The 72,089-nt window shown below is 37.9% G+C and overlaps 1 pseudogene; it reads right to left on the bottom strand.

Annotated features, from left to right (window-relative positions):
* Nucleotides 1–23,798: 23,798 nt before the first annotated feature.
* LOC149156796 (protein TRAUCO pseudogene) lies at nt 23,799–65,127 on the bottom strand (annotated as a pseudogene).
* Nucleotides 65,128–72,089: the final 6,962 nt, after the last annotated feature.

Below are 72,089 nucleotides of genomic sequence, written 5' to 3'. Positions count from 1 at the left end.
AAAGGAGACAATCAACACATCAACAAGAGACCAAATTTTCAGTCAATGACCAAGGAAAAACTCACTATGGGGAAAACCCTTTGAAATTCTTCTTTTATTAGATTGTCATAAAATGTTCAACAAAGAGTACAATGAGCCAATAAAAAACGATACAACAAAATTAACCCAACAACATTCACAAATATGTTCCCAGCATCAATATTGATCAGAGTCAACTTGTCTTGTATGCGGTCAATTGCGATCAAATGTCAAATTGTAACCCTAGAGCCCAACCGCATGGAGGTAGAGTTATACGTGCATTTGAGGGATTCCAACTGCACTAATGAGCCTGCATGCCTACAGTTATAGCCGAAAATTTCATGTGTCAATCCCGTGGTTGGAAACGAAAACCCTAACACATGTGAGCTTCGGAAAAACCAATACAAACCAATCTTCATGACCCAACCTCAGACCTTTGCAAACCAATCAATGAAGAAGAGAAGAAGAAGATTCTTGGTGATATCCAAATGAGCTTGAAGTCACTTGAATTTATAGGCTTCCAAGGGTGTCCAATTTGCTTTAGGGCTGACCTAACCAAATGTGCATATGTGGATTTTTCTTCATAAATACACTTTCCCTTCTCCAAGTTGAGTGCTTCAATAGTCAAAATCGGTCTTCTCGAAAGGAGAAATCTTGTCCCATGGTTGGAATTTGTCACTTAGCTGCCAAATTAACATGGAAAAAAAGAGAAAATGTCCTACCCACCTTTAGGAAGAGGCCTAATCAATCAATTTAAGAGGAAACTGTAGGAACCCCAATTAAAAAACCAATTAGGGTGAGTAGAGATGGACAATTGATTATTGGTCAACACTTCACATTTTGGAAAAGAGAAAATGCGCTACCTAACGATACGAAAAGGTGCAATCAATCAATTCAAGAAGATCATGTAGGAAGCCTAGCTAAAGAACCAATAAGGTCGGATAACCTCAAGAAATATTTCACATCAATTAATCCAAAGCTACAAAACTTTGATGATGATACAATCCTTATTACAATCAACTATTTGACATAACACTTGCCAAAAGTATGTTCAAGATATGAAGAAAAAAAGGAAAGAACCAAAAACCCCAAGGACTAACCTAGAGCTTACAAGTTAGAAGCAATTTCCACCATGGGAGAAAGGGAAAAGGAAGGTTAAGAGGAATCGGACATTAGCCTCAAACAAAATACAAGGCAATCAAGAAGGAAGATCTAAAGGACATCAAGTGCCTGGCAAGAGAAGATGGGAAAAGAGGTTTGCAATCATGAGGCATCAAGAGTCTAAATGTTAATGCCTCCAAGACTCATACCCAAATATTATGACTCCCAGCAAGAAGCATTGAAGGGAGAAGGTGAGTAGGATTCAAACCCAACTAAGAAAAGACCCTCATTGAATAAGGGGAATGAACCCATGGTGTGATCAGGCTCTCATGCAACAATGTTAATTCCAAAAATCATGGAAAGTATAATGAATAAGGTGGAGCAACTTAAAAATGACTGTTAATCATTGAAACCTTATTAATTGAAAATGGTGGTCAACTCCCTAGCATATAGAACATCTCAAGAAGCTTCATCTAATGCCTTCATAGGAAACTGCACCTTTGGAACTTACATCCTCAAGTCCTGGGAAAGGCACACTAAAAAAACAAAGGAAGACGCCCCAGACAAAGGTTTACAAAAGGAATACACAGGTGGACCTGACTTCCCCTAAACAATGCTCTGAGCCCTCCTCTAACAAACGCACAAACCAATCATAGCTTCCTCACTAGATCAAAGAGCAAGAGAGGAAGGTAAACCCTTTGAATCATTGAAAGAGGAATAGGAGCAACCCTAGACTAGAAAGAAAGCAAGAAACCACTTGCAAGGAATTCTTATACAATAGTGGTGATAGCAAATATAGACAGGGAAGTAGAGGAAGTAAGACGTATGAGCATTGACATGGTTCTTATATCAAATCTAAACCCATCCATACTCCCCAATGATCCTACACACAATTAATAATAGGAGTTTGGGCATCACCTAAAAGCTACATTTCCTTAAAAGTCTATTGACCATTCACAAGCCTTCAATTATTTTTATGCAAGAAACCTTTACTGAGGCATCTTTACACTAAGGAAGCACTTCCTCGACTAGTAATCTGAGGTCTCATGCTCAAGGACACTCGAGAAATTGGTTAAATGGTTGGAAGCAAGATTTTCATAAGGTATGTGTTCTAAAATATGACCATGTACTATTAGTTTCGATGTTATTTAGGAAACCAAAATAGGACCTAGATTTGTTAAATATATATGGATCTTTAAAGCAGAGGGATTTTTGGAGAATATAAGGGAGAGGCGTCTGCAATCTGCTTGATTATAGGGGTAGACCTCATTATAACCTTGAGTAATAAAGAGATACGGGAGACCAAGGCCAAAAGTAACCTCCTATCAAAATTCTTTCATGATTGAATGGAAGATCCAAGGTTTAATAATAGTTAACAAACAAAACGCCAAGAAAACGTTTTTCTTTGAAACCATATTGCACACAAAACCAATTGATAACTAAATAAGAGAAAACTTTCCAAATGATCTTGTGAAGATCAAAACCACTTTCTAAATGATTGCTAAACTAGATCAAACATGATCCAACATGTTTTCTTCCTTCATCCAATTCTCTTTGTTTGTCAAAACCATCGTAAATAAACATGGGCCATTCTCTCAATTCTTAAAATTCCAAGGTGTTTGCAAGCATGTATAATGCATTGCTGATGACATCATGAAAACAATCCCCCTCTTAATGGGAAAAAATAAAAAGTGCACTCTTGCCAAACAAGTTCCCCATGTAGTTGATCTTGGAAGTAAGAGCACAATAACTCACAAATTAAGCACAGTCAAACCATACCACAATTTTTGTGCCACCATATTTTGCTTTTTTGTTTATTTGAGAACTCACATCTTGAACACAGTATGAGAAATCAGTGATCAAGTCACCAAATCACAATAGTCTCAAGTTCATCCCCCAAGACTTTGCAATAATTAGAGTTCTTTTGGCCTCCTCTTTCATTTTCTTTTCATAGTTCTAGTTGACCTTTCTACTTAAACTTCCATTTCATTGTAATAACATCAAAGTTCCAGAGATTTGTGCCATGGTATTTGAATCATTTGGAATGTAAAATAAGTAAGATTTTGACTTGAGATCCTTATGGAATTGGTTGAATGGTATAGTTATTTAAGTTCCTAACAATTTTGCACCAAGTTTTGGGGACTATTGTTGAAGAAACGCACAAACAAGGTTGGTAGAAGCACACACATGGATGTGTTTGGTAGAAACACACACTCATATCTTTGTGAGAGATATATAGAAGTGGAGATCTTTAAATAACATGTCTAAAATACATTATCACTAATGCAATTAAATCACGCTCCTAAAGAAATTTTGGATATAAAGTAGATGAACTTACCAAAAATAGGATTCAAAACCAATGTTACTAATATTGAGCCAGTGACCAAACCTCAATCACCCGACACAGAGACATGAAACACATAGGACACGCAAATTTGAGTGTCTGACACAGGCACGGAGACCCCTTGAAACAGGACATGTTATATATATATATATATATATATATATAGATATATATAGATATATATATTAAAAATTAATACTAAATAGATATTTCTTATGCAAATTCCCAGTCATGATACAAATTCAGACATAGTTCTAGATTCTACATTGTAAATTTAAAATTTGTAAGTTGTACAATGTAACATTATGCATACAAATACAATTGTGACAAATTCATCATGATCCAATAGGAGAAAGACAGGAAACTATAATTTTATCATTAAGTCATCAAAATCAAAATGTGTTACATAAGTAGTAACAATGCCAATTGCAAATATAAATAGAAAATACAAAACAACTACAAGGTAGTAGGTAGCTCATCAATCATCATCATTGTCATGGTCACCACTACTCTCCTCTATTACATCCTCCTCCTTTGTATCCAATGTAATTTTGCATCTGTCAGTGTGGAGGATGACCCCTCAAGAGTATCACCATCATCAAAAGTGATAGGCTCTAGCACTAGATCATTAAGATCCAAGTTGGTTAATGCCAACTCAACATTTCTGTCCCAACCCATATCATCAGGAAAGACATCCCACATCTTTGTCTTTATGTTCAACCACTCATCCCTCTACCTGTAAATAAGACAAAGGTTGGTGTGCACATACACCATTATCTCTACCCTAGGCTGCTCAAGTCTTCTCTTCTTGACACTATACAAATTCCCATATGTGCTCCAATTCCTCTCGCAACAAGAGTATGAAGTCACCTGAGAGAGGAGCCTCATGGCTAACTGCTGTAGAGGAGGGTTTGTTGCCCCATGATTTTCTCACCAAGAATAGAGCTTCTTAGCCCACTTGTCTCTAATCACATCATACCCTGCAAATCGCTCAGTGCCAATGGAAAACTCTGCAAAGGCATCCTCCACCTCATCAAGGGATTCTCTATCCTGAAATATCTACCTCAATGCATTCTTCCTCCCCTATGAAATTTCACCATCCATGTGAGGAGGGCATCTACAGGTCCACCATTCAACCATTCATGGTTGTAGTATTTTGGGTTCAATGAGTGAGCCAAAAAATGCAAAAGTGTGCATTTCTTGTCCCATTTGTTGACAAGAATATCCTATATGGTGGTGAAGAAGGTGTTTGATGATGTATCATACTTAGGGCACTCACTTTGTAAAATAATTTTCCTCACAGACTCAATCATGGAATCCCATTCCTCATAAACATCTTGTAGGATGGGTTTGTTTGTATCTGCAAAGCGTAGCAAAGCAATGATAGGGTCCATGATCTTAATAGTGAGATCTACCCTCTCCCACCAAGCATCATCTAACATTGTGTCTTTGACTCTTTTTGAGGCTGCTTGATCTGTCTTTCTCCAAAAAGACCAAAACTCTGGAATAACAATTGCCCTGTTAGCCTCCTGTTGCAACAGGTGTTCATCTTTCATGATTGACAGTTTTACATGACAAATATGTCATACTTTGCATCCTGCAATGCTCCATATTTACAGAAAAAGGCCAAAGAAGAGGCCATGAAAGTGTGCCAGTCCAAATGCCACTACTGTATTCCAATTTTGATGACTTAACCATTTTTGAAGAATGTTATGTTAAGGGAAGTCCAAACAGCTTAATCTTGGCTTCCCTAGGTTTCAATTTCTTGTTTTAGAATATAGAGAATTGATATCTGTCCAAACAGCTTAAGCTTAGCAGATTTGTAGATAGGTAGAGAAACAAAGGAGTCCAACTGCTTAATCTGGGCCCTTGGAAGAAATAAGGATAAAATTAGATAGGAGGGCAGCCAAAAGAAAAGTTGTAAAGTAGGGTCTGCAAGTCTAAATGCACCCAAACCAAAAAGAAGAAAAAATGCTAGATAAGTAGGCTAGGTAGGTACTCTTTGAGGTTGCAGAATGTTGATATGTGATCAGTCTTGTGTTTTAAAGTGATATTGTACTTCATATCACAGCTACAAGGCAGTTTTTGTTTGGAGGAACTCAAACTGGATATCTCTAACCTCCCTTTCTTCCTTTTCCCCCAAATCACTCACTAATTCCCCTGAAGAGGTCAAGATCTGCTTGAGCCTCTTAGTTTCATCATTTCCACATCATTTTCCTTGGTGAAGATCTGCTTTACTCAAGGCATGTTCATACTTCCTCTATGAATCATTTTCCCCCCTAACAGCCTAAGTTTCACATACTTAGCACTTTCTGATCACTTATCATTTTAACTACTAATTTTACTATAGAGCTTCCTATCTGTTTCCCCTTCCCCTACTAAAACTAAGTATAAAAATCCCCTAGGTACATATCCCCATCCCTTGGCACTATAGCCATATAATATCAAGTTTGGGAAATGTTGAGTTCACCAGGAGCTTGACATTAGCCTTCCACGTTCAAACCCTGGGATTAACTTGACATCTGGTTAAGTTAATAACCTTTACCCATCCCTTCACCCTAAAAAAACCTCATATTTCTACCCTCCGCAGTCATTATTCCCAAAAGTTAAATGTTTAAATGCTTTTTTGAACATTAAATCATCGTTTAATTCCCCGACGCATAACCCATAAACCCACATATCCAATGTTTAACCCCCCCCGCCCTATGAATAAACAAATAAAATAGCGGGCGGGTCCCCACCCTAACCTTCCACCGACTTACCTGTCCCGTCGGCCGTTAGATCTGGCCCGCCCAAGATCTATGGTGGGCGGGTCTTTTCACACACCAACATGCCGAGAGTTATCGTCTGAGAGTTCGACGATTTTCCCCCCATACTCCCGCCATGCGTCGCCCTCCCGGGTGTGGCAGAGCCCCTTCCTCCGAAACCGCTTCAGTGCAAAGGCGGTGCGCCCGAAACTGCCAAACCACACCCCCCTGGGAGACGTCGGCGCCACGTCCTCACCATGACGTCACCTCCCCGCCACGTCCCAGTGACGTCATCCTATTGCGTCATCTGCCTGCGTCGGCCTCCTGCCACCATACTGCCAACGCACCATTGCCACATCACTGCCACCGTGCATTTCCACGTCACCCGCCATACTGCTGACGTCACCCTACCACGTCACCTCCATACTGGGACCCATTACTGACGTCATCACTCAAAAAGGCACGAAGGGCGAAAATCGTGCTTAGGAAGCCCGGATTCAAATTCTGAGGTAGTTTTTCATGTGCGATTAGAAATGGGCCAAAGTGGAAAGCCCCTCATCGCGCAGCCCCCAACAAGCCCGAAAGGTGCAGAATGACCCGTTTTACTTCGCGAAGCATTCAGAAAGGGGCAAACATAGTTTTTAAAGCAACAGAAGGCCGAGCAGCTACCATGAAGGATCGATGGGACAATCTAAACCATTCAGAAGATATTAAAGACTCCAGGATCAGCGCCAAAGAGTATCAGGAAGCGGCAAAGAGTATCAATTCAGCAACATCAAATCAGGTGAAAATTAAAAACCTTCATCAAAGTCAGCAAAGCAGTTAAGGCCATTTAAAAGCCTATCTGGTCGGGATTAGTGCACATTAATGCTAGCAAAGCAGCAACAAAACCAAGTTAGAGGTGGAGATAAAGGACAAATCACAATTATTACAGGAGGACTGCACTGAGCCACCCAAGACAGACATTAACTCAATTTAGATACAGCTACCCTCAGCGCAGCTCAAAGATATTTTCATACATTTATTTCTAGATAATATTAGGTTAAAGTAATCTTTTTCTTTCAGCCCTATTTAGGTCGGCTGTAATAGGTTAGTTTTTGGATAATTTTCCCTATATATACCGACCCTCTGTATTGTTTAAAGAGTTGGTTGGTTGATAATCCTCATTAGAGACTCGCACTGGATATCTGAGATGTTTTACTTAATCAAAGATTGCTAAAAAGCTTTGGAGGAATGGCTGTCTGCTCTATGTCTAATGGTTTGAAGAATTGAATGCGGAATTCTTGTGCTGCTATATGAATCAATAAGTTTTCCTTACCTCGGTTATTTCGATTTCACATATGCTCAAGTCACAGAACAAAGGATTGGTTTAGAATTTGCTTGGTTGCACTCTATGCTCAGTTTTTGTGGCTTCTTAATGTTTTCCTCTTGAATTAGGCATAAATATGAATTCTGTTATGGCTCATGTTTGACCTACTTTCATATATGAATGACTGTTACCTATGAATTCTTAACTGCTCCTAGATAGGGCTCATTTGTCTTCTTTCGGCTAATCTGAACGAGAGATCCTTAATTGCCCCTCATTCCTTAGCCTTTAATCCATCTCTTTTACCTTGAATGATTGTTTCATATGCAGCTAGCTTGCTCCATATTCCCTCTTGTGACCAAGAGAACGCACCAGCAGTCCTACTCCTTGACTCCACGCCCAACGGTTCTAAAAATTTCATGCTATCCCTGCCTCTTTACTTGAAAGCATCATCCTTCCCACAAAAAAATAAAACAAAACCCCTTGAACTTAATAACTAGCCTAAAAACAATATCAACAAAGCTAAATAAAAAAGAGAGAGCCCTCTCTGATTGCAAGTGGGCTAGAACCTGCAGTCCAAAGATTGGTCTGTGGTTACCTCGGCCGTATCCTTTTGATGCCGACCAGAAGGACAACCTGAGTGATAACATAATGGCGACTCCGCTGGGGAACATCCTTAGTTATTTTCATAAATCAAGTTGGAAAACACTTGAGGAACAAAAATCAATGCTATCTATTCCTTAAAACTAAAGATGAAGTCTGAATGTCGGCCAGGAAGCCTTTGAAACTATTCTTGCTTTGCAGTTACAGTAGTAAATAAATGTTGCTTCAGTCAATCTTCATGCTAGTTTTAAACTACAGATAACTCTCCCCGAGATTTAATCAGTTCCTTGCCAATTCTAAAAACATTTTTAGAAAATACCAAAACAAATTCAGAATCTGGCTCCCAAAAAGAATTCTCGTTATACTAGGTCAAATCCAGACCCAAATCCACCAGCTGCTTTTGAAAATCTGAACTTAACCCAAAAATCATTAGGAAGCAAGAACAAAGAGAAGATTTTGCTGATAATAGTCCTCAGTCAGTTCGCCCAAGCAGTGTTCCAACCCCTGTCAAAGTCTTATTTCATTCAACCCCTACTTCCCCTTGTTCATCATCTAATTCCTAAAGCACTCCCTCCACACCTCCATTCACTACACATACTACTGTTACCACTACTGGTGTTCCAGTTGTCCCGGTTGTTCCAGTCATCCCTGTTGTTCCGGTTGTCCCTGTAAACATGGCCAATAGATATGCACCCCTGCAATTACCTGCAAACCCTGGGGCTATGCCTCAGGATTATCAAACTAAAATCACATATTTTGATGGAACTGGCACTTGAACAGCCCTTCATCATACAAAGAAGATGCAAGACTACTTCCCCTTGTTCATCATCTAATTCCTAAAGCACTCCCTCCACACCTCCATTCACTACACATACTACCGTTACCACTACTGGTGTTCCAATTGTCCCGGTTGTTCCAGTCATCCCTGTTGTTCCGGTTGTCCCTGTAAACATGGCCAATAGATATGCACCCCTGCAATTACCTGCAAACCCTAGGGCTATGCCTCAGGATTATCAAACTAAAATCACATATTTTGATGGAACTGGCACTTGAACAACCCTTCAGCATACAAAGAAGATGCAAGACTACTTTGAGAACTACGAAATAGATGATGATAGTGTGAGAATGAAAATTTTTGTTCAATGTTTAACAGGTGATGTAAGAACTTGGTTCAGATCACTTGCTGCAAATTCCATAACTACTCCCGATGAGCTTTACCAATCCTTTACCAATAGATGGGAGAAAAAGAAATACCCCTTGCACATACTTGCTGAGTACGATACAATAAAAAGAGGCCCTCAAGAGTCTGTCCTAGATTACTGTGCTAGATTCAATAATGTCTATAATGCAATACCACAGAACCTGAGACCTCCACCTGACCTTGCCTTGTATAAATTCCTTGATGGATTCGACCCAGATATGGCCTACCAGTTAAAAGAAAGAGCCCCTAACCCTTGTAGACATGCAAAATGTTGTTGTTAGCGTAGAGGCCAACCTGATTGCCAAAAGAAATAGAGCTAGAATGGAGAGAAGAACCACTTTCAAAGAAGAACCCATAGCCTTAGATCAGAAACTTGATGCTATTATCAATGGCATGCAAAGGCTAGGAGAGAGAGTAGAAAGAGTTGAGAGGAAATCATCATGGGAAGGAAAATAATCCAATACAATAAGAAACCCAAATTTCAGGAAAACACAGAACAAAAATGCTGGTAGGTCTAGTCAAGACCATGATATAAGACCACCTTTTCATGAAAATTATGCGGAAGCATCTACATCTAGTGAACCCCTAGAGGACACTCACATGAACCTGGTGGATTCAAGGGCTGAGCAACAAATTTTCCTAACTCAACAAGACCAAATGAGCATGACTTTAATCAATTTCAGACTAAGTCTGGTGAATCTTTTGATTTTAAACAAGGCTATGATACTGCTGTGTATGAGGTCCACAAAAAATATAAGCTGAGAACTAGGACCATTGACATTCCTAAACCTAACAAACCAAAGGATGGCAAACAACCCAACAAGACTAAAGGCAAGGATGTCATAACAGAATCAACTGATATACCTGTCCCAAACCCGCGTCAAGTGACTGTAGAGGACATAACACAAATGCAACCTTCTATTGACCAGTCTTGGCCACCTTCTTCCTCGAAATAAAATTTGAACAGCATTCCGAAAAGCCCTCCTAAAACAGAAAAACCACAATCAAACACTTCCCATAACACTGATAAATAAGACCAAGTTGCTGATGCTCCAATGGAAAAAAGGGAAACTTGCCTCTCACATTACTAAAAACCAATCTGAAAAATCATTCGACTTAGAGGTAGAAACAGGTAAATTGAAGATATCCATCCCCTTATCCGAACTGGCCAAACATGATGTGTATAGGCAACAAATTCAAAGGTCACTTCAAATGCCGGAGGTAAAGGATGATGTGAATGTTCTTGATGATCAACTTGAGCTGCTATTTGGTTCAGAAGTTAACGGAAAATCAACATATGGATCTGTCTTGCCCTTTTATGTCAGTTTACATATACGTAACAAAGTCCTGCACAATGCCATGTTTGACTCAGGTGCCTCCCACAACCTTATGCCCAAAGTTGTAATGGAAAAGCTGAACCTTGATGTTACAAGACCCTACAAAGATCTATTCTCCTTTGACTCAACTCAAGTCAAGTGTTTAGGCCTCATCAAAGACCTGTGTGTCGCCTTAGTCCAATTTCCTAACAAGACAATCCTCATGGATGTGGTGGTTGCTGAAATTCCACCAAAGTATGGCATGTTATTGTCAAGATCTTGGGGAGAAAAACTCCAAGGATCCCTCCAATTAGACCTCTCTTATGCCACTATATCTATCTTTGGGCAACCAAAGAGACTGTATAGAGAAACACTGATGAAATATGTGGTAACTAGTGAGAGCCAGCCTGAAAATTTTCCCATTTACTCAATCCATTCTGATATGGATTCTTTTATTTTATTTAATGATGAAGTAAGTCCTCCCATTGATGACAAGCCGTTGGCTTCAGAAATGAACACACACATCAATGAAGAATCGGTTGCCCATACTGATAAAACTGTTAAAACAATCAAGGCAACCAACTTACAAGAAGAACCTCCCCATACAGAAAATTCAAATCTGTCCGCTGCAACAATGACTGAAACTCTTGACACTAACCACAAGCAAGAAATCATATGGTATTTAGAGTTTGATGGCTCTGTCAACAAGTTAGGAGCAGGGGCAGGTGTCTGGATTCACAATACATATAAAAATCATGTAGAAGGCCATGCCTACCGACTAAATTTCAAATGCACTAATAACATGGCTGAGTATGAGGCTCTCCTCTTAGGCCTTAAACTGCTCAAAGCTCTAGGAGCTGCAAAAGTATCCATTTGAGGTGACTCTGATTTAATCATACAACAGATGAAAGGTAATTTTGTTACCAATGACAATAGAATGAGGGCCTATAGGACTGCTGCCACTAGTATACTCAACACATTCACTGAATCCAAGCTTGCCAAGATTTCAAGAGAGCATAACATTCATGCACACATCCTGGCCACTTTTGCTAGTACATGCAAGCTTCCCTTTGAACCAAATCATCATTTCACTGCTGAAATAAAACACAGGCCCGCGGTCCCAAATAATGTTAAAGATTGGCAAGTGTTCGAGAATGATGCCCAGATTAACAATTTCCTCACCCTTGAGCATGAGTTTTCAAATATTAACATTGACATGGATGCTATGACAGATGAACAACAACAAACGAATGAAAATCAGCAGGCTATAACGCCTATAACGGTCAAATGAATGCTGAACCCAACTGTTTTTAATAATACAAATATAGAAGAATTAAAACTGATGCATTTGGAGGAAATAGCCGAAAAAGAGGCCGAGATCGTTGATCTAAAAGATAACTTACTCCCTGCTGGCCTCACTCCGTTGGAAGACATGTTTGATGGTAATGATGTTCCCAAGAAACCAAAAATGCAACCCTTGAATGCTGCTATAGAAGAACATAACATCGGGACAACAGAGAAGCCCAAAATGATCAAATTATCCAAAAATTTGCCACCTGATCAGAAGCCCAAATATGTTGATTTGTTCAAATAATTCCAAGATGTATTTGCTTGGAGTTATGAGGATTTGAAATCCTATGACACCTCAGTAATCCAACACACCATTCCCTTAAAACCAAACCAAAATCCCTTCAAACAGAAACTGAGGAGAATCAATCCCATGCTTCTCCCTTTGATTGAAAAGGAAGTGAAAAGAATGTTTGAAGCAGGTACCATAGCACCCATCAGATTTTCTGAATGCATATCTAATCTTGTTCCTACAAGAAAAAACACAGGAGAGATTAGGCTATGCGTAGACCTAAGAAATTTAAACCAAGTCTCCTTAAAAGACCACTACCCATTGCCCAAAATGGATCATATTCTGTAGAGAGTAGTGGGATCATCTAGAATTTCTCTGCTAGATGGAATTTTCAGGTTTCAATCAAATACTGTTTCACCCGGATGACGAAGACAAGACAACCTTTACCACATCGTGGGGAACATTTAAGTATGTGAAGATGCCATTCGGACTTAAAAACGATGGTGCCACCTTTCAAAGGGCAATGGATATTGCATTTGCCAAAGAAATACATGATTTCCTAGTTGTATATCTTGACGATCTAACCCCTTTCTCTAAATCTGATCAAGAGCACTTGAAACATTTGAGGAAAATATTCATGACATGCAGGAAATATGGCATTTCCTTGAACCCCAAAAAATCCCTCTTTGGCCTTGAAGAAGGCAAACTCCTTGGCCATATCATATTAAAGGACGGGATTAGAATTGATCCTGAAAGAATCCAAGCCATCCTCCAAATCCCATATCCAAGAAACATATAAGAGTTGCAAGCATTCCTAGGAAAGATCAACTTCCTAAGGATATTTATTCCAAATCTAGCTGAGTTGATAAGACTGTTAAGCAACATGTTAAAAAAGGATGCCAAAGTAAGATGGTCTCTTGAAACCAAACAAGCCTTTGAGGGCATAAAATTTGCCTTAACCCAAACCCCTGTCCTCACAAGTCCACAATTTGATAGGGACTTTATCATATTTTCTTTTGCATCTGATCACACCATAACTGTTGTTCTTTTGCAAAAGGATGATTAGGGAGCTGAAAAGCCAATTGCATTTTTCAGTCGAGCCTTAAGAGATGCCCCTTTGAAATACCCAATCATGGAGAAGCAGGCCTATGCCCTGGTCAAAGCAATCAAAGATTTCCGAGTGTACATTTTATATTCGCATGTAATTGCCTATGTCCCAAATGCTGTTATAAAGGACATATTAACCCAAGAGGGATTAGAGGGAAAAAGAGGCAAATGGATTGCAAACATCCTTGAGTATGACATAGAAATAAAACCAACCAAGCTCATAAAGGGACAAGGTTTAGCCAAACTGATGTCTGAAACAAACTTTCAAGCCTTAGATATTAACCAATTGGATAATGAACAGGAGCTGGCGACTCCACAGATCAGTGAAACCTTTTTGCAATCCCCATGGTATGCTGATATATGCTTTGTTTTTTTAAACCTGTTTTCTCCCCCAGGATTTTCCAGAACTAAGAAAAGATTTTTAAGAATGAAGGCTTCAAAGTTTTGTGTCATAGATGGTGCATTATTTTGGAAAAATCATGAAGGTATATTGCTTAATTGTTTAATCATGAATGAAACTAACAATGTCATGAAAGAATTCCATGCAGGTGACTGTGGAGGACATCTATATTGGAAATCCACAGCTGATAAAATTCTAAGGGATGGTTTCTATTGGCCCTCTCTTTTTGCATATGTAAAGAAGTTTGCCATTTCATGTCACAAATGCCAAATCTTTGAGGGCAAAAGAAAGCTATTTCCCCTTCCCCTTAAACCCATCTCAACTGAAAGGCCTTTTCAACAATGGGGTCTTGACTTCATTGGAGAAATCCATTCCTCTTCCTCAGGCCAGCACAAATGGATTTTAACAGCCACTGACTATTTCACCAAGTGGGTTGAGGCCATCCCATGCAGACAAGCCAATGACACCATCATTATCCAATTCCTTGAGTGCAACATCCTTTCTAGATTTGGCTGCCTTGAGAAGATCATTACTGATAACGCTGCTGCTTTTAAATCCAAAAAAATGATCAATTTTTGCCACAAATTTCACATCACCTTGGGGCATTCCACAGCCTATTACCCCCAAGGTAATGGCTTGGCTAAGTCATCTAATAAGAGCCTAATTAATATCATAAAGAAAGTGCTAAAAGAAAACAAGAAGAACTGGCATAGAAAGCTCACAAATGCCCTATGGGCAGACAGACTTTCAACAAAGAAATCCATTGGGATGAGCCCTTATGAGCTAGTATATGGCATGGAAGTCAGGTTTCCTTCATCTTTGGGCATCCCTATTATCAGACTGTTACAGGAGATTCAGGCTAAACCAAATGATATTCAATGAAGAATCAACCAAACCATTCATCTTCATCAAACCAGAGAGCAAGTTTTTGACAAAGCTTAGATTTTGCAAGAAAAGCTCAAAAGGATGTTTGATAAGAGAGCTAAAGCTGAGGATTTATATATTGGTGACAAAGTTCTAAGGTGGGATTCACAGAGAGAGGACAAGAGAAAACATGAAAAATTTGATTTTTTATGGAAAGGGCCATTCGTTATTTCTGTTGTTCAGGGAAATGACACATATTTTCTCAAATCTGTAGAGGGCAGCACAACTGAAGAAGGCCCTGTGAATGGACGAATGCTGAAACATTACCATGATCCCTTTTAAAGGGATACAATCCAACTCTGTACATATCTCTTTGTACATTGATATTTGTATATATCAGCGCTTTGTTTTTAGTTTTTGTGTAAGCAATCTGAGTGTTAGAGGAGCAGCATCAATGTTTGTGAAAACCCAGCCAATTGCCAGTATTCCATTCTTTAAAAGCTCTGTCTCTGGATTAATCTCGGTAAAACAACAATAGTAGCACTGTCATATCACAGAAATTCATGGTAAAAGAAAACAGTGGGCGGCTTGCAGTCTTCAGTCAAACAATATCAATAAGAGAGGAGCATTTTTTAATTGCACATCAGCAACTGTTTCTAGACCAGAGCTAAAGCGAACACACCAGTTTTGATCTCTGTTTTTCAAAGGCACAATGCTCAAGCAATACTGTACATAACATCAAGCACGAAGAAGAAAGCAGGCGATGCTATGCGGTTTACAGTAATTCAGTTGAGGAGGGAGTTGTTCATATTCCAAAGTTTCACACTTTAACAGCCAGCATAAAGAAGTTTTTCAATCCACAACAACAATAGAAGATCAAAGCAGTCTGACCTGTTGTTCTTGGCTTTTTCACAAGGAAAAGCCATCCCCAAGTGGAGCCACTGTTAGCCTCCTGTTGCAACAGGTGTTCATATTTCATGATTGACAGTTTTACATGACAAATATGTCATACTTTGCATCCTTCAATGCTCCATATTTCCAGAAAAAGGCCAAAGAAGAGGCCATGAAAGTGTGCCAGTCCAAATGCCACTACTGTATTCTAATTTTGATGACTTAACCATTTTTGAAGAATGTTATGTTAAGGGAAGTCCAAACAGCTTAATCTTGGCTTCCCTAGGTTTCAATTTCTTGTTTTAGAATATAAAGAATTGATATCTGTCCAAACAGCTTAATCTTGGCAGATTTGTAGACAGGTAGAGAAACAAAGGAGTCCAACTGCTTAATCTGGGCCCTTGGAAGAAATAAGGATAAAATTAGATAGGAGGGTAGCCAAAAGAAAAATTGTAAAGTAGGGTTTGCAAGTCTAAATGCACCCAAACCAAAAATAAGAAAAAATGCTAGATAAGTAGTTTTGGTAGGTACTCTTTGAGGTTGCAGAATGTTGATATGTGATCAGTCTTGTGTTTTAAAGTGATATTGTACTTCAGATCACAGCTACAAGGCAGTTTTTGTTTGGAGGAACTCAAACTGGATATCTCTAACATCCCTTTCTTCCTTTTCCCCCAAATCACTCACTAATTCCCCTGAAGAGGTCAAGATCTACTTGAGCCTCTTAGTTTCATCATTTCCACATCATTTGCCTTGGTGAAGATCTGCTTTACTCAAGGCATGTTCATACTTCCTCTATGAATCATTTTCCCCCCTAACAGCCTAAGTTTCACATACTTAGTGCTTTCTGATCACTTATCTTATTAACTATTAATTTTACTATATAGCTTCCTATCTGTTTCCCCTTCCCCTACTAAAACTAAGTATAAAAATCCCCTAGGTACATATCCCCATCCCTTGGCACTATAGCGATATAATATTAAGTTTGGGAAATGCTGAGTTCACCAGAAGCTTGACATTAGCCTTCCACGTTCAAACCCTGGGATTAACTTGACATCTGGTTAAGTTAATAACCTTTACCCATCCCTTCACCCTAGAAAAACCTCATATTTCTACCCTCCGCAGTCATTATTCCCAAAAGCTAAATGTTTAAATGCTTTTTTGAACATTAAATCATTGTTTAATTCCCCGACGCATAACCCATAAACCCACATATCCAATGTTTAACCCCCCCCCGCCCTATGAATAAACAAATAAAATAGCGGGCGGGTCCCCGCCCTAACCTTCCACCGACTTACCTGTCCCGTCGGCCGTTAGATCTGGCCTGCCCAAGATCTATGGTGGGCGGGTCTTTTCACACGCCAACATGTCGAGAGTTAGCATCCAAGAGTTCGACGGTTTTCCCGCCGCACTCTCGCCACGCGTCGCCCTCCCGGGTGTGGCGAAGCCCCTTCCTCCAAAACCCCTTCAGTGCAAAGGCGGTGCGCCCGAAACTGCCAAACCGCACCCCCCTGGGAGATGTCGATGCCACGTCCTCACCATGACGTCACCTCCCCGCCATGTCCCAGTGACGTCATCCTATTGCGTCATCTGCCTGCGTCGGCCTCCTGCCACCATATTTCCAACTCACCATTACCACATCAGTGCCACCGTGCATTGCCACGTCACCCGTCGTACTGCTGACATCATCTGCTGACGTCACCTTGCCACGTCACCTCCGTACTGGGACCCACTACTGACGTCATCACTCAAAAAGGTGCGAAAGGTGAAAATCGTACTTAGGAAGCCCCGATTCAAATTCTGAGGCAGTTTTTCATGCACGATTAGAAATGTGCCAAAGTGGAAAGCCCCTCATTGCGCAGCCCCCAGCAAGCCCGAAAGGCGTAGGATGACCCATTTTTCTTCACGAAGCATTCAGAAAGGGGAAAACACAGTTTTTAAAGCAACAGAAGGCCGAGCAGCTGCCATGAAGGATCGATGGGATAGTCTAAATCATTCAGAAGATATTAAAGACTCCAGGATTAGCGCCAAAGAGTATCAGGAAGTGGCAAAGAGTATCAATTCAGCAACATCAAATCAGGTGAAAATTAAAAACCTTCATCAAAGTCAGCAAAGCAGTTAAGGCCATTTAAAAGCCTATCTGGTCGGGATTAGTGCACATTAATGCCAGCAAAGCAGCAGCAAAACCAATTTAGAGGTGGAGATAAAGGACAAATCACAATTATTACAGGAGGACTGCACTGAGCCACCCAGGACAGACATTAACTCAGTTTTGATACAGTTGCCCTTAGCGCAGCTTAAATATATTTTCATACATTTATTTCTAGATAAGATTAGGTTAAAGTAATCATTTTCTTTCAAACCTGTTTAGGTCGGCTGTAATAGGTTAGTTTTTGGATAATTTTCCCTATATATACCGACCCTCTGTATTGTTTAAAGAGTTGGTTGGTTGATAATCCTCATTAGAGACTCGCACTGGATATCTGAGATGTTTTATTTAATCAAAGATTGTTGAAAAGCTTTGGAGGAATGACTGTCTGCTCTGTGTCTAATGGTTTGAAGAATTGAATGCGGAATTCTTGTGCTGCTATATGAATCAATAAGTTTTCCTTACCTCGGTTATTTCGATTTCACATATGCTCAATTCACAGAACAAAAGATTGGTTTAGAATTTGCTTGGTTGCACTCTATGCTCAGTTTCTGTGGCTTCTTAATGTTTTCCTCTTGAATTAGGCATAAATATGAATTCTGTTATGGCTCATGTTTGACCTACTTTCATATATGAATGACTGTTACCTAGGAATTCTTAACTGCTCCTATATAGGGCTCATTTGTCTTCTTTCCGCTAATCTGAAAGAGAGATCCTTAATTGCCCCTCATTCCTTAGCCTTTAATCCATCTCTTTTACCTTGAATGGTTGTTTCATATGCAGCTAGCTTGCTCCATATTCCCTCTTGTGACCAAGAGAACGCACTAGCAGTCCTACTCCTTGACTCCACACCCAATGGTTCTAAAACTTTCATGCTATCCCTGCCTCTTTACTTGAAAGCATCATCCTTCCCACCAAAAAACAAAACAAATCCCCTTGAACTCAATAACTAGCCTAAAAACAATATAAACAAAGCTAAATAAAAAAGAGAGAGCCCTCTCTGATTGCAAGTGGGCTAGAACCTGCAATCCAAAGATTGGTCTGTGGTTACCTCGGTCGTATCCTTTTGATGCCGACTAGAAGTACAACCTGAGTGATAACAGGTCCCAAGAGTGGTCTTGACCTCCCTCAATCTCTTCAACGTGATGAATGAAGAGGTAAACCGTGTATCTACAATATTCAACAATGATAGATGGGTGTACTTCTTGTATATTGGGAGAGCATTTGTATGATTCCGTACAAAGTTGCGAATATGTCATGCATCCTCAATAATACTTACAATCCAAGGCACGTCATAAAAATAGATTTAAGTGCTAAATTCAAGGAATGGACAATGCAAGGTGTCCAAAATACTTGTGGATATTTAGCTTCCAAAATCATGCCAACAGCCTTGCAAACTATTGCATTGTCTGTAATTATTTGCACACAAGAACCAACACCTACATCTTTAGTAACTTTAATGAATGACTCACCAATATATTGTGCATCCTTGTATTGTTCAAGTGCATCCAATGATTTCAAGAAAACTAGTCCATTTAAGGAAGACACCATGAAGTTGATGAGTGGGTGGCATGTTGGATCTGTCCATCTATAAAAAACAATACTGACCCCAAATGTTGGCCTTGATGATTTAATAGGCTCAAGCATTTGTCCACCTCTTTATTTGCCTTAATCAACAATGTGGTTCTAAGCTTCTCTAACCCAGGAGAAACATACCCTGATGGAACCCATTGACTTAGAGCTCAACACATCTCAAGAAATAAAGGTGAGTGTGCAACATTAAAGTATATGAAGTTCTAATAGAAAAACAATGCAATGGTGAGATAAAGCTCTTCTTGTATCTCTTTTAAAAAATATTCTCCATTGGACCAAATGCCATTGTCTTTCTTTTTGCTGCTTGACTCACACCCCCACCAAAACTCTCAAATGGAAGTTTGATGTTGTTTTCCCTCAAGAATGGAAGGGGGTCATCATTCTTGTTTTTTTAGATGATGCAACCACCCTTGCCACACCAACATTGGCCTCTTTTTCCATTTCTTTCCTCTTAGCTAAAGACACCTGTGTACATGCTCCAATTCCGCAACCTGGTAAGGCCAAAAAATGAGCTTTCACACAGTAATAAGTGCTCTTGAAATGATTGTTGAATTTCCAAGCAACATAGCCTCCTCCCTTCAACTTGTTGCCCGACACTTGATCTCTTGTGGCATACTTCCACAAGGAATATTTGTTTTCTTGAGCCTGTTGTCTTTCTAAATCCATTTTCCCCTCAACATTTGAAGTTGTCGTTGTAGCCTCACTTCTAATAGAGGGAACACTTGCAGATCCTAATGAAATTGGAACAGAAGGGGCATCACCAATGGGAACATTTTGCCCCTTCCTTTGCCCTTGATTGAACCATATGTGCTATAAAAAAATATAGAAAAAAATGCATAAACTTGTAAAAAAGTGGACATGCAAACTACTATAGCAAAAATGCAAAAAAAATAGAAGCAAAATGCACTTGTTGCTTAAATCACCTCCAAAATGCTCCCAAACCCTTTGCTAATTGCTCCCACACACCCACAACAAGAGAGAGACTCAAGAATGAGTGAGAACTCTGCCCAAATTGGGCTTTAAAGGCCACACGACACACTTTTTAATTCGGGATTCACGCGCCCTTGGAATTTGACCCATGTGCCCATTGAATGCCACGTGTCAGGGCATGTTCGACACAAGAATCAGATGTGTCCTAGAGAATCATGTCTGATTCATGGGATTCTGGACACGAGGGGGGAGGACAAACCCGGTTTCTTAGAACCAAACCAATCAACCCTCAAAACCAAAAGCAAATCCCCTAAGGTTTTGCTAGGGAAGAAATAAAAACCATGCAAATTCAAACCATAGGAGACAAATTATGCAATGTTGACACATAAAAGTAGCAATTTTTAAATAATAATTTCAATAGACATTGTCTTTGGTCAAATTAAACTGCCATAACCCACGTAAAAAATGTAGATATAGAGTACAAGATCCTACTAAACATGGGAATCAAAAACAATGTTATCATGTCAAACCATTGACTGAATCAGCCAAACCCAAAACAGGAACTGAACTGCCTATTGTTTTCCTTTGGAAAAAGAAAAATCGATGCAAATCCAAACCATTAGACACAAAATATACAACAACAACAACAAAAAGCATATATAAACATGTAAAGATGAATATAGCAAAATTGCATCCATTGAAATCCACATCTAAACCAAAATAGATAAACATAGACGCTGTAAAGGATCTCTATAGTCCAAAAACAAGCATACTATAATTCTCCAATCTAAGCATGCTACAAAATAATTCTAATACCGTACATCCTTTGCATGTTTAGACTCTGGATCATAAATCCATGACCTTGAAGGAACAAAATCAATACCAATTCCTATTCCTATTGTGGTGGAAATCGCTGCAAATAATCCAGGATAAGTCCATCAATAGAGCAGGGCATCATTTAATAGACAATTGATAGGTTTTAGCATTTAGGGTAGTCGTAGGGTTTTCATATTTTGCGTTTTTTTTGGTTTTTTAAGGGATACAGATGCATTGGCGCAAAACCAATCAAATTGCTTAGTTTTGTCTTGAACTGGTTGGTTCTCATTGGTTCAAGACAGAACTAGTGCAAACCAGTTTGGATTGCCAGTTCTGACCAGAAACCTTCCAAACCCAGTCCAATCATCTGGCTTTGTCGATTCTTTCTCTAATAACTTTGATCAAGACTGTTGTTGCAATCATCCACCATCATAAAAACATACCACATAGTATTTTCGCACGTGCTGTGTAAATAATAGCTTCATGGTCTAAAAGTTTGAACCAATGCATGGATATTTTTCTTGCAGAAGTGATGCCACATGGATGTCAATTTGGATAGAGGGCATCCAAATGTACTCAAAAACATCGAGGGTCATCTCCATACCTCTATGTTTTCTGCAGTAGCATCTAGGGGACATCGTGAAGCCACCCACAAACTTAGGGACATGCCCTTCCAAACAAGCACTTCCACTCACAGTACCTAAGTCCTCAGGGATGGTAGATGTAAGGGATGGTTCCCATGCAACATTAGTTGCTACTTATCATAGCATATCTATCAATGTATCATAAACTCAACTGTGGAGATTTCTAAAGTCTCCATTGCCCCAAAATAAGAAATTTGTTAATAAACACAAGAAAGCTCCTATCCTTTAGTTAATAAAATTTCATATCAGAAAGAATCATTTTGGTTCTCTTAGTCTAAAGCACAACAACAAATCTGATTGAAGAACATAATAGAAACGATAAATCTCATTGAAGAACATGATAAAAAACTATCTGTTGTGGCACATGTAAAAGAAACAACTCTCCCTGTTCCTTGAACAACCAAGGGAAGAATTCTTGAGAAAGAATGAGGGCTGTTCTCTAGAATTATGTTGGGTATACGAACAGAGTCCCACATTCACTAGAAGTGGGAAGGATCATGGGTATATAAGGATGGACAAATATCTCCATTGGTATGAGGCCTTTTGGGGTAAACCCAAAAACAAATCCATGAGGGCTTAGGCCCAAAGTGGACAATATCATACCATTGTGGAGATATGTGGTGTCTAGAGGGAAGGCCCAAAGTGGACAATATCATACCATTGTGGAGATATGTGGTGTCCAGAGTCCTGCCTAAGCCCTCATGGATTTGTTCTTGCGCTTTACCCCAAAAGGCCTCATACCAATGGAGATATTTTTCCATCCTTATATACCCATGATCCTTCCCACTTCTAGTCAATGTGGGACTTTGGTCGTATACCCAACAAATTGGACCAGATAAAAATTTCCGTTTTCCATGCTAACCATGTATCTCTACACACTTCTATCATACATTTAAGTAATAGTATTGTTCATGGAAGTGTGCCATGCAAAAGCCATTGACCCTTGTCTGCGAAGAAACAATTACAAATCACACTAGATTGTGGCACACTGGATTTTGGTGGGTGGATGGTAGTAATTGGATTAGCATAACAATTTCAATTTCTAGAATGATTGAAAGAAAAATAAGATCTAGCCCATTCCAGAAAGTCTTATACATGAACGACTTTGAGTTATGAAAATTGAAACCTTCCAATATGACATAAAACTCATTTTTAATGTATCCAAAATAGAGTCTACAGCCTAGACACTTCAAATGCTAAACACAATGTTCAACAAGTAATAAACCTGTAGAAAAGAATAATTTTATAATCACGTTAGTTCTCATGCATCAATCCGTATTTAAGCAAGTTATCTTATAAGTTATCCACTATGGAATCGTGGTCTAAAAATAGAAATTCTCTCAACTTGCATGGAGCAGAGTCTAATCAGGGATTTTGATACAAAACATCCACTAGTGGAAGTCATAAATATGAATAATAATGCAACACTTTGCATAGCATCAACTGTAAGATAGTACTTTTGTTGTCTTACAAGCATAGATAAGAATGAGCTCCAAATCCTGGTTGAGATCCTAATCATCTGCTATCTGATACAGTCTGCATGTAAAGCGCAATTAATCAAACAAAACAGATTCAAGATCTGCACAACAGTTTTAGATTCTAGATACTAGAGTTTGTCAGGACGAGAGAAAAAATCATGGTCAAGCACATTAGGAACATGATGTGCAGGAAACCTATAATTGTAATAATCAATTCAGTGCATGGAATAGTGAAGTTGACAAAAGACACGTTCAAAATGTCCTTTTCCCTAAAATAAATAAGCTTTCTTACAATTTATCCATATTTCTAACCTAAAAATAAATTCTTCCCTCCATTCACTTTGATTAAATAGTTATAGCTAGAAAAATGCACCAAACACATTTCCAAAACATGGGTCGGATGTCTAATCTGCATTTTCACTTTTTTCAATATCCTGATGAAAATTCCAACATGAATTACTTGGTAACGTTCACCATGCAACCCATTGCAAGGACATCAGTTGCATGATTGTCCACTTTCACCTGAGAGACATTTGCAAGGTTTCATTCAACATAACATAATTTTTTTTCATACTAATTATTACGAAATCTAGAATGTTATAAAATAATTTCCACCACTGCACCACATAGATCATGATTTTATGCAAAGGTAAGCAACACCAACAACAAACATATACTAAATTAGTTCTAAAATGAAACAATATACCAAAAAAGTCAGGCTTTCTTTTCTGAAGATTGACCACTTTCAACAAGAAGTTCTCCATGGTGGACTGCTTGTCTATCAATTCCACAATAAGAAGCCTCAGACATGGCCTTAGGCAGGGGTCGATTGCCAAAGTCCTCAGGAAAGCAATCAAATTCTGGTCCAAAATTAAACTGCACTGTACAGTTAGGTTGATTTCGAAGGGTGTAAAAGGAAGCTGCAGGGTAATATCTGCCACCATTTATATCCTTGAAAGCAACACCTTGACATATCCCATTTATAAAGAATGATATCTCGCTTCCTGCACACATTTTAAAGAGGTGAGGTTAACGACTAAAAGAGTTTAAGAAAATGTTATAACCAAGCTTGTAACATAGGCAAGGCTGAGAAACAAATTCAATAAAATGCAGCCAGTAAAAAGATTAACACAAACTAAAACCCTGTTATTTTCCTTGTTGTAACATCTTCTTGGCAAAAAAAGCTAAAATATTTAAGATTTTTAATTTTTTGCGTGTATGTAATGTTTTGATATTATATTGTTTTTTTCATTTAAAACCTAAGTTGTGCGAAATGGGGAAACAGGGTTAGGCCTCTATACTACTAGTGTAACCCCTTATTGTTATTAGTATAACCCACATATTATATCGATGTACCCATGTAGTGCCCATATTGTTACTATTGTGCCCCATAGAAGCACACTATTGTTACTATTGTGCCCTTACATTATTATTGTTATGTTGGCTCTGATTATGTTATGACCCCTTAGACTCCTATATATAGAAAGGAGGTATTTTCATTTGTATCATCCAAGAATTGTTCATTTATGTAATGTAAAGGAGGTTGCCCCCTCGAAGAGGCTGAATTCTAAGGCGTTGATCTATCTTTTCTATCTTTTCTTGAGCTGGTTTCATAACATTTGGTATCAGAGCTTTGGATTCTAGGGTTTCGCTGCTCCAAACAAGTCATCGTGGCATTTTCGCTATAACTTTTTTCTGTGATGTTTCAGAAGTTGGAAAGAAAACCCATTTGAGAAGAAATCACGGTGAACCTTGGGTCCGAATTTCAGAGCTTTTCACGCGATATTTGCGGAGTTATGATCTAAGGAAGTGGGTCTTTTTGCTGACTCCTGAATTACATTCAAAACAGGTGACCTGGGGAAAATCGTCATAACTTTCTCTCTGGGGATCGGATTGAAATTTCGCAAGAAGGTACAGAAAGAGGACAGACTGTAGTGTTGAGCTAATTTATGGTCCTAAATTTACACAATTATTTCTTATCAATCAGGGTTGTTTATGCTTTGAGGCAAGTTCACTATATGTGAAGATCAGATATAACCAAACCTTGAAAGATAAGTTATTCAAAAACTAAAGATAATACATCTTATAACTCTAATTCAATCAGCTCAAAAAGAGAAAAACATTGAAAGAGTTCTTGACCTCAAGAAGTCCACCTTCACCTCAATTATCACTTAATGAATCAGATATTGAAACCAAAAGCTCAAGATGCATAAATTATAAATGAAAGAAGCTCTTAACTTAAGAGACACATAAGATATTCCATCATAATTCATTCATCTCAATATCTAAATCTAAATGCAAATAAAACCGCTTGCATGTAAACAAAAAGAAACTAGTTTTGATTCATCATTTAGCAGAAGGGATGTCCAACTTGAACATCTGTTTTTCCAACTCAATAAAGTGATGAATAAGCTATTAAAAAATGAAATAAATCACTATGCATAAACCATAAAACAAACTGAAATAAAGCTTTGAAAAACTAGTGCTACAATCAACCAAATTACAATGAAATAAAACTAGTTTATCATGGAAGTGTACTTAGCTTGGAGTGGGGGCCCTCCACCCTTGCCTTGCACACTTTGAGAGGTGATATCAGAAGCTTAGATCAGTCACACATCCATAGCATTGCACAGCAAAATAATAATAACACAAGTCTTCAAATTACTTCTCAATCCAAAAGATGTCTCAGCATAAAAGTATATCAAAAATCAATACATAAGCCATCAAAATTTTGGCTTTAAATAAGAAGTCTCATGAACAAACTGATCTATAATCACTCAAACAAACCCATCTACTCTCATCCACCGATCCAAGTCGAATTGATTATCCCCAACCCAAGAAAGATGACCATTCCTATGAAAACTCAAAACAACCCTATTTCTATGGGATTCCTGCATGACTAGTCATGGTTGACTAGCACCAAATGGGCCTAATAAAGCTTGTTTAGTTCGAAATAAGCATTGATGGCTTAGTCCTAGTTCCCAAGTTGTCCATCCATGCATTCCATTCGTGCCCAAGTGTCCTGCAACCATATCAACCATAGAGCTATTACAGGAATTTCTGAATCTGCCAATTTTGCACTAAAAACCAAATTTTCATAAAAACTTTAGAAATTGAAAAATTAAAATTAAATACCTGAATGGATATCAAATATACATCAAAATGGGATAAATGAAGGGAAAATGGATGGAAAATAGATGGATAAGTAAGTTTCTTTGAGCAAAAATAAGACCAAAACTAAGGTTCAACATCTCTCCCTTGCTTATCATCAAGCATGTCCCCATGCTTGCTTGTTCCTCTTTGACCTTCGCCTTTCTGAAGTAGATGTTGTACCTGTAGATGCCTCCTGCTGTGCTGCCCTGGCCAAACAATCCAAACCTGTATCATGTCTCTCCCTAAACAAAGCTGCTTTGACCTTTTGTTTTTCATATTTTTCCTGCCACATGTTCTTTTCCTTTAGCCACTTAAATGCTTGCTTAGAGAGTAGATCATTTTTCCTCTTTAGCCTCCCCAATTCTTCATTCAGTTTCTCATTTGCTTTGACCAATTTAGCATTATCTTTCTTATTTGCCTTATTTTCTTCCTTTAATTGCTTCTCTAAGATTTTGCTAATTTCCAATTGGTCAGTTAGATCTCTGATTCTTCCTAAGTTAAGTTCTCTCTCAAAATCCTGTGTTGTTTTCATAAGTGATGCTGCTGCATCATTATAGGAAGAATCCTTCTCAAATGCCTCTTGTGCAAAATCATTTTCTTCTTGCTGTCTTGGGGAATATGTTTCTACTTCCTTCTCTAAGTCAATAGGACTCTTACTCCTAAATTGCCTAGGAATAGACATAATAGATGTTTCATTTTCTTCCATGGCCATGCTGTTCTGTTGTTTGGCTCTTGTTCTAGGATATAAGGGTGAGTTCATTACTCCTATGTTTTCCTGCTCTGTTTTGTCCTGTACCTCATGAACCTGTTCAATGAATTTATTTTTAGACATGAATTCTCGCCACACTATGGCCTGTGATCTCACCTGATACTCAACTAGGATTTTGATTAATCCTGGATGGTACATCTGTCCTGCTTTAGGCCTGCGTTCATGTTTGACTGTTTCTATCATTCTCAAGAGGCTCCTATATAAGAAATAAGGCATGTTTATCCTATCATCCCCTTTTATATGCTGCAGAAGTCTGACATGATACAAGTGAGCCATGCTATACCCCCTATCATAGGTCAAGAATTTTTGGATAACCAAAACCAACTCACCCCATGGTTCATTAAACCATTCCCTGGGTATCCCTTTTGTCCTGTCAAATGTCCCCTTTCAGTTCTTCTCTAGAAAGAAAGTCCAAGCTTTCTCTTTAAAGTGCAGGCCTTTGTAATACTTCTCACCTATCATGGGAAGATCTAAGGCTTGGGAAAGATATTCCTGGGTTACCAGAATAATGACATCTCCCACCCGTGTCTGGTCTTGATTGAAATTGTTTATAAACTCTCTGGTTATTTGTTCAGAGTGGCCATCAAATTTTTGTAGGAAACTGATCATCCCTGCTTGATAAAGTTTTTCTATTTTTTCCTTCCCCCAACTCTCTATCTGGAATTTTGGCTCTACTCTGTTTGACATTGCTTCTGTAAACCAATGAATAAATTCCTCTGCTGTTACTAATTTCATTTTGAAAGAAAGATGCAATTATTTGTTCGATTTCGAAATGAAATTTTTGAAGGCGAAGAACCTTACCTTCCTTTTTCAATCAACTTAATTCACCTCTGTTTGACTCTGCCCTCTGCAACAGCACTGTTTTAACCCCTGTTCAATGCAAGAAATATCTGTATACCCTGTTAATATACTGCCCCCTGTTTTTGAAAACAAAAATATACATGCAAACGATGTTCATTCATGCTCCTGATCTTTTTATTTTGCCAAAATTCAAATCATTGATGACTGTTTATGTTTTAACAATGAAAACTGTGTAATGCACCTATATTTGGCTCTCGGCCTCACTAACAAATGTACAAAAATGCTCTCGGCCTAACCCAATATATCATCATTTAAAAAAAAAAAATTGACTGTGTACTATGCAAAAATGATGCGCACGGCCTCGGCCTTAACTCAGGTGCAATCAAGGCTATGAGCACGAGGGCGATTCAATCTTAGCATGGAAACCAAAGGGCTATTCACATACGCTCAGCCTCTGAAAATAAACATAATTGCATTTGAAATCATGCTCACGGTCTTAAAAACAAATCACAATTTTTTTTGGCAAAATACAATCCTCGGCTCATGAAAAATTTGCAACACCGCTCTCGGCTGTCTCGGCTCAAAACAAAACGTACACAGCATATTCAAACGATTTGATATACATTCCCTTCATTAAAATGGCGTTGGACATTCAACATAACAACCCTCTGTTTTGATTAACAATCCTCTGTTTTGATATGAATTAGTGCGCAGCAAGGGATGCATGTGGTGCTTGACTGCTTGTTTTCATTCGGCGCACAACTATATGGCAACACACAACGCTTCTATATATCAATACAAATGTACAACGCGCAACTAAATGGCATTCTACAACGTTCCTATTAACATTCACCGCCATTCCACATTTAACAATACGACACTGTGTATTTCCTTAGTTTATGGGCTATGTTTGACACGGCACAGTCATACAAGTCCATATTTATTGCCAAAGTCTACGTGTTAACCATGAAAATCCGTCACATTTAAATGAATACTGATCCACTAAGGATTCATTCCACTTTTTATGCAGCAAATCACCAAGTTGGGGGCTACGTTTGCGGCTTACCTTTGATCACCGAGCACCTGGAAAGATATCGACGCTCCAAACTTCAGTTTAACCGTTTCAATTGGACTGGTGGCAAGACAAACGATTGTTATTAAAAACAACTGTGAGTTCAACTTTGGTTCACTGTGCCGAGCTTGTAAAACAACCACACCTTACCTCAATAAATCCCTAGAAATCCGTTATGCAAACATCAATTTCGGAACAACTCTCCTCTTTAAATTTCCCCGACTCAATGCGCTTCTCTTTTCACTGGGCGGCAGCTTCAAACACAATTTCTGAGCTTATGCAGTGATGAGGAATACGTTTGAACACGACACAGGGTTATGGTTTAACTGTTCATGGGTCGGTCAGTGTTCATGACCGTTTCGACTGTACCGCGATGTATTTCATTGGTGGTTGAATGGTCATGGCTTACATCGTCGTCCTCTTGACCAGTCGCCCGACTGTGTCATGAGGACGTCGAGTCGTGGCTTGGTACGCATGATCCCTGTGTATTGTGTCAACCAATGGGTGCATAAATCACCATGCCACCGTGTAAATTGCTGACCGGTTGTCGTATGAGGTTCATTACAATGGTTCATTATTACACCTACCATCGTATGCTCCACTACCCCGTATTCCTTTGCCCACTGTGTAATGATACCTTATGCTATGATGTTTGGATACCCACCGTTCCGTCGTTTGTTCATGCTCGGCCTTCCACCATGTCTCATTATCGTTCATCAACCTTTGCTTTGTGACCATGTTATATGCCTTTCCATATACCATATGCGCGTTATTTGAAAATTTTCATATATGCAACATGAATATATACCCTTTACCATATACCTTGTGCACATTTGATAATGCATTCGTTCCCTTTGTCAACCTTCGGTATATGTATTATTTGATATGTCCATATATATTATGGTATATATATGTTTTGATTTCCATATAGCGCGTAGGTATATATTTTTGTTGATTTCCATATAGCGCATAGGTTTTGCTTTTTGTTTTGACTTTATATAACATAGTTTTATAATTTTAAAATGACCATTGGGGTCATGTTTAAAATTATTCCCATTACTAATGCTCTGAGTTGCATGAACTTGTATATGTAGGTTGAAAGTTGTCCTAGTTTGGCCTTTTTAAGCTTGCAAAGAAAACTACTTAGGGGTATTAGGGTTAGTAAAAAGAGGGGAATGTATGGAAATAAAAGGGAATAGGGTTATATGTATAGGGGTTATAGGAATATAGGATGTAAATGATAATGAATATCCTCAGGTACTAATTCCAACTTAACAAAAACTAAGAATTTCTACGAAAAATTTGAATTTTTAAAGTACAAAATGACCATGTATGTATACTTCCCTGGATGATGGTTGTGCAAGTGGATGAAATTATTGATGATAGCTGTGCAAGTGGATGAAATTAATTGATTGTAGATGGATTCCAATGTAGACTTTATTGCTGCTCCTTGTTCTTCAGGTTCTAATCTTGGCTTGATAATCAGGTCCCTCTGTAATGATGCATTGTTTCAGGTCCCTTTTTCTGCTTGCAAAAGATGCACATGTTGTGTTGACATTGGCAGGTCTTTCAGGTCCCCTGGCAATGATTTGGTATATCAGGTCCTTCTATTGACAATACAGGTCTTGTTTCCAGCTAAAGAGCTGATGGTTGCAACTTCAGCTGTCCACTTAAAAAGCAAATGCAAGTCTCCCCCCTTGTTGAAGAGTTGACTTGTCCTCAAGTCATTGGTTGGTGGAGTGTACCTGCAGTAAAGAGATCAGAGAACTGTAGAACAAGTAGAAAGAATTCATAGAGTCCAAGTGACCCTGGTTTTCCCCTATGAATTCATGTTTGCAATGTGCCAGTTGCCTAGTTTTCACTTGCAAACAGTTTATTTATTTTGATGTTTTTTTTAGATATTTTCTCTCTCTTTTTTCATTTTTTGTTTTTTTTTTTTAAATTTTATTCAACTAGTTGACTGGAAGATAGCGAATCTGGCGCCATGAGTTCGAGTTCTGTGTCTTCGATCAGTTGTTTCATAAATGCTTCTTTACTGATAGGCCTATTGTAAACTTTGAGCCGATTTCCATTTACTGTAAATGAGGTGGAATCCTGGTCGATTGTCTTGATTCTTACCGCTCCATTGTCAAAGATTTCTTCAATTTCATATGGGCCTAGCCAGTGTGTTGTGAACTTTGCTTTGAAGTCTTTGAATTTGGAGTCGAAAAGCAATGCTCAGTCTCCCTTGTGAAATGTCTTTGTTTTAATGTATCTGTCGTGCCACTTCATTCTTTGTTGTTGCACTAATGTAGTATGTTCCATAGCTTGCTGACGATGCTCATCTAACTGATTCAGTTCCATGATCCGCTGCTGTTGTGCTTCTGTCAAGTCGAGTCCTAATTCAGCTGCTAGTCTGTATGTATGTATCTGAAACTCTATAGGAAGTAAGGCTTCCTTCCCATATACTAACTGGTATGGACTGAAACCAGTTGTTGTTTTCCAAGTGATCCTATAGGCCCAGAGCGCATCCTTTAATTTTTCAGACCAGTCTTTTCTATTCATGTGTACTGTCTTGGTCATAATATTTTCCAGGACTTTATTTGTTGATTCGACTTGACCATTTGCTTGTGGATGATATGGTGTCGATTTCCTGTGCTTGATCTTGTATTTCTCTGTGAGATCTCGTACCAACTTTGATGTAAACTGTGTTCCTTGATCTGTTACAATTTGTCTAGGTACTTCATATCTGACAAAGATTTCTGCAAAAAGAAAGGTGACCACTGTATCTTCTGTTGCTCTGTTAACTGCTTTTGCATCTGCCCATTTGGTTACATAGTCTGTACATACTAAGATGTACCTCTTCCCATTTGATGGCGGATTGATAGGTCCAACAAAGTCAAGTGTCCACTGCTCAAATGGTTCTATGAGAAACTGTGGCTTCAGTGGCATTTCATCTGATGTTATTGGTCGTCCTGTTCTCTGGCAGCTATCACATTGCTTGACATACTTCTTAGAGTCTCTGAAGATGGATGGCCAGTAATAGCCTATCTGCAGCACCTTATATGCCGTTCGTTTATCTGCAAAATGGCCACCACAGGGTTCATCATGACATGCTCTTAGAATGTCTAATATTTCATCTTCTCGTACGCATTTTCTAATTATTAGATCTAAACCAGTATAAAATAGATTACCATTGACCCATGTATATCTAGAGCTTGCTCTAACAATTTTGTGTTTTTTCTCTTTAGTGAATTGAGCTGGAAACCTTCCAGATGACAAATAGTTTGCAATATCTGCAAACCATGGTGTTTTAACTGTGATGGCAAACAGGTGTTCATCAGGAAAGTTATCTACAACTGGATTTGGATAAGAGGGTGAGTGTATGCGGGATAGAAAGTCAGCCACTTGATTTTCTCTTCCTGGCCGGTCTTGTATTGTGATATTAAATTCTTGTAGTAACAGTAACCATATTGTTATTCGTCCATTAGTGATTGGTTTGTTCATCAAATATTTGATTGTTGAATGATCAATATGGATGAAAACTTGATATCTTGTTATATAGTGCCGGAATTTATTGACTGCATGTATAACAGCTAACATTTCTCGTTCTGTGACTGTGTAGTTCATTTCTGCAGGTGTTAGATTTTTACTGGTGAAATATATTGCATAAGTAAACAAGTTCTCTTTCTGTCCCAAAGAGGCACCTATTGCTGTATCAGATGCATGAGTTGAGATATGGAATGGTAAAGACCAATTTGGTCCACGAAGAATGGGGGCGACAAACAATTTCTCTTTCAAAATTTGAAATGCATTTTGACAATCATTTGTCCAATGAAATTCAATGTCTTTTGCTAATAATTTGAACAGAGGTTGGGCTATTTTACTAAAGTTTTCAATAAATCGTCTATAATAGCCTGCATAGCCTAAGAAACTTCTAACCTCTTTCTTTGTTGTTGGAGGCATTAAGTTTACTAAGACTTGGATCTTGGCTGGATCCACCTTTATTCCTGAAGCAGAAATGTGGTGTCCCAGAACTATTCCCTCTGTCAACATCATATAGCATTTGTCATTGCTTAATGACAAATTTGTTTCAATGCATCGCTTCAAGACTTTCTCAAGGTTCTTTAAACAATCACTGTATGTGTTTCCGTAAACTGTGAAATCATCCATGTAGACCTCTACACATTCATGAATTAGATCATCAAATATTGCAAGTACTGCTCTTTGAAAAGTTGCAGGTGCATTGCATAGACCGAATGGCAAAACATTATATGCATAGGTTCCCCATGGGCAAGTAAATGTTGTTTTGTCTTGGTCTTCTTCTGCTATTCTGATCTTATTGTATCCGCTAAACCCATCTAAGAAGGAGAAAAATTTCTTGCCAGCTAATGAGTCTAACACTTGATCAATGAAAGGTAGAGGAAAATGATCTTTGAGTGTAGCTTTGTTTAATTCCCGGTAGTCTACACATACCCTCCATTTTCCATTTTTCTTTGGCACAATAACCAGTGGAGAAACCCATTGACTATCTAAAATAGGATAAATAAATCCAACTTGCAACAATTTTTGTAACTCCTCTTTCACTATTTCCTTCATCATCGGATTCGTTCGTCTTTGAGGTTGTCTTACAGGTTTAAGCTAGTCATCTGTGTAGATGTGGTGGATACATGTGCTAGGATGAATTCCCTGCATATCAGTATAATCCCAAGCAAAAGCTTTTGAATATTTTTGTAATAGTGCAAATACCTCTTGCTCTTGTGCTAATTGCAATTGATTTCCAATGTTTAATTGCTTTCCAGGATATACCTCAATTGTTTTTGTCGTAGGAGTGGAGACAGTGTTTACAGGAAAGATGTCCATAAAAGATTTCTGCAAAGTTTGAACAGTACAGGTTTCCTGAAAACATTGATTCAAAAGTTTGTTTGCAGCTTCATATTGAGCTTCTCTAAGCTGCTCTGAGATACTTGGTTATGAGATAAAAAGGTCCATCAAATCTTCATTCTCTTCTTCTTCTCTAAAATCAAAGAATTGATTTATACTTAAAACTGCTTTTGTTTGTTGCTTTTCCTGAGTTTCAAGTATTGATTCTAAAGAAGTGGTTTGTGCAGGTGAATAAAGAGTGATATGTTTCCTTTCATCTCCATGTGAAATTATCATACTTCCAGATCTGCATCCTATGAAGGCATCAGCAGTGGCTAACCATGGTCTGCCTAAAATCAGAGGATGTCCTCCCAAGTTTGTCTTTGGTTGCAAGATCAAGAAGTCAACAGGAGACTCCCATGAATCCAAGGAGACTATGATATCTTCTAACATTCCTTCAGGAACAACTTTGGATCTATCTGCTAATTCCAAGACTGTTGAAGTTGATCTAATGTTGTTTAATTGCAAAGTTTTCATTGTCTCCATTGTCATTACGTTTATAGCTGCTCCCAAGTCTATTAATGTGTTTGGTACAAAGAAATTATTTATTGATATGGTAACCATTGGGATACCAGGATCAATATATTTTTCTACTATGGTTTGAGTAGACATGAGACTTGCTAATTTACCAATGACTTGGATTGTTGTAGGATCCTTTTTCTTTCTTTCTTTCTGAATGCACAATTCCTTTATTGTTTTTGCATATATTGGTATTTCTTTAATTGCTTTTAATAAAGGAATTTTGACATATGCATTTTTTAACTCATCTAAGATATCAAATTCAGGAAGGGTTATTTGGTTTTGTTGCTCCACCAACCTTTCAGGATAAGGTGGTGTTTGTGTTGTAACATTTGTTCCTTTCTGATTTTGTACCTCAGCTTGTGATGTTTTAGATGATTCTCCCTGTTCAGTTGGTTCTTCTATAATTGGAGGAGAATCCTTTTTAAGCACTTTTCCAGATCTTAGATGGACATCATCAAGAGGAAGGATTGAATATGTAGGAAAACATGCTGCTTCCTCTACAATGTATGCAGATTTGTCCACCCTGTTATTTGGATTGGCCATTGGTTGGGCTGGCAGTTGAGTTGGTCTGGGTTGATTTGCAGGTAGCTGTAATTGTTGTGGTTGAGTCAACAACGAGAGATGATTCTGTTGTGGAAATAGGATGGATGGTGGATATACAGAATGTTGTTGTTGAAAGGGTATGGATTGCGGATATTGTGGATATGCAAATGGTTTTTGATTTTGTTGCTGGTATTGTTGTTGATACTGTTGAGGTTTTGGATTTAAGAGATCTGTGGTTTTTATCTTGTGAATCAGGAACCAGAGAATCCACAGTATGAACATTTTTACACCAACGTTTCAAATCCCAAATGGGATCCATCTTCAGGGTTAAAGAATGATGATAAAGAAGAGCACATCAGATAGAATAAATACTAATGAGGACAAATCTCAAGAAATAACCCACTGTCGGCTAAAATCAGAAATTTTTATTTTTATTTTTATTATTTTTATTTTAATTCTAATAAATTACTTTATTTTATATATTAATATTTATTAAAATTTTTATTAAAGTTTTTATTAAAATTTTTGCAGAGCTTATATCTAGGCTTAAAACCTATTGAATAAAAACGGTTAGAACTCAAACTAACATTAGAAAATTGATTGATTGAACTAAAATATATTAAATTTCTATATAAATTAATTTAATATATTAAACTAATTTATATTAACAATTATAAATAATAAATATTTATAATTGATTAATATAATGATTAATATATTAATTAATAATTATATAGAAATTAATGTATTATAGCATTAAAGAGTTAAGTATTATATTAAAGAGGCTAATTCTATAAAATAATTCTAATAAAAAACTAGGGCAATATATATTAATTTATATATAACTAAATTAATATATTTAATATATTTAAACCAAATCATATTAACAAATATAAATAATTCATATTTATATTTAATTAATATAATATAATATAATAATTAAAATATATTAATTAATAGCTATATAGAAATTAATATACTATAGTATATTGAGGTTGCTGGTTTCCATAACTATATCCTCTCCAACCTTGTGCAGGTTGTTGTGAATATTGTTGTGGAGGCCAAGCTTGCCATGGCATTGGAGGGGTCCAAGGATTATAAGGTGGATAAGCATAATTTTTCTGAGGGAATTGTGGTTGATTTGGTGGAGGCATTCTAGGTGGCCATGGTCTCCGTGGTGCAACATAATAGAAACCTTTCGTCCCTGGCACTTCTTCCATTGAGTTTATTTGTAACTCTTTCAATTTTACACAACTCTCCGTGGAATGATTTCCTATACAAAGACCACAAACCTGAATACTATCCAAAGGACAGTCTCTCAAAGGATGTTTCTTTTTACATTTTGAACAAAATATTGCTAAGGCTTGTTCTTGTTCTTCCTTTTTCTTGTTTGCCTTTAGCACATCCACTTGTGTTCCCAATGTACTCAAAAGATCTGTTTTGAAATTTTCCAATAGACTTCCTATTTCAGCTCTTATTATCCCTCCTGCAGCTGACTTTGCTGCTTTGGAACTCACTTCCCTTCTTCCGGTTTTTGATCTTCCTCTAGAATATTTCTGACATAACTCGACAATTTCATCAAATGGAAGGTTTGAAATGTCTCCTTTGCCCATCACATTCAAAATGTCAAGGTATTGATCCCTTACACCTTTGAGAAAGATTGTGCGAACAATTTCTTGAGTTAGAGAATGTTGTTTAGACTTCTGAAGATTATATGCGAATCTTTCTAAATATTCTTCTAAACTTTCATCTTCATGTTGTGTCATTCTAAACACATCTTCCTTTGAATCTCTAGATATACAATAAGCTTGATATTTCTTAAGGAAGACGGTTCCCATATCATCCCAGGAGGCTATTGTTTGTTCTCCTAAACCCATAAACCATTTTAAAGCCGCTACTTTTAATGTTGCAGGAAAAAGACGAAGCTTATGAACATCATCAGTATATCCATATGTTCTACATAAGATATCAAATTCAAACATGAATGAATCAGGATCTTCTGTAGACATTCCATAGAAGTTTGGCAATACAGAAGGTGGAATGTTTTTCATTTTTACTTCTTCTCCCAGTATTGCACTTGTATCTACTATCGGAAAACCGAAAGTAGTTTCTTGGTCAAGTCCATCTTCTTGTCTTTTCCGGTCGTTTTCTAGCTTCCTATCATTTTCTTGTTTTGCCTCTTCCTCTCTCTTCCTTCTCCATTCTCTCCGTTGTCTTTCAAATTCATCTCTTTGTTGTTCAAGAGTGAGAATAACGGATCCATGTCCCTCTTCTGCCATTGTTTGATTTATTTCAATTTCAAGAGGAATTTCAAATTGTTGGAAGATAGGAGGATCGATGGATGGAAAAACAGGTTGTTTTCCTTTCTCTTTTTGTTTTCTGGAAGTGGAGAATTTTTTTTTTGCTTCCCAAGCTAACAAAGTTTGCCTTTCAATCAAGGTTAATCTTTGGCCATTTCTTTGCTTTTCTACCAACTCCTCAATTGTTGGATTACCAGTAACGGGAGTGTGTGTTGATCCTATTTCTATTGTTGGGGGGTTTTTAATAAATCTACCTTGAGGATCTCTATATCTAGGCATAAAGAAACATAACTAAAATGGGATGTAACTAATGTTTTTGTGATTTTGAATTTTTTATCTTTCTATTGACTATGCCGATATTTGCCTCCCCGGCAATGGCGCCAAAATATTGAGCTAATTTACGGTCCTAAATTAACACAATTATTTCTTATCAATCTGGGTTGTTTATGCTTTGAGGCAAGTTCACTATATGTGAAGATCAGATATAAACAAACCTTGAAAGATAATTTATTCAAAAACTAAAGATAATACATCTTATAACTCTAATTCAATCAGCTCAAAAAGATAAAAACATTGAAAGGGTTCTTGACCTCAAGAAGTCCACCTTCACCTCAATTATCACTTAATGAATCAGAGATTGAAACCAAAAGCTCAAGATGCATAAATTATAAATGAAAGAAGCTCTTAACTTAAGAGACACATAAGATATTCCATCATAATTCATTCATCTCAATATCTAAATCTAAATGGAAATAAAACTGCTTGCATGTAAACAAAAAGAAACTAGTTTTGATTCATCATTTAGCAGAAGGGATGTCCAACTTGAACATCTGTTTTTCCAACTCAATAAAGTGATGAATAAGCTATTAACAAATGAAATCAATCACTATGCATAAACCATAAAACAAACTGAAATAAAGCTTTGAAAAACTAGTGCTACAATCAACCAAATTACAATGAAATAAAACTAGTTTATCATGGAAGTGTACTTAGCTTGGAGTGGGGGCCCTCCACCCTTGCCTTGCACACTTTGAGAGGTGATATCAGAAGCTTAGATCAGTCACACATCTATAGCATTGCATAGCAAAATAATAATAACACAAGTCTTCAAATTACTTCTCAATCCAAAAGATGTCTCAGCATAAAAGTATATCAAAAATCAATACATAAGCCATCAAAGTTTTGGCTTTAAATAAGAAGTCTCATGAACAAACTGATCTATAATCACTCAAACAAACCCATCTACTCTCATCCACCTATCCAAGTCGAATTGATTATCCCCAACCCAAGAAAGATGACCATTCCTATGAAAACTCAAAACAACCCTATTTCTATGGGATTCCTGCATGACTAGTCATGGTTGACTAGCACCAAATGGGCCTAATAAAGCTTGTTTAGTTCGAACTAAGCATTGCTGGCTTAGTCCTAGTTCCCAAGTTGTCCATCCATGCATTCAATTCGTGCCCAAGTGTCCTGCAACCATATCAATCATAGAGCTATTACCGGAATTTCTGAATCTGCCAATTTTGCACTAAAAACCAAATTTTCATAAAAACTTTAGAAATTGAAAAATTAAAATTAAATACCTGAATGGATATCAAATATACATCAAAATGGGATAAATGAAGGGAAAATGGATGGAAAATAGATGGATAAGTAAGTTTCTTTGAGAAAAATAAGACCAAAACTAAGGCTCAACATGTAGTTTCTTGTATGCGTGTTGCAGATTCAAAGGTTGAAACAGTGACTCGTGGCACGTCGTACAAGTTCGCTCTACTGAACTAGTCTAAAAGAAAGTCATTGTGGGAGATTTCACATAACTCTTCCTTGGAGAATCCAATTTGGGTCAGACTTTTGGCATTGGAAAGAGGACACAGAAGGCTACTACAGGTCACAATTTCAGAACTTGATGATCTAAAATTACAGAGATACATTAGATTCAATATCAGGCTTCTATAAAGTGAAAAAAGGTGTGTAGTTTTTTTTAAATTTTTGTGTAAGCTTGGTTTAACGGAATTCAAAGGGCATAGTAAAGCATTATTATCGGTAACTGATGCCCCGAGGAAAGAAAATGCAAACACCTAGTAAGGAACCTGAAAGCTCTAACATGACTCATGAAGAAGAGGAAGAAATGCTACATGATATATCAAAATTACAAGAACAAGTGCAACAAATGTCACGCTCACAAAAGCTAAGATAAGTGGCGTGGAATCTAAGATAAATGGTGTGGAATCTAAGATAAATGGTGTGGAATCTAAGATAAATGGTGTTGAATCTAATATAAAGGGAATGGAAGCTAAGATGGATGATTTGAAGACAGATTTGAAGACAGAAATGGCAGATTTGAAGAAAGATTTGACAAATTTTCTACAAGAAATACTTACTAATGGTGAAAAGGTTGTAAAGGAAACTCATGATGTGAACAAAAGAAATTTTAATCATGATTCCATAGACGCTAATGTTGGATCGAAGACCCACCATATTCCAAAAATCGATATGAGGAAGTTTGATGGCAAGGATCCCGCCACATGGATATTACAAATGGAGCAGTTCTTCGATCTCAATAATGTGCAAAACACACAAAAGGTACGTATGGAAACTGTATATTTGGAACCAAATCAATTTGTATGGTATCAATGGCTTTGCTCTTGTAAAAAATTTAACACTTGGGTAATTTTTATGGAAGAATTGATAGCACATTATGAAGATACAAAAAGTAACACTTTTTTTAGCTAATTGATAAGTCTCAAACAAAAAGGTTCAATAATGGAGCACATTGAGGAGTTCAAAAAATTGAACATAAGGGAAAAAGATATTCCAGAGGAGCATAGGATTGATGTGTTCATAGGGTATTTAAAAGATAATATCCAACATGATGTTCGCCTTTGGGAACCTGATTCATTAGAGAAGGCATTCAGGTTAGCAAGAAAAATGGAAAGCAAAATTATGGCAACCAGGAAGCATACCACTCACAACTATAAAGACGGAAGTGTTGTTGCCCTGAGTCTTCCACAACCTATAAGGTTGACACCACAACAATTGGAAGAAAAAAGAGCAAAAGGGCTTTGTTACAGTTGTGATAGAAAATACACTAAAGGTCATAAGTGTGCTGAGAAGAAATTATTCTACATAGATTGTGAAGAGGAAGAAGAAAAGGAGCAAGAAAGGTCAAAAGAAGAAGATATACTCCAGGAACAAAGCCTAGATGAAGAAAAAATAAATCCAACCATATCTTGTAATGCATTGGCAGGAATTACCACTCCTCAAACCATCAAGATAGAAGGACATATCAAGAAGAAAAAGGTGCAAGAAGTGAAAGATCACATCGAGAAAGAAGAAATGAATCCAACCATATCTTGTAATTCATTGTTCGAAATTACCACTCCTCAAACTATCAAGATAGAAGGACATATAAAGAAGAAAAATGTTCAAGAAGTGAAATATCACATCGAGCATCAAGAAATGAATCTCACCATATCTTGTAAAGGATTGGAAGAAATTACCACTCCTGAAACTCTAGAGATAGAAGGACATATCAAGAAGAAAAAGGTTCAGGCAGTGAAAGATCACATCGAGCATCAACAACAAGTTCTCCAACTTTTAAAGGATAACGCCACTTCGGTGCAAAATCAAATGAAACAACAGGTAGGTCAACATCGTAGTGAAAAATGTTTTGATGTAGATGATTGGGTATTTTTATTGCTACATCTCAAGCAAGCTATTTATGAGAAGGAAATTTTGGCAATACTACATGCACTTAAAAAATGGCGACCTTACCGAATGGGAAGACTCTTCAAGGATGAGGATGTGGAAGCATTGTTTTGTGATATTTATATTATCCAACCAGATTGGATAAACGAAGCAAGGGATGAATGGAAGAAGGACGAAGAAGTATGGCCACTTATTCAAAAGTTGCAAAAGATCCCAATTCAAACAATATTGCCAGAAATTAAAGAGGAAGGAAAAGTCATATTGGAACCGGGAGCAGTCACAGAAACAAGAACCCGACAGCTACAAAATCGATCAATTTCAGAGTATCTCATCAAGTGGAAGAACTTACCTGCTGAATATTCCACATGGGAGGACAAGAATTTTATACAGATGCATCAAGAAATACTCAAGCGTTGAGGACAACGCTTTTTGAAGGAGAGGGGCATGTTAGGCCTCTATACTACTAGTGTAACCCCTTATTGTTATTAGTATAACCCACTTATTATATCGATGTACCCATGTAGTGCCCATATTGTTACTATTGTGCCCCATGGAAGCCCACTATTGTTATTATTGTGCCCTTACATTATTATTGTTATGTCGGCTCTGATTATGTTATGACCCCTTAGACTCCTATATATAGAAAGGAGGTATTTTCATTTGTATCATCCAAGAATTATTCATTTATGTAATGTAAAGGAGGTTTCCCCCTCGAAGAGGCTGAATTCTAAGGCGTTGATCTATCTTTTCTATCTTTTCTTGAGCTGGTTTCATAACATACGAGTTTCCAAAAAGGGCATGGGTATGAAACTTGACTCCCCAAATTTTGGAAACGGGGAAACTCGATATATATATATATATATATATATATATATATATATATATATATAATATTAGAATTTAGGAAATTTAAGAAATGTTATGTGCGATCATAAAGTATACATGATACATTATAATTTATTACATTTAAAGTTTAAACATTATGATTAAATTTATATCACATTTACTCATGAATGATCACATAATAAAAATAGCAATATCGGAATATCCAAAATCAACCTTTAATATATATCCAAATCTCAAAATCAGCCTTTATTATATATATGAGGCTACAAGTACAATAAAGACTATGAGGCTGCAAGAACTATAAAGACAAAAGACTAATCCTCATAAAAAATAAAAGCCGAAGCATGCTCAACAGTGGATGGTGGTGCTGAAGAAGATGATGGGCCAATTCTACTTCCAAGCTGCACCTCAATATTTAGGGCAACAAGAGAGAGATCGAAAACAGGACTTTCTGCATTCACATACCATTCTTTAGAAGGACCATTGTTTTATTCTAGACCCCTACGAGATGCAAGGTGAAGGTTGGAGTGCACATAAACAAGATCCTCTGCCTTTTGTGAGCCCAACCTATTGTGCTTCAAAGAATGAATAAAACCATAGGTGCTCCAATTCCTTTCTGCTGATGAAGAGCTTGCCACTTGTGAAAGAACATGAATGGCAAGGTTTTGCAAATGTAAATCATTCGCTCCATTACAAATCCAACACTTAACTAGATTCATGGTGCTTCTCTCCTCCAAAATTGATATATCTGCATAATCATCTAATCCTGCAGCAAAACTGGCAAATTCTTCCTTTACCTCCTTGTATAGATGAGATGGAAATATTCTCATAAGGGTTTTTTCACCCCATTAGCCACCTCTCTATCCTTTTGGGGTGCCTTCCTTTTCCCATTGCTTTGAGCAATAAGCTCCTCATCATAAAATTTTGGGTTCAAGGCATGTGCTAAAGTGTGCAATGGAGTGTTGAAATTGTTCCACCTATCAACAATGATTTTCTTGACTAAATCAGCAAAATGATCATCAACAAACAAAAGTTGTGGAGACTCTTGTGAAATGATTTTCATAGTTTTCTCAACCATGGAATCCATTCCACCATATACCTCTCCTAAGAAAGGTTGGTCAATGTCTGCATTCCGAAGAAGTTCAAATGTAGGGGTTGTGAACTTTAGCAATAAATCTATCTTTCTCCACCAATCCTCACCAGGGCACAATCTACGCACCATATATCCCTGCCCTGGATATGCTTGTCTCCACTCAACCCAAAGTTGACTCACCACCATAGAAACTAATGCATGCTTAACCTCAACAAGGAGGCGCAACATCAGGAAGTTTGAGGCATATCCTATCTCAACAACTTTTAACAACTCCAATTTGGAGTACTCTCGAAATATTGCCTGAGATTGGTGGTGGTTGGTGATGAATTTAACAATCTCCTTTGCTTCCCCTGTGATTTCCTTTATCCATGGAACTTTGTTTTGATCTCCTCTAAGATTAGATTCAGATTATGGACAATGAAAGATGTCCAAAAGATGTGGTCAAACCTCCCCTCAATAATTAAACTTGCAACTTTGCAAACTGGTGCATTATCTGTGATAACTTGCACCATCTTTTTAGGTACTATTTGTTCAATAGATTTTATAATAACATCAACAAAGAACTGTACATCTTTTAGCTCTCCTGAGTAGTCTTTCACCTTTAGAAACATTGTTCCTTTGGGGGAAGTGGCAATGATATTTATCAATGGTCTGCGCCTTGTATCTTTCCATCCATCTGAGACTATGGTAACCCTAGAGCTACTCCAAGAAGAATGAATTGGCGATAAGATATCCTCCACAAGCTCCTTCTCATTTTTGAGAAGCTGAGTTCTAACTTTCTCATACTTGGGCCCCTTGTACCCTTGAGGAGCTTTGTTAATTTCCCTTATCACATCTTGCCAATAAAGAGAGCGAACAACATTGAATGGGATCCCACATGCATAAATGCACCTAGCCACTCTGGAACCAATTTTTTCTCTTGCTTCCACATTCACCAATTTAGTAATTCTGCTATCCTGTATTGAGGGGGATGCCCCTTTGGTATTTTTAGATGCTTGTTGTTCATGTTTTTGAGTGGCATTGGCTCTCCTCTTCCTTGCTTCAACTACAATCCTTGGCTCAATGTTAGATGGAGCTTGAGGAGTAGCTTGACTAAGCTCATCATGCCTTCTCTTAATTCCATCTGCCTCATCTTGCTCTCTTTGATATTCCCTCCTTGCTAATGGGTCTGTTTTTTTTATGCAACCTACAATCCCCTGTCCTCCTCCATGCAAAAGGTGTGCCTTCACTCTTGGGTAGGAGCCCTTGTACAAATTATTGCAAAGATTACATTGCCATTCCCATAAGCCACCACCTCCACATTTTTTAAGCTTCTAAACATGCCTCCAAAGAGGATAATATTCAACGCTTGGGCTGGACCTGGGGCTTGAACTTGCAACTGCACTTTGGTTGGAAGCCATTTCTACAAAAAACAAATTTAAATTAATAAATAAATAAAAAATAAAATAAAATTTTGTAAAGAAAAAACGTTTTTCATATTTTTGGCAACATAAACCCTCGAAAAATTGAAGAAATGGTAGGAAAAAACTAAGAAAATGAATGCTTCTTATCCAAATTAATTTTCTGTAGTTGAAGCTACCCGAAAATGCCAAAAAAGACAAGAGAAATATGGTTGTAGCTGAGCCAAAAGCCAAGAATGTCGTAGGCAGAAACTCTGCACTCCAAATCTATTGCTAAAATCTCCTTTGCTCACTGTTGAAAACACCCTAGCTGAAACCATTTCTCTCTTCCTCTCTTCTCCTTTGCTAAAATCGTCTGTCTCCAAGAGAAACAACTTGCTTAATTGTGTGATGAGAGAACGAGGCGAGAGTCTTTTTTATTACTTGAGAGAGGCATCTAGAAGATATTTTAGTCGCCCAAAAAAAATTAGAAGCGAAGAAAAAAAAACAAAACACACAAACCAAAACAAATAAACAAAGAAAAACAAAACAAAAAACAAAAAACAAACAAAAAGCAAACAAAAAACAAACAAAAAACAAAACAAAACAAAAAACAAAAAACAAACAAAAAAACAAAACAAAAACAAAACAAAAAAAATAAAAAACAAAAACAAAAACAAAAACAACAAAAACAAAACAAAACAAAACAAAAAAGGTCAAGTTTTAAGTGGAAACTCTGCCGTACTAGCCACGTTTCCTCAGCGTGAAACATGCCAGTACGGCCTAAAAAGAGTTTTGAGGCCGTATGCTATGAGTTTCCTCATTTCCGTTTCGTTGCGGGCTGGAAACGGACCCCTGGGCAACATTTCCTGCAACTTAGTTTAAATCACTATTATAAATCATTTTGAAATATAGTGCTATTATAAAGTTTGTTGATTAAAGGTTGAATAAAGTGCTTTGATCATTCAGAGTTTAATTGGGGGGGGGGGGGGTGTCTGCAATTCATGGTTTTCTCGAAACAACTCTTGAGGTACGTGACATTCACTTGTAAATAGCGGACCGTCCCCCCTGCCCCCTGCGATTCCGTCATGGTTTAAGGTCAAATCAACTTGCGTCATGCTAACTCAGTGGAGAGATCTGTTACCGCTCAAACTAGCAGGGGTCCTAGGAGGGGATCTTATAGAGAAACTACTAGGTCAAGTAGCAACAATGGAACAATAGCCCACTGTCACTTTAGCTGAAGCTCCCTGCTCTTTACAACCCTTCACCGATGGGAGGATACCCGGTATGAAAGGAATCACAAGGATGGATAGATCAATGATGGGATGAGGAGAGATTCCTAAAGCCTATTCACAAGAGAGGCTCAGATAATTGGTTTACTTTCTTTGTAAGCAATGTGATTGGCTCTCTAGGAAGGGCTGAGGGGAAACCTAAGCCTAGGTTTCGAGAATATCTCTTAACAAGAGGTATCCTAGACTTAAGGATCCCAAAGGAGAAATGACTTCTATGTAATCTTTGTGGAATTTGAGCCACAAAGTTGTGGGACCACAAAGAAACCAAGTGGACCCAAACTAGGTCAAGGGTATGAAGTTGATCAACAATAGATGGACTTGACCAGGTTAGGGAGAAGAATAGGATCAAAGGAGAGATTTTTTCTTGAAATTTAGGTACATTGATCCAAATGAAGACACTAACCCAAGGGGACCTAAGGAGAATGTTAATTTTAAATAACAATGGTATGTTCTATGCTTAGCACAATTTACTTCAATGTTCCTTAGTAGCCCAATAAAAATTTCCAATTTCCAATAGCAATCACAATAATGACATTGATAGTAAAAGAAGATAGAACATGAAACAAAATGCAGAAGACAAGAGGACACCAGATTTGGCGGATGCCAGGGAAAAACCCCAATGTGGCGAAAACCCTTTGATCAATTCTTCTTATTATTAAATCAAAAGTTTAGCAGAGAGAGAGACTACAAAAGTCAAATTGACTTGCCCAATACAAAGTCAAAACAACCCTGTAAATTTATGCAGTCAACTGCAATCAAACTTCAGCCCTAACCAAAAAGTCAACGTTGGTCAAAACAACAAAAAATCTTCCTCAAAGCAACTTGGTCTTCCTTGGTCAAACTTGTCTGGATCAGGAGGTCAATTTCAGCCCAAAACAACTCGGTCAAAGGAGAGAGAAAAATGTTGTAATTTTTCTCTGGTCAAACAACAACCAACCCTTAGGTCTGAAATTTGGCTTGCAATTTCTGCTAAGAAAATCTGTCCTCCTTGCCACACGTGTGAGAGAGACACGCTGCCCAATTTTGTACAAACCAATTAGATCAAGAAAGAGAGGAATGTGTTGAGTGATGAATGTGCGAAATGAGCAGTGAGGTCTCTTGTATTTATACAATTCGTTGTGGGTGAAGAGACAACCATTGGGCTTCTTGAGCCTACATGACAATGAGACGGACTTGAACAATTTTGACGTGGGTGGGCATAAATTCAAAATCACACTTTTGCATGTCTAAATGAGATGATGTGTATATCAATCTTGGACCTCTCGAAAATAGGAATCCAATGCAATCATCATATCCATCAAGTGAGTTGTCCCAAGGTCGAATTTGGCCCTAGTTATCAATTTTAACAAAGGAGAACGGTCTTCAAGCTAGGGCGTGCAATATCTTGGTATTTCACCTTCAGATTGAGCTCAAAATTGGAGGACCCCTTGCGAAGACCCGAACACAATTCTAGATTGATTTTCAAGGACTTTGGATGGCTACAAAATATTTCGCTTGATGCCCTAGGATACCTTCTAGGGCTAGGCCTAGAATTGGAAGAGATGAAGAAAAGAGAGGTTATTTTGACCACCAAAGTGATGCCAGGATCAGTGCCTTGCTTCTTGAGCTTAATGGAGTCAAGATACAACAAGATAAAAGATTTTCTTAAGCTAAGGAGCCCTAATTGACCTTCACTAGCCTTTCTAAGTGCAACAACTAGGTTATTAGGGATTTATACTTCACAATTGAAAAGGAGATGAAGTTTCGAGGTCTTTTAACCTATGAGGTTCCTCTAGAAACATTCACCAACTCCCTCAAAGAGAAACAGATGCATTAAATCATTTATTCAAGTTTTGAAGAGGAATTTCACATTATTTATGCCCATACAAGAACAATGATAACAATACCATCAGACAAATAAGACAACAAGAATAACATTAAATTTTACTTACAAGAGAGAGAGATATTATATCCATTCATCAACTTCGCATTAGAAAGAAGCTCCAAAGACAATAGTGAAAATTCAAACATCATAGTGCATCAAGAATCTCCAAAAAATTCGTCCAAGAAAGCAAGTGTGAAAATTTCTCAAGAGGTACTCATCCAATCCAAGTGATGATGAGATGAATGAATGAGCCTCTCATCTATTTATACAATCCATAAGGGGGTTCGAATAGTCATAAGGTGCAATAATAACATGACTTGGTGACTTGTTGACCCTGCCACTGTCAACACTACATACGTACTACAACTCCCTTTGAATTTATGCATCCACGTTGCTGCTGGCACTGCCACCACACTGTAAATTGTTGTTGTTACTCCACCAACAACGGAAAAACATCCCAAATTACTGAACTAACTGTGTTCAGTATGATACCATGTGAATGTTGGAACTTGACTGCTGCTAGTCTCTGCGTTGACCCTCTGAATATTCTGCACTCATGCTGACCTCTGCACTGTTGCCAACTCTGCTCTGCGTTATTCAGCCTCTGCTGCTCCTAGCCACTGCAACTGTCTCTTTGACACTCCTCAGCACCATCTGACACTAGTCCATCTTACTACTTATGATATAGGCTCCCGTAGCAAGGTATTGATCCAAGAGGTGGGCTCCTCAAGGATCCTGCCCATCTGTAGCTCCTTCAAACTACAACTCCAAATCAGCCCACCTCCCTCCTATAGGTATCTCGACTGTCATGGTGAACTCCTCTTCCTCGATCTTCACAAGCACAGCCTTCAGATCATGCTTCTCTTCTTTCATCTTTGTCCTTCTTCCTGAGAGGACATTAAGTTGCATAGTGACCCATCTCACGACACCTGAAACACTTTATCTTCGAGACATCCTTCTTACATCTTTGTTGTTCGTGTTGTTCCTTCGATGCAAGGGTTGCATTATCCTCCTCCTCCTTGGGCTTTGACCCACTACTGCTGCTTCTGTCAAGCTTACACTTGACCAAGTCTCTCCTCATCTCCTCTTACTTGAGAGCTACCCACATCTCATCCCAATTCGACAAAGTCACCCTGCCCAGGATACTCTGGACAAAGACTTGCCACTCATCTGAGACAGAATTGAGGGCCAGTCTAACCAACTTTGAGTCTTGAGGTATTGACCCCATAGCAGATAACTCATCACCGGTCTCCTAAAGCTTCGTGAGGAATGTATCCACACGCTCCCTCTTCTGCATCTGAACAAATCTCAGTTTTTTCTCAAGGTACATCTTCCACTGCTCGGAAGATCCCTGATACAACGTAGCCAATGCATCCCAAATCTCCTTAGTAGTCCCTCTGCTAGCGATGTGATAGACAACATGATCCTTCATTCGGTCGACGATCATTCGCTTTGCCTTCGCCATTTCAGCCTTGTATTCTTCAACGGATCTGCATCTACAGGCACAACCACCACACTGTCGACATATGTCTTGAGGGCATGCTCATCTAGAATGAATGACATCCTTGCCTTCCAAATGACATAGTTGGATGCTCTGTCCAACCTATCCTACTCCCTCAATCCACTGGTTTCCATCTCTACCACAAATGTCAAAAATCTCCTGTCTGGTTCTTACTGCTACTGCTCAGCCAATAAGAAAACAAACTTCTTGGTGAGAAGTCTTACTGAGGAAAAGTTCCCTCAATCGTGCTCCTTCCTTCTCTTCTAATGTTTTTCTACCTAGCAAAATTGTCTGCAAAAAAACTGCGTCCTACCAGCACCTCACGCTGAGGCTTTAGCGTTGCTCCCTCTGCCATGACAAGGTTTCGATAGGGAAGCCCTTCTCTCTGTCGGCTCACTCAAAGAGAGACTGTCTCGAAATTCAACCCTCTGACTAGAACTGCACAAACCCTTTGGGGTTTTGAACTGCTGTCTCCTATAGTTTTTTCGATCTCCCTCTTCTGCTCAACATTGGGTTCTCTGGCACTGTTCTTATTTCTTTACCTACACTAGCTCCAATACCATGTGAAAATTCGAGAATCCCACTCAAATCAACTACTGCGGCAATTGATAAAACTTCTCCTATTTCTTAATTCTGAAACAAAATATTTACTGCTTCCTACAGAAAATATCGAAGCTAATACAACTGCAACCTTCACTTAATTAATTAATTTGCGCAAACAAGAAAAAAACAATAGAGAAAAATCCATACAAGTGAAAGTATTTTTTGGACAAACGTCCTCGGAAAAACCCAATGCCAGAAAAATACATACAAGCTATGTCAAAGAAAATCCTTGCAAAATCACTTCGTAAGATAAACTATGGAATTCAAAGAACCAATGAGAGTTCCTTGGATAATGTGTCAAGAGTGGGTTGGTCTCTCCGAAGACTTCCCCCACGCTTGATATTTGATCCAACAAAATTATCCCTACAAAATTTCAATCAAACATTAGTCCCATATAGATCTAACAAATAAGAAATGATAAGAAAACTCTAGAAATTTATTGGAAAATAGCTTGAGATTTCTACACCTAGAGCATACTCCTAAATCAATTGTCAATGCAAGATAGCTTTACATTAACAAATCTACAAGAGTATATGAAAATAACATAAATCAAAGCATGAGCAAAAGGAATTATACCAATAGTTAATCAATCATCATACTCCAATGGAACAACAACTCATGAATGAACACGATATTGCAATTGAGAACAAGTGTACATAAGAACAGAGATTTCCTAAGCACAACAACTCATAACAATGGATGCATGGTGAAAGCTCATAGCTCTATTATTTAGAAGTTTGGGAGTCAATCACAAGACAAATAAGTGACAATCGCAAGGCTCTTTCATGCAAATTCAAATTTCGCAAGTGACAACTCGATTTCTCTCTTAGAGGTCCACGCAATCCCTGATGAGGGAGCTCGAATTAGATGAGAGGACATGTGGGAGAGTGAAGTGGAGTGGTAAGATACCACTCTCCACCTCACTCAAGTAAACTCTAATCCAATCTCAAGTCAACTCATGATATCTCCTTGAAGCTCGAGTTAACTTCAAATTGTGGATCTTGTCACTATAACTCATAGTCTTCTCCACAAAAAATTTGATTTGTTTGATTTGTGGCTTATGTTGAGTCTACATCAATTGGTAACTCAACTTTGACCCTTAGATTAACTTTCACCTCATTTCTACATCATTTGAGCATGTGTGGATATTTATTTTTCTCCATTTATTTAATTGTTGGGCTAATTTATTGCCACATTTTTTATAAAACTTAGGAAAAATGGATTTTGAGAGTCTATAACTTATTTTTTACCCCTCAAAGTGTGTCGTAGTAGAAACTTGAGGGTGAGAGGTGTAATTTTGAGCACACATACCCCATACAACTTCTCTAGACATCACTTATTACATATTACATTCAGATTTTATTCAAGTTCCCCCCCTGCGGAAAATTTTAAATTTTTTTAAAATGACTCCTAAACCTAATCGAATTCCACGAAATTTTATAAGTGACCTAGTATGGTAATATACAATGACTATACACTAAGACTCACCCAAGGCCTTGTCATCAAGCCGTACTCTGGCTTTGGGGTTATGCTTGGAGGGAAAAACTCAATTAATTATTAAATCCTCGTAAGGACCTAATAATTAACCAAGTGAAAAAAACCTCCCAGAGTAAACTCACTCGATGACAAGGTCCCAAGTTACCTAGGTCTTTTACATGACTCAACTCATCATAATAGCATCACTTCTACATTGTATCCGCAGGGCTTGTGGGATTTGAGTACAACATAAAAAGATGAGAAGAAGTATAGTTGAAAAAATCTGATGACAGTGAAATTTGATGGTACATGAAGCCTCTGATACATCCTTGGGCATGGAGTCTACAAAAAATCTTCAGATGCCACTCCAGTGGTCAACATTCCCTAAGAAAGATATCTAAAGGAAGATTTGTTTGAAATAACAAGTTCTAGGAGATAAAGGGCAAGGCAATTACCATTCAATGTAACTTGATTATAAATTAGAGATTAATTTTTGCAAGTATGAATGTTTATGAGCATGTAAATAACAATAATATAGATTTAATGAAATCAACAAGACATCCAACAAGATAAAATATGAGAGACTAGTGCCTTTAGATAATGCTCAAATATAAATTGTTATACTTGCAAATGAGATGATCTTTCAAGTTACGAGAATAACAATGCTACAAGACAAGCATTAGTGAAATGATATCACAAGACATTAAGTACAATATTGAAATATGAGCAATAGAAAGAATTGCAAGATAAATAAAACATATACATGTAGTTTTAAGAGAGATGCTCCAATGAGATAGAATGATATCAAAGAACAATGAGCATATAATTTAAATAACTAGTAGAAGACCAATGAAATGCAATATACTTGCAAGTCAATGAAATGCTTACAACTCAACTCATACAATAACCAATTGTAAAATGAAACAATGTTATGTGTGTGTGATGCAAAATGTTCTTGATAAATTTTATCATATGCCTAATCTATAGTGTAACTTCCCCTCAATTTCTCAAAACTTGGTAAAGGATGTGGTGAATTGCAAGAAGGCTAGGAAGAAGAAGCACTTCTCCTTCAATAACGATACCCACCTAGACTTCAAGACCACCCACGTGCCTTCATTCCTACAAGGGCTTAGTCACAAGAGAATGAGAGGTCACATGTTTTAACCTTTGTTCAAGACTCAAATTTATTAAATTGAATAAGAGTTAGGGAAGTGTCCTAAATGTCTATCAACCAAGCTTATGCTTGGAGGTAAATTTTAGAAAATGCAATACTAAATCTAAGGGGCAAATTAGGAATGAGATTTAAACAAATGCTTCAATGAGATTAACACTTAGGGTGAGAGGGTTCAAAAGTGAAATGTATTAAAATTCACCCATAACAAGTACCATTCCACTTATATGATTAAATTAGCAATTAGAACTTTAAGCACAATTTATTATATTATGTCAATGACTAAAGAAGCAAATGAAATATTTTTCTCAAAAACTAGTTGTTTAATATAGCGGTTGCTTATTATTATTTGTTTTTGATAAAGTAATAAACTAATATCACAATTTAAATATTATTTTTCAAAAACAATCCGTTACATATCAATATTTTTAATAAATTAATAAACTAATATTATTATTTAAATATTATTTTTCGAAAACTAGTAATATTTGATTTTAATAAATATTTTTTTTTTCAAAAACTAGCTGTTTAATATAGCCGTTACTTATTAATATTTTTAATAAATTAATGAAATAATATCATTATTTAAATATTTTTTCAAAAACTAGCCGTTTAATATAGCCGTTAGTGAATAATATTTGTTTTTAATATATTAATTTTATTAATATCATAATTTAAATATTATTGTTCAAATATAGTCGTTACTTGAAATTATGTCTCTACATTGCTCTCTATTTAAGCCTTTGCTATGGTATGCCTCTTCATCTGGTCTTGATGATGAACCACACTTGTTGGTTCGAAACACGTCCGCCAAAAATTTCTCTTATGTGATTTCTACCGAAAGATTTTGCTTAACAAAAATAATTGCGTCAAATTTATTGTGTGTGCTAGAATTTCTCAGTTTCCAGTATTTTATTTTCCGTAGTATTTTTGTGGTGAAAGTTGCAGGTGTGATTTTATTCGTTATTTGTCGTAGCAGATAAACTGCATAATTAATATTTGAGTTAGAAGAATAATTTCCAATAGATGCAATAGATAAAATTTCACATTCCTCTCGCTCTTGCCACAAGAAATTTTTAATTTCTTTTTTCGTGGTCTATTGGGAGTCTCCTCCCACATAGTCAGACGACCATGTCCAAAACCAGAGGGCACATGATTTGAAGCATCCTTGGAGTAGGTCTTGTAGGTCTATTTTGATGTATATTTGAAACTTATTTTGGAGACACCTTGCAGAAGTTTTGAAGTCTATTTGGGAAAGGTTGGAGCCTAGGAGGATTGGAGTCCTTATTTTGACCAAGCTGGTGCTTGGATTTGTTGAGAGGAATGGAGTCTTCATTTTGACCATGTTGGCGCTTGGATTTGTTCAAGGTTGGAGCATTGAAGGAGTCAGAGATTTTGTTGTACATGTTGGAGCTTGTGATTTGTTTTAGAGGATTGGAATCCTCACTATATTCATCAATAATAATAAAAAATTGTTCACTTTCTTGTGTTCTGGTTTAACTTGTTATAAAAATCTTAACTAGCATAATAAAACAATTGAAAAAATTATTAATTCACCCCCTCTCAGTATTTCCAACAAAATTCTACAATCTCATTTCCTATGGTCTCTCAAACCCAAAGACAGATGATTGAAAAAATTCTCTCTTTTGCCACTGCTACTTTTAAATTATTTTTTCAGTATTTGGGCTTCCACATTAAGACTAATGATTCCAGAATAGCAGGTTGGAAGTGATTGACAGAGAATATAGAGAAGAATCTCTTTGGTATTATTGAAAAGTGTTTTTGAGGCTAACCCCGTGTAGTGGATGCCATAACCCCTTAACCAAAAAATGATCACGGAGAACTCACATTCAGATGCCTTTGGTCTAGCAACACCGAATCTCCAGGAATTCTAGTAGTTTAGTGGGAAAAAAATCTTCAATCCCAAGTTTGTCGGTGAGTAGGGTTTGAAAAAGTTTCATTTTCATCTCATGGGCTCTAGCTGCAAAAGGGGTTTGGAGAATCATCACTGATCAATGCCTTTCAAAACATACACTATTTGGGAAGTATATTCATCATATTAAGTTGATCAATAGGATATCCTGCCAGAAGAAAACGGGTTACATGATGTGGAAAACTTTAGTGGGATAATTTGATACAGTTGAAAATAGTGTTGTAAATATTCAATTTTATCATAAAAGATTATGAAATCACTATCTTAATTTTGCCAATGTTTGCCGATTTCCACTGGTATGTTGGTATGTTGGTGGTGTCTTGATTTTGTCAATGTTTGCTATCTTTGGCAATGTTTTCTAGATTTTTAGGAATTTTTGGTTTCCCAGGCCCTTGCCAATTTTATCCTGATCTTCTATGGGCAGGTGGGAGACAGAGTACGTGTTATAGTGGATGCCAATGCATTGGGAGGCATTGAGCCAAGCTTTGAAAGCTCAGTTAGTTTGCTTACTAATCAACACCCAACAAATCTGAAACTACTTGTGATGTCTCCCACTCAGAACACTTAGACAGATGGTTTGTGCGATAAGCAAAGTGGGAAGAATTATAGCTTGATGGACCACTACTACAGGAATGGAACTTTCACAAAGAACAACTTTTCAAGGCTTCAATTATCTTACAAGATGAATAAGATATTCTAAAATGGGTCACCCACCCTCAGACAGGTCAGTCAACCATCTATTTAAGTTACAAAGAATCATTTCTAAAACACGAAGTCCAGATGTAAAAATGGGCTTGGAAGAGGCTACGGAAGACCCAAAGTCCAGCGTAAAACTTACTCCTATATGTGGCTTACACCTAAATGTGGCTTGCCTTGGAGAATAAAATATTGTCATGTGATAATCTGCAAAGAAGGGGATGAGAGGGTTCCAGAAAATGTTTCCCTTGCAATGAAAACTCAAAATTTGTCTCACACATCTTTGTGCACTGCCATGTCTCCAATGATATGCGGTAGTATGTCAAGTGCATGAAAGTGGGCACATGTGATTGGAAAGGGTAGAGCCTAGAAAATGCATTAAAGTTATGGTTTAAGAAATAGAAAGATGAGTAGCACATCCCATTTCCTTTTTTTGTATACATAGCAACCATGCCTGTGCCAAAATGAAGCCATATTCGAGGCTATAATTAGATGTGCACTGCCATTTCTCTAATGAGCTGCAGTAGTATGTCAAGTGCATGAAAGTGGGCATATGTGATGGGAAAGGGGAGAGCCTAGAAAATATATTAAAGGTATGGTTTAAGAAACAGAAAGATGAATAACACGTCCAATTTCCTTTCTTGTATACATAGCAAGCATTGTAGATAGAATGGGAGAAAAAAAAAACAGGGAAAGAAACAGCAAAGAAACCACAAATGACCAAGACGTGAAACTGAAACACAAAACTGAATTGAATGGAATTTTTATTTAACAATGATTCTCCGTGTTTTATTTCATGGGAATTTGATAGTTTTATATCACCAACTATCGTTACATAACTGATTATTCGGTATACAACTGTCTATTTACATTTTACCTAAAGTTACCAATTCGTTGTCAAACTAACAAACTCCACCTTGACAACAATTTTCCCATTCATCATCTTTCCTGCAAGCCAAGAGAAGCTAAACACCACCGCAACTTCTCTACTGTAACTGGCTTTGTGAATATGTCTGTACAATTTTCTCACGTATGGACCTTTTTAAGAGCTACTTTTCCGCCATCGATCACATGTCTCAAAAAATGATACCTTACATCAATGTGCTTGGTTCTGTTGTGATAGGTAGGGTTTGTAGCCAAGTGAATAGCGCTTTGACTGTCACAAAGTACATTCACTTTCTCTTGCGTCCTTCCAATCTCATCGAGCAGACCCTTTAACCAGATTGCTTCTTTACTGGCATCTGAAGCAGCTATATATTCAGCTTCGGTAGTGGACAATGCAACTGTTTCTTGAAGCTTTGACATCCAACTAATTGGTCCACCTGCAAGAGTAAAGACATAACCTGTAGTAGATCTTCTTTTGTCCAAATCACCTGCATAGTCAACATCTACATATCCGCAAACTGATCCTTCACTACCATTAAAGACGATGCAATGGTCACTTGTGCCTCTTAGATATCGAAGCACCCATTTCACTGCTTGCCAATGTTCTTTACCTGGATTTTCCATGAACCTGCTGACAACTCCAACTGCATGTGAAATGTCAGGTCTTGTAGATACCATTGCATACATTAAGTTGCCTACAGCGTTTTCATATGGTACATGAGACATATACTGCTTTTCTTCATCAGCTCTAGGACTCAAAACCGAAGAAAGCTTAAAATGGGAAGCTAAAGGAACATTAACAGGTTTCGCATTATTCATAGAGAACTTTTCAAGTACCTTCTCCACATACTTCTGCTGTGACAACCAAAGCTTACCATTTTTCCTGTCCCTGTGTATCTCCATGCCCAAGATATGTTTTGCTGCTCCAAGATCCTTCATATCAAACGTCATAGAGAGTTGAGCCTTTAACCTGTTGATCTCTTCCATGCTTTTGCTTGCAATAAGCATATCGTCAACATACGAAGCTAAGATAATGAATATGTCATTGAAACTTTTGAAGTACACACAATGATCATACTCACTTCTTATAAAGTTCTGGCTCACCATGAAGGAATCAAACTTCTTGTACCATTGTCTGGGAGACTGCCTCAGACCATACAATGATTTCCTGAGCTTGCAAACTAATCTTCTGCTGCGACCTCATACAAAACCTTCTGGTTGTTCCATATATATCTCTTCATTCAAATCACCATGTAGAAAAGCTGTTTTAACATCTAACTGCTCTAACTCAAGATTAAGCAACGCAGTTAGTGCCAACACAGTACGTATAGAAACAAGTTTACAACTGGAGAAAAAATCTCATGAAAGTCTATACCTTCAACCTGAGAATACCCTTTTGCTACCAGTTGCGCCTTATACCTTTCAATACTACCATCAACTTTCTGTTTCAGCTTGAAGACCCATTTACATCCAACAACACTTCTCCCTTCAGGAAGCTCTACAAGATCCCAGGTATTGTTCTTGGCTAAGGAGTCCATTTCTTCTTCCAAAGCCATTTTCCATTTCTCGCTATCTATATCATCTACTGCTTCTTGATAACAAGAAGGTTCCCCATCTTCAGTAACCAAAGCAACAATGAAGTAGAATCTTCATACCTTTTTGGAGTTTTCCTTTCCCTTGTAGACCTTCTCAGAGCGACTGGTTACTGAACTGGTTCAGAAACTTGCACTGGTTCAGAAGCTTCAACGGCTTCCTTTGTGTCTTCAACACCTTTTTCTCCAGAAGTCTCTCCTTCCTTTCGACTGTCACCGAAAGATCTAGCCTCCAACTGAACTCGTTGACTCGGCGATACCTGTTCCTGTTCAATTCTTTCAACATTTGATTTTAACAAAGAGGATTCATCAAATGTTACATCTCTACTAATGACTATCTTCCGCAATGTAGGATCCCACAACCTATATCCTTTCACTGCATAGTCATACCCAACAAAGACATAACATTTCGACTTTGGATCTAATTTTGAACGTTGATTTTTCGGAATAAGAGAATAAGCATCACAACCAAATATCCTCAAATGAGAATAGTCACAAGACTGACCTGTCCAAACTTCTTCAGGAATTTTACAATCAATTGATACTGAAGGTGATCTGTTAACTAAATAACAAGTAGTAGATACTGCTTCTGCCCACAACTCCTTTTGCAAGTTAGCATTGCTGATCATGCTTCTGGCTCTTTCCATAAGAGTCTGATTCATACGCTCAGCAACACCATTTTTCTGAGGAGTATAAACAACAGTTTTGTGTCTAACAATTCCCTCATCCTTACAGTATTGTTCAAATTCAACAGAAGTGAACTCACCACCATTGTTAGTTGTTAGACATTTAATAGATTTGCCTGTTCTTTTCTCTACCATTACTTTAAATTGTTTAAAGACATTTAATACATCAGCTTTCCTTTTTATCATATAGATCCAAACTTTACGGGAGTAATCATCAATGAACGTTAAAAAATACAATGCACCTCCATATGACATAACAGGGGAAGGCCCCCACAGATCAGAATGAATGTAGTCTAAAACATCTTTACTATTATGGTTTCCAACTTTAAATCTCTGTTTACACTGTTTTCCATACACACAATGTTTACAGAAATCTAAATTCAAGGATTTCAGACCTGGAAGAGATTTACGTTTCATGAGTATATGAAGACTTTTCTCGCTCATATGACCCAAACGCTGATGCCACAGACGAGTACCAGCTTCTTCCTTTTCTGACGCAACCGCTGCTTCACTGACCTGAGTGCTTCCTTTTAACCTGTAAAGATTTCCGACCTTTTCTACCTTCATAACCACAAGGGCTCCTTTAAAGACTTTTAAGACGCCATCCTGACCTGTAAACTTATAACCATCTGAATCCAACACTCCCAAAGAGATTAATTTTTTCTTCAAATCAGGTACATGTCTAACACTAGTTAATGTCCTAACTGTGTTATCATACATCTTAATCCTGATATCTCCCATCCCAATAGTCTGACGTGACACATTGTTACCCATAAACACAAAACTACTGTTTACATTTTTATACGAGGTAAACCAATTTCTATGTGGGCACATGTGATGAGAAGCACCAGAGTCTAACAGCCAACTATCAAAACTCTGAGAGACATTACATTCAGGTGAAGTTTCATCTATCATACATAATTCTTCAGTAGATAAAACTTCGTCTATCATACCTGAATCGACCTGATTCACTTCGTTCTTCGGGTTTTCGGATTCCTTTCGTTTCCAACAGTCCTTCTTCAAGTGTCCAACTTTACCGCAGTTCCAACATTTTGCCTTACACTTCTTGCCCTTCGATTTCGACCTGGAAGACCCCCTTGGTTTTTCTCCTCTTTCCTTTGAGCCTCCTCTAGCGATCATGGCTTCTGATGCAGCCGTTTCAGTTCTAGATCTCCTTCGTACTTCTTCAGACAGAAGAGCTCCCATGACTGATTCAAACTTCAAAGAATCAGCAGAGCTGAAGCTGATTGAAGTTACGAAGTGATCCCATGATTCAAGCAAAGAACACAACAAGGTTATGGCTTTATCTTCTTCCTGTATTTTGACTTCCATATCTGTTAATTGACAAATTAGTGTATTAAAAACATTCAAATGTTCTTCAACGTTTGAACCTTCTTTCATTCGAAGACTGTATAACTGTCGTTTCAGATAAATTCGGTTGGTTAATGATTTTGTCATATAGAGGTTTTCAAGTTTTTCCCACAATCTTGACGCCATAGTCTCTTCAACAATGTTGAAGAGAAATTCATCCGCTAGGCATAACCGGATGGTACTGAGAGCTCAGGCATCCAAGTCCTCCCAGTCTGAAGTAGTCATGGTTGTAGGTTTCTTAGTTACCCCATCCAATGCCTTGTGCAACCCTTGTTGCACAAGCAGATCCTTAACCTTCAGTTTCCAAAGAGAAAAATTGCTCTTTCTGGTGAATTTCTCCACCTCGAATCTTGCATTTGACATCTTGGCCATTTTCTAAGACTTTCAATCTTTAGTCTAGGGTTTAAAAAAGAATATTTCAATTTTCTTCTTCCAAAAAAATTTCCAATGCCAACAAAGGATTTCCAAGTTTTAACTCTCCCTACGTCAATCTTTAAAAGAAAAATTGCTGAATTTTTTCAGGGAAAAACCTTTGTTTTTTATTCAACTCAAAGAAAACCCTTTTAAAAAAACTTCTGTTCTCCTTTCCTTAAAAAAAAAATTGTCTTCTTTTTCCTGACTTTCTCACATTCACCACTTTATTCAAAAAAAAAAAAATTCCGAAACAAAATTTCCTTTTAAAAAAAAAATATCCGGATCCAGCACGCAGATCCTACTGGCAGCAACTGGCAGCGAACACGATGAGGTTCTGGCAGCCACTACAGACCACCCTTCCTCCACGCAGGCGTTCTGGACTTATACTCCTAACGCCTCACACTGATACACGCAACAAGATTCGGCTCCACTCCTTGACGCAGAGCAATTACAATCCTTCACGCCTCACTAGTCTCACGCAGATACAGCCACACGCCCAGCACCACCGGCCAGCACGCAGCAGATACAACCACACGCCCCCAGCACCACCAGCCAGCACGTATCAGATATAGCACCACCGTCCAGCATGCAAATACAGCCTTATGCTCAGGTTTTGGACTCTTCTTCACGCAGGAGCATGCATCAGATACCTTAATTGCTAACACGCATCAGATACAGCACCACCGGCCAGCATGCAGATACAGCCTTACGCTCAGGTTTTGGACTCTTCTTCATGTAGAAGCACGCATCAGATACCTTATGCTCAGGTTTTGGACTCTTCTCAGCGCAGGTCTGTCGTTTTTTTTCAGCGTTCTTCTCAGCGCAGGTCACGCCGGTTCTTACAGCAGCAAATCGTTTTTTTTTCCTCAGCATTCTTCTCAGCGAAGGTCATGCCCATTTACGCAGGGTCTTCACGCCTACGCCCAATCGCTCGGCCCTCGAGCTCTGATACCAATTGTAGATAGAATGGGAGAAAAAAAAAAACAGGAAAAGAAACAGCAAAGAAACCACAAATGACCAAGACGTGAAACTGAAACACAAAATTGAATTGAATGGAATTTTTATTTAACAATGATTCTCCACGTTTTATTTCATGGGCATTTGATAGTTTTATATCACCAACTATCGTTACATAACTGATTATTCAGTATACAACTGTCTATTTACATTTTACCTAAAGTTACCAATTCGTTGTCAAACTAACAAGCATGCCTGTGCCAAAATGAAGCCATATTCGAGGGTATAATTAGACAGCTAGCACAGGATTTCTACAGGCTAAAATAGTCCACCACGGGCTTGAAAGGGTCACCCAAGGTGAAATGTCAGAATTGGATTCCAGAACTGATCATCAACCAACATATGGATACTGTTATGACACCTCAGAAGGAAACCTTGGAAGGGGAGGTGTGGGTGGTGTCGTTCTCCTGCCAACAAACAAGAGGATCACCTTCCAGTTCAGGCTAGGTCATTGCACAAATAATTTCACTGAAACCAAAGCAGTCGCTATCTTAACATTCATCGCATAGGAGAAAGGTATGGAAGAACTGACAGTATGTCGTGATTCCAAGCTTGTATATAGCTAGCTGTCTGGCACATTGCAGTGTAACAAAGCAGTGCATTGCTCCCAAGCTTTCAGATTCGGAATCTTTAGTCATCTTTATAGAAAGCAAAATGAGGAGACGGATCAGGCAACCTAGGGATCCTACAAGCCAGAGGATGGATTACTGTACACTGTCACGGTTTCTGTAAATAGGTTTTAGCATCATCTTGCGAGTCAATTCAAAGTCTCCCGAAGCCTCTCAGCACAGTGTGGTGTTGAAGAATCTGAAGCAGAGATATTTTGAGTAATTTTTATCCCATCCACGCCTAATTGCTTGGGACCGCATATTATGCAATGCTAGTAATCTCTTCACACACAGAGCACCGTATCTTCTTCGCCACCGTCAGCAACTGCAGCGGCGTCCAACAATTGGAGCAATTCACCAGCATCCGCATCTCCATGAATATTTAGCACACAGTGAATTTTGATATGATCATTGGCATCAAGCCCCGAGAAGAAACGGTGGCTCTAAGATGGGTAAAATAATGGGGGTTTTGTTGTGTTTTGTTTTTTGGGTCTAATATTTAGCTGTCTGAGTAGTGTGAGCATAGTAGAGTGAGCAGTGTGAAAGCATGAAGCTTTTACGCAGCAAAAGCAACGAGCGAGGAGCAATGAGAGAATGAAGCTTTTATGCAGCAAAAGCAAGCAGCAAAACAGTAGGTTGCAGTGCGAACCACTCTTAGCATTTTGATTTTATAGACCTACATATCTACATATTTCTCGAAACAGGTTGGACGACAATTGCATTCAAACATGACAAAGAAATAAGAAATTTCAGAACATGTTGATACAAATGATTTAGGACAAGTGAAAATTGTCTCATTCGCCAACGCTGGGAAGTGGGTTTGGGTCAATGCCAAACAATATCGAGGCATTTTAAAACAAAAAATAGCTCATTTAAAATGGGAGCAAATAAGGAAGAAACAGTCTAAAAAGAAATTATAGTCCTTATAGTGGGTGATTTCAATGCTAGGACTGCAAGTGAGCAAGCTAGCATTCTTTGTTGTAAAGATGATTGTGACCATTTTTGGCTTACAGAAGAAAGTAATCATCAGTGGGAAAGAGTTTCAGAGGACAAGGGTTGCAATCTCTTTGGGGAACAATTGCTTACTCTATGAGGGGCCTTTGATTTAGTCATTTGTAATGGCTTGACTAGATGGGCAAATTCTCGTAATTTCACTTGCAATACTTACAATGGAGCAAGTGTGGTAGATTATGTAATTTGCTCGCATGGTTTCTTTGAGCAAATGGAGGAAGCTTTGATTGGAGATCAACTGTGGAACTTGAAATCAGATCACGAGCCAATTTATTTATGTTTCTCTTGGATTGGAAAGAAACAATTAGAGTAAAAAATTCAGCATGTCCAACAAAATCTGCCACATGGCAGAATTCTTTTGACCCCAGAAAATTGTAATACCTTCAAAATGACGCTAGAGAGGCTCTTAGAGAAGGAGAAAATTACAATTCACAACCTTCATAGTCATGAATTAACGCGTTTAATTCAATGCGCACTTGCAAAATGCACAAGAGAAAAAATTAAGAAGTCTGAAACAAATTGCTTTCTGGTTAATGCTTGGTTTGACGAGGAATGCAAAAAGGCAAGGAGAATGTGAAAAGAGTCAAACAAGGATAACATAAAGCTCAAAGCTTACAAGCAGTTATTAAGCAAGAAAAAGGCCGATTTCATGGTTTCAAGGAGGGAAGAACTAATCTTCCGTGGGATAAATAATCCCAAATTATTTTGGAAGGAGCTCTAACCGAAAAAGATACAAATTGGAAATAATATTACAGCTTCTAAATGGTTTGACTATGCAAGACAACTCTCTGAGCAGGTTCTCAAGGTTGACCCTCCCCCCTTGGTCAACATTGATATTGAACTCTTCATGGTACAGGAGGTAGAGATGGGTATCAAGAAGTTGGGTGTTGGAAAAGCAAAAGACTTAGCTGAACTCAAAGCAGAATATCTAAAGTGTGGCTCAAAGATTCTTGCACCTCACATTACAAAAATCTTCAACAACATCATACAACAAGGGCCCCCCACAGATTGGACAACTAGGTTGGCAATACCTCTTTTCAAGAGCGGTGATGTCAATAATCCCTCCAATTATAGGACCATCATGATAAACCCGTTTGATTATAGATTTATACCTGTCTATTCTATTCAACAGATAATTGTGGGCCAGTGCTTTGGACATTGAGTCAGTTACTGCATCATGGTGTATTATAAATTTATTTAAATTTAAATTTAAATAATAATAATTATTTTTATTTTATTTATTTATTAAAAAAAAAAATTATTTTGGCCTATCTGAACCAAATTTCAACTTTATGACTGAAGACGTTGTACATCATACTGAATTGTAAATTTGGACTCAACAAATACAGATAACACTATAATTATTTTTATTTTCGCAAAATGCAGGTAACATTTTTTAATCGAAAGTGACAGATTTTTTCCAATGTGTATATAGAAAGGGCAAGGGAATTAACAATAGTTAAAAACACTGAAACAAAGCACGTTCTATATTTTCCCCCTCAATTCTAAAGTTTTCATACGGAGGGTGGGAAGACAAAATTAAAGCAAATATATATTGAAAATTAAAAACTATTGTTAAAAATAGAAGCGTGGTTTTGGAAGTGTGCGCAATTAAAAAAAATGACCGTCTACGTCTATATATTTAGTGCATGAACTGTGAAACAGAGTGCATACATAAAAAAATAAGTATTTTTCTGGAAATGTGTCTATATTTACTGCATGGAATGGACACTCCAGGTTGGAAGTCACAAATTTAAAGCATTCAAGAAAACATGACTAGAGGAAAATAAGTCAAAGATATGGGAACTGGAACATACCAGGCACCACCTGTGGTGCTTCGTCTATTGCATTGCTGTGATGATAAAACTCACTGCCATTGGGAAAATTAATATAAAACCCAATAACGTCACCCTCCACGTAAGGTCCATTCCCATAGGGCTCTCTGATAGCCTTATGAACTTTAGTGCCATCAACATCTCTGTAGGCATAGCTATTCCCATCATAACCCACAGGAGCGTCAACATCTCCTTTCTCTGTAGACCATCCCAATCTGGTATGCCCAGTTTGACCGAGGTAAACAACCTTGATCTCAAAATACCATGCCCCCTCCACCACACCCCTAGTAGCCCTCACCGTTCTGTATCCTTTAGAACTCCCTGCAATCAGTCTATCTTTACTCAGCTCAATCTTTTCTGCCTTGTGGATCTTTGATAGACAAATCCTCATGTTTGGGTTGTCATCCTCATCATGAAGCAGCCTGGTGGCGGGAGTTATGAGAGTAGTATATTTTGTTGTGGGATTGACATTAGCCCTGTTCTTCTTACCCGACCTCCTGGATGCTGATGCTGATCTGGTCCCGGCATTAGTGTTTCTCCTTTTGGGCTTTTTAATAACAGTATCTGCCCCCCCCATTGGAGCTAGTAATTTCCTCTTCTGTGCCGCCCTGCTTGATGTTCTGTGCCGCCCTACCTGATGATTAAATGCCTGTGACTCTGAGGCGTTCTCCTTATGCCCACTTTCGTCGCTCTGCTCCTCTTCTCCTTTCATGCCTTCACTTTCATCGCTCTGCTCCTCTTCTCCTTTCATGCCTTCGTGTTCACTTGGGCCATGGTCTTCCTCATTTGGGTATTCGAATTCTTCCTCTCCTCCAACACCGACTTGGCAATTGGTCCTGTCCCCAGAAGTATCATGATCAAGGGGATGTTTCTGCTGTTCTGTAGATACATCCAACCCCTCATCATACTCCTCTTCCTCCTCCTCGTTCGAGATCTCAATTGCATTCCAGTATGAACTTCTGCCATAGTTGTGATAGAACGGACGATGACGATCCATTGAGCCGTGAGCTGAGTATGCAATCACGTAGCAATCCAACAGGGTTTATATTTCTATTGATCCGTGAGCTAGAGTATGCAATCACGTAGCAATCCAACAGAGTTTATATTTCTATTGCCTTTCCCTTTCTCTTTTCACTTATTTTTTCACTTTAAAAAATGTTTGCATCTCAAGGGATTTGATCTCTCTAGGTGTTTGGTAGATCGGGAGCGAAGATGGACCTAGGTTGGTGTAATGTAATGTCGTGGAAACATTTACCTCGGTCAAAATAAAATAAAAAAAATCCTATGTTAAAATAAAAATTGTACCTTATCATTTCTATTAATTTATGTTTGGTAGTTAGTCAAAATTTTATGAAGGAAATTTTACACAAAGGAAATGCTAGCCAACACTGCCCCTGCTGACCTAGCTGTCGCTGCCCCTGCAAATCCTTCCCTCGGCAACCTCCTACTATTGAGGCCAACCAGACCATGCAACCCTCTGAGGAGGGAGATCCCCACTCTTCTACGTAGCCAGGGATTGAAGAAAATGCAAAAGACTTCGCATCTCTAATCACAGAGAATGGAGCTCCAAGGAACATGCCATCAGTCAATAAATTTGTAAAGAAACTCGAAAGTATCCCAGAGATTTATCTCCCTCCAGAACTTCCAAGAAGAGCAATCATCTATCTGGCAGAATGCGGACTTGTTGGATAGTTCACAGGGCTATGGCCTTCACCTAAATCAGTGCAAAAATGGGTGGAAAGAAACTAGAACGCAACCACACAAGGGAAGATAACAATTCAATTTTGTGGAAGGGGACACTACATCTTTCTCTTTGAAACAAAGGAGGATAGAGATTTGATATTTAGAAACAGACATTACTTCATGGACTCCAAAGGTTTATACCTGAACAAATGGATGTGAGACTTTGATCCGGAGATGGATGTCCCAAACGTTGTGCCTGTGTGGGGCAGGCGCCCACATCTTCCTCTTCATTGCTGGGGAGACGAATCTCTGAAGGCTATAGGAAACACAGTGGGCAAATATATTGACAGATGTGAGCCAAAAGACAACATGCACGCATGCGAAAGAATATGTGTGGAAGTAGATCTCGGAAAAGGCATCCCATAAGTAATAAAGATCAAGATCGACCAGTGGATGCACATTCAGCAGCTGGACTATGAGCAAATACCATTTAAATGCAAGGTATGTCACGAGTATGGTCATTTTGCAAATCGGTGTCCTAAAAAAGTAGAGCATGAAAATGTAGAAGAGAAAAAACCTACATGGGAACAAGTGAAAAGGAAAAAACCTACCAATAAGCAGACAACATCAAATATGTATCAATCCCAAGAAGCAAATGAAACAACCTCTCAGCCTCTAGCAAAGGTTACTCCTCCTAATCACACAACTCTGAATCCTTTTGAGCCACTAGAAGACTTCTTTGATCCACCCTCTCCCAGATCCCCTCCCTCAAACCCTACCTCTTTAGCTCTCATATCCATCCCCAACCCTATATCTTCCCCACCTCCTCCCTTAGTGGACCGCATTCTAACTAGAAACAAAGTCAAAGAAATCCCCCAAGCCCGGGATCAACAAAAAAAAGTGGGAAGGAAATCCAATAAAGAAATCAGAGATGATGCAACAGCTAAAGAAATGGCCTTAGGAACGCAACAACGAATGGATTCATTCCTTGGGAAACAAACATGAAGTCATGAAGAAACTCAGTAAAGAGGAAAGGGAGGATCACAACAACACAACAGTAAATAATGATAGTGGTATCTTGGAATTGTCACAGCCTTGGCACCTCCTTCAAAGTCAATGCAGCTAGAGACATTTTAGTCAAGGAACAACCAGACATATATATGATCCAAGAAACCAAACTAAACAAGCAAGAAAATCAAAAAATGATTCAAAAAATAAAAAATTATGAAGAAGTAGCATTAGAAGCAACAAGAGCATCAGGAGGAATCAATACTATTTGGGATAAAAGAAAATGGGAACTAATGACCCAAAAAATCAGCAGACGCTGGATTAGAACGGAGTTGAGGAATCTCAAAACAAAAGAATAGTATAGCATTTTAAATGTGTATTCTCCAAATCACTATAGAGAGAAAGAACAATGCTAGAAATCAGTTAAAAAAGAAATAGCAGAGAGACAAAGTGGGCACTTAATCCTGGGAGGAGATTTAAATCTGATAAGGAATACAGAAGAAATATTTGGCGGAATCTTCCACAACGATCTGTCAAGAGAAGTTCTTGAAGGAATAATAGAACACAAATTAATAGAGATTCCGCCAAGAAATGGAAAATACACTTGGAACATCAAAAGAATTGGAAAAAAAAACATAAAAGAAAGGTTGGACATAATTCTTATTCATGAAAGCATAGCAGGTGCTTACACTCTTGTGAAAAGTAAAATTGTTCACAACTCAGCTTCATATCACAAGTCGGTGGTGCTAACCTTGGGGAAACTGGAAAACCAAGGACCCCTTCCTTTCAGATATAATTCAATTTGGGACAGTAAGGAAGATTTTGACAAACAAATAAAGGACAGATGGAAACAAAGTGTCACAAGATCTCCCCAGTATGTTTGGGAAACTAAGCTAAAGAACCTAAGGATACACCTAAAAAATTGGGCAAGAAAAAATGATCTCTGGGATGAAGCCAAGAAAATCGAATTGCAAAAAAAATGGATAACCTTTGCAAGGAAAAAGAGAAAAAGGAAGAAAGTAAGCAAAATCATATACAAGAAAAGGAAATATATATGGAAATATATAAGCAAAATAGGCAAGAAGAAGAGGAAAGCAGATTGAAATCAAGATGCCTCTGGCTAAAATCCGGAGACAAAAATACAACCTTCTTTCATAATACAATGAAAATAAGGAGGTCAAAAAATCAGATTGAACAGATTCAAGTAAATGGTCAAGAAATAAAAGGGGTTGAAGCAGTAAAAAGCGTAGCCCATAAACACTTTAAAGAACTCCTTTCAACAAGTGACCAGCAGGTCGCTAATGAAGAAATTTTGCAGCATATAACAAAAAAAATAAGTGACCAGCAAAACAGAGATTAGACAAATATATTACTGAGGAAGAAGTCAGAGAAGCTGTGTGGAATCTCCACCTTGACAAGGCACTAGGTCCAGATGGGTTTACAATGGCCTTTTACATACAACATTGGGAAATTGTCAAAAAAGACCTAATGAAAATGCTCAAAAATGCTTTCCAAAAAAAAAAAGAAGATTGGAGGAAATACTAAATCCTCCTTCCTAGCCCTCATTCCCAAAGAACCCAATCCTACAAATTTTAACAGATATAGGTCAATCTCCCTTTGCAACTCGTATTATAAGATACTTAACAAAATCCTAGCAAACAAAATGAAAAAATTACTTCCGAAAATAATTTTAGAGAACCAAGGAGGATTTGTCCCCAAGAGACAAATCACAGACAATGTGGTAATTTTACAGGAGGCTATCCTCAACAGTATCCAAATAAAGGAGAGAGGAATGATTCTTAAGTTAGATATGGCTAATGCTTTTGATAGAGTTAACCATAAATTTCTTGCAACAGCTCTCAAAAGGTTTGGCTTTTCAACAAATTTCATAGAGATTATCCAGACATGTATATCAAATCCTTGGATAACTCCTTTAATCAATGGTCGGCCCAGTAAGTTCTTCCAAAGCACATGAGGGCCGAGGCAAGGTTATCCGCTTTCTCCATTCTTGTACATCATCATGGCCAAATCGTTGAGGACTATGCTAGAAAATCAGAGAAAAGAGAAAAAATAACAGGGATCCAAATATCGAGAGGAGTAAAAGATATAAACCACTCTCTCTTTGCAGATGATACCCTTATCATAGGCAGGGCATCTTGCATTATTTCAAAACGATTCAAAAAATTCTTGGATGAATTTCTCCTATCCTCAGGAGGAACTTTAAACAATTTCAAATGCAGAATTTATTGTTGGAATACCCCAACTTCAACAATGCAGCGTATCTCACAAATTCTGGAAATACCCCTACAAATAAATTGGAGCCACTTCAATTATCTTGGGCTACCCTTAGCAAAGGAAGTGGTAAAATCAGAAGTCTGGAACAGGCAAGTGGAGAGAATGAGGGGAAAAATTCAGAATTGGGGAGTGATGTGGCTCAACCTAGCAGGAAGAGTGGCATTAATTAAAGCACTTCTCTTGGCCTTGCCTATATATCAATATGCAATCATTATGGCTCCGGAAAGCACCCACAAGCAAATGGAACTAATAATCAAAATCTTCCTCTAGTAAGGAGGAAAACAAGATAATAAAAAATTTAGCCTTGTTAAATGGGAGCAAGTTAGTCTTCCCTATGAAAAAGGAGGTATAGAAATAAGACTGTCAGGACTAATGAACATTGCCCTAGGGACAAAAATTATCTGGAGAATGATAAATGGCAATGGCCACTGGTGGGAAAAAGTACTAACAATGAAATACTTGAATGGTCATAGAACAAAGTTGCTCACTGATACTATTCCAGACAGGCCATGCACCCAAATCTGGAAATTGTTTAAAAGGATAATTCCTCCTATTAGGGAAAAAATATCCAAAAATCCAAGGAATGGAAAAATAATTTCTATCTGGGAGGATAGAATAATGGGGAAAAACCCCTTAAATTAGCAACAAAATTTAAGGGGCCTTCAAAGATGGATGGAAGAGAAAAGTTTTAACACACTTTATTCTATTTTGGATTGGGATCAGAATAACTCGGTTAGATGGAAAAAGCTGGCCACTCCACCAAGACTAAAAATTCAGTGGGAAATTTTAAAAGTCCATTTGGCTAGGGCCGCGCCCATCAACATAGAAGAGCAGGATGACTTTGTTTGGGACCCAAATGGAGGGGATTACACAGTGAAATCAAGGTACAACATCCTCCAAAAACTTCACAATCAAAATGACTGGAGTCTTTGGAAGGCAACTAGGAATTTAGAGAGTCTGCCCAAAATTAAATTCTTCAACTGGACCCTTCTCAAAGGTAAAATTCTTACCTCTGAAAATTAAAAAAAAAGGAATACAAGGGCCCTCAAAATGTGTCATGTGTCAAAAGGAGGAAGAAACTATCCAACACCTCTTCGTTAACTGTATGGTGGCGAGAGAGTGCTGGAAACAGGCAACAAGTACTTTGGAAAGAAACATTAATCCAACAATCCAGTTAACAATGCTTCATAAAAACTGGGATAAAAGCTACCCATATACAAAGAAAACAAGGCAACAATAAAAAAATGATATGGAAATGTCTCCTTTCAATCCTATGTTCACAAATTTGGTTAGCCTGAAACAAATGCATTTTCAAAGAACAAAAACCAATTCTAGGCAAGATTTTAGCAAAAACTTGGAGCCAAGTTGAAGAGATAATCAGTACAAATGGAATCTCAAAAATGGACCAGAATAATTTACAACAAAAAGAGAAAGACTAGTACAGTAAAGCAATGTTAGAGAACAAAGCAAAAGCAACAGTTACAGCAAATAATAAAGAATTCCACGCAAACAAGAATTGGAAATTAAGATTGGAAGACAAAGAATTTGCAGAATGGATAAAAGAACAGAAGAGACACATTCTCTTTTTTGACGGAGCTGCAAAAAATAACCCAGGCAAAGCAGGGGCAGGAGGAGTTATACTAGACCCAAATGGACAAAAAATAATAACCTATGAATGGAGCCTGGGAGAAATGACAAACAACAGGGCTAAAGCATACAACCTTCTCTTAGGCACAAGGCTTTTAAACAAAAACGCATTCAAGAACCCTATAATAATAGGGGACTCTGCTATCATAATAGCCGCTCTGGATGCCAATAGGGACTTCAAAAGCATATCCATCAATAAAACCTATTAAAGAATCAGAGCAAGTTTTGAAATTCTTGAAAATATAACCTTAAAGCACGTCCTGAGAAACCAAAATAAGGACGCTGATAGCCATTCCAATAAAGCAATTGACAGACTAGTTGGCATAGTCAAAGAGAACAATGAAGTTTATGAAGAAAGTATCCGTTGACCCCCTCACTCGGTATGAAGAACAAGAATGTATACCATGATCCAAATGTATCTGTGTAGGCTTCCTCGCAACCTGAGACAGTTTGGCAATCAACAGCAGCAGGTTTCTTCACAACAAAGACCAATAATTCAGGACCAGAAACCACAAATCAATGAAGAAATGCCGCAAAGTAGGAGTGAGGAGTCAGATGAAGAATCATTGCACAAGTACTGTGGGATTCTGGAGATCAATGGTCGAGGATTGACCTCAGTTGCAATGGAAGAGGATCTCAGAAATGCTACTGCAACCGTCGGTTGTGGCAAATCAACGACAATCAGGCACTTTCTTGCATGAGACTTAGATAAAAAGAAAAGGCGGGATTTTAAATCGCAATGGTATTTTGGGTAGAGTTTCCGTGGTAAGTGGTTTCAGGAGGGAACCACCCGATTCCACTCATTGATGGACACATATCATGAGGGCGATGTGAGAATACCACCTTTTCAGGTGGGTACTCTCCACGCGATTTGCCCACCCGAAATTCTTGCCAGCCGTTGGATCTATCGTGTGTGGATTGACAATGGTAGTGTGACGTGAAAGTTGTTTGACCGGTCAGATCTGACGGAGGATTTTCTACAGTGGAGATTGAATCTTATAAAGGTAAGCTTTGAAGATTGCGCCAAGGCTTCGGAAAAGCAGAAATCGTTATTTACCGTGTATTGTGTATATGCCGACTTTTCAAGGATAATGGTTTTTGACTTTATCCGCCTTTTCAAAAGTTAAGTGCGGGTTTGGTCTTCACGCGAGGCTTTTGGAGTTCAAGTCATTTTTTGGAAAGTTAACCCACATCTCAGAACCACGATACCAGCTCATTAGTTTTGAAGTTTATGGATTTTGGGCAGAAAAAGTAGTTGTGGGGACTGCGCTCCCATTTACGCACTACTTTTGAACCTGCCCTCCTCTGATTGTCCAAGGAACTAGC

This window comes from Pinus tabuliformis, chromosome 9 (assembly GCF_031772625.1).
Source record: "Pinus tabuliformis cultivar Carrire ecotype Pingquan chromosome 9, CPIR1, whole genome shotgun sequence".
Classification (NCBI taxonomy): Eukaryota; Viridiplantae; Streptophyta; class Pinopsida; order Pinales; family Pinaceae; genus Pinus; species Pinus tabuliformis.
The sequence above is the reverse complement of the archived record's forward strand: the minus strand, read 5'-3'. Positions and strand labels throughout refer to the sequence as shown.